At 44.1% G+C, this 72089-nt stretch overlaps 1 protein-coding gene across 2 annotated transcripts; it reads left to right on the forward strand.

Moving 5' to 3' along the window:
* The first annotated feature begins 6863 nt into the window (after positions 1-6863).
* Positions 6864-37602, forward strand: LOC147892861 (Chaperone DnaJ-domain superfamily protein). 2 transcript variants are annotated; one of them, XM_087387262.1, is made up of 5 exons: positions 6864-7179; positions 7732-7806; positions 7899-8038; positions 13271-13408; positions 37197-37602. In XM_087387262.1, exons 1-5 carry the CDS (start codon positions 6945-6947, stop codon positions 37404-37406), a joined length of 798 nt encoding a protein of 265 aa, XP_087243388.1. In that variant the 5' UTR covers positions 6864-6944; the 3' UTR covers positions 37407-37602. The 2 variants fall into 2 exon arrangements, with proteins under 2 accessions (XP_087243388.1, XP_087243389.1); XM_087387263.1 differs by having other exon boundaries at positions 7051-7179; positions 7440-7806.
* The last annotated feature ends 34487 nt before the right edge of the window (positions 37603-72089 follow it).

Below are 72089 nucleotides of genomic sequence, written 5' to 3' on the forward strand. Positions count from 1 at the left end.
TCTCACTCCTTCACTCTCGCCTCCCCCTTCTGCTAGAATATCCCTCCTTTTCTCCCTTTCCCCCTCTTCACCTTCTCCTCATGTGGCCCCCCGCTGGAAATCTCCTTCCCTCCTTCCTATTGGATGTCTTCCTACATCCTTAGCCATTCCACCGTTTCTCAGCCGCTTCATCCTTGATGGCTTCTGCAACACTCCAGCTTGTTTCGAGTCAGTGAATCCCATGCTCCATGTGTACTCCTGTCTATTCCATGTGCTCCTGTCACTAGTTGGTTGCGAGGGTTGGTGCACCACCTATACCTCTTAAGTATTGGATTGCTTCCCATGTGCACCAACAGGTAATGCCAGTGCACCTGTGAACTCTGTTGGACTGCTTCCCATGTGCACCAACAGGTGTACCCTGTGCACCATTGCGCCAGTACTTCACTCTGATCAAATTTGACCATGGTCGGTCGAGGTTGAGGTTTGGTACTCTTCAATCATGTATTGCTCCCGTCATATCCAAGTCATGTCCCCAGTCATGTCCAAGTCAAGTCAAGTCCAAGTCAAGTCAAGTCCATGTCAAGTCATGTCCATGGCAAGTCATGTCCAAGTGATGTCAAGTCATGTCCACGTCAAGTCATGTCCAAGTCAAGTCATGTCCAAGTCCTGTCAAGTCATGTCCACGTCAAGTCATGTCCAAGTCAAGTCATGTCCAAGAGATGTCAAGTCATGTTCACGTCAAGTCATGTCCTATTTGCTCTAGAGTGACCAAGATGTGAACACATGTGAACACGATGTGACTAGGTATGACCAAGGTCTAACAACTTGGCATGTTGGTGAGGTGACCATGATGTGACCCAGGTGTGACTCTTGGTGGGAGTCCCGGAGACTTAGAGTACAACAGTGGCTTTACAAGTATGAGCATGTCACATCAAGGAATAGCCCCCTCCTTCTATAGCCAAGAGAGGGGGTCTATCCCACATGCATGGTGTGTGTGGAGGAATCTCCCACGTGGGCTAGGTGGGTACGCACTCTCAATTGTGTGTGACAACCCTTTGCCTCATTTTTCCACATAAATCAAACCCCATATCCCAAGTCTAGGATACTCCCTTGGTCTCTTTTCAATTTTATAATACATTCAAACATCTAAAAGGACAAGTGGAGGGTTGGCACAAGGAATCTTGCCACCTCATCCTACTTTCCCCATTCTTTAACTTGCATTCTTAGACTATCTACACCCCCCCAACATGGGCCTATCCTACATGGAGGGAATAATCCAATATAATATCCATCTCCACCTATTTTATATTACTTCTCCCATGGTCCTTGGGCCATGTCTCACTAAATGCAGGCATGGGACCGCCTAGGTGGAGGGGTGGCACATGGAGAAACCATGCCACCTTAACATTTTATAATATTACTACCATGGATTATGTACAACACACCTATGGGTCCTCTTACATGGAAGGGTGGCACTACCCTGCCACAACAACCCTCGGCCCTATGCACACCATATTTTATTATACTATTGCCACACATACAAGCACACACACATATTTATGCCTTTTACCTTAGTCAAATTTATCCATAACAATATTCATCACGAGCTCCTCTGGAACTGCATTCCAATTCAGCATGTTTTATTGTCGAATCCTGTATTCTAGAATTCCATGTATATTTAATGCTTGCATTTACAAATATATTAATATATTAATTTGTCAAAAATAAGCATCTCGGAGAAAAGGGGATATGTTGTATATTTTATTATGAAGGAAAGCCTCGGAGAGGCTTCATGTTCAGAAAAAAGAGAGATGTATATTTATCAAACTTTGTGCCTATTTCTTTGAGAGAGATTTCCCATCACAACTCTACTAAGTAAAGACATAATAAAATTCTCATCTTTTATTCCTTGCATACACTTCTACGGTGAGGCTCTCCTCATGTAAACCTTCAAAGTCTGCTTGTCATATTTCCTTACTTTAACTATGATCATCCTTTGCCCTTTCACTTCTACTTGCAAAAAATAGCATGAATGAGATCCCATACTCCTCCACTACAAAAAGCAACTTGGGACATTCCATACGATGCTATAAAGTTGTCACTTGGCCTCATTGGATCCTTTATAGTCGTAGAAATCCTTGTTTAGCAAAACCAAGCAAAATTCTAGAGGAATGGTAATCGATCCTCTTTGATAGTGACAACAAACTTGTGATAAAAACACACTTATTCTATCCATGACATCAACTTATGATGGTCATTGTAAATATTGTGGTTAGAGGCCAATAAATTTTCCTCCTTATCAATTGAACTCATGCTCATCACATGTATGGAACTTGTTCTGCAATAGCAAGCCTTTGTAATCAACACACCAACAAGTGCTCTTCTCCTCAAATCTATGCTGCCTATCTCGTGGAGAATCCTGATGTGATATGATGGTGGCAACAAAGCTCACATGTACTATTGGTGGTGATGGTGTACCTAATGAGTCACTCCTTGAATCTATTTTCTATATGAGAAAAAAACACGTTTCTACTTGTCACAGCATAGGGGCAAAATCATAATTTAGTGGCTACTGAGATAAAGAGGTAGATGAGGCATGTAGTAAGCTTCCTTAACGTATATGTTCACCTAATTATTGTTGTATAATCTTAGAGTGAGTCATATGTGTGAATGTTGAATCAAGAAGGTCCACTAGTGGATGTAATTAACTAAGGTGTGATGGGGAGAAATGGACTTTTTGTCATTTACTCAATCCATTGCAAGTAAGCATGGTAAGCGCCACAATAAAGCCAATGAATGCATGGAAGGGATGATGTCAATGCATGCATTGCAAGGATGGCATCACCATTCTTGTGCCAAGCGATTGACTCTTGTATCAACCAGTCGAATGCAAGGAGAGAAAGTGTAAGGGTACTATCATGCAAGTGCTTTGTTCACAAAGCTTATTTTGAAATTAGCATTTGAGTGCAATATACAAGCTTAACGAGTTCAAGCTAGACACTTGTTTCAAGCTCTCCCTTCGAGTTGGGGGTTCTATTTCAAAGGTTACATGCCCATTAAGTGCTCCTACACAGAATGTCAGCCAACAGGCTTAAGCTTACATGTCCTGCCTCAAATCTTTCTCTAGAAGTCATCCTTTTTACATGTGAAATAGCTAGTAGGGGCATGGTAGCTGCAACAATGGGTGTCTTCTTACCTGCTGCAGACGTGTACAAGCACAACAGATATCCATGCCTTACAAGTGATGTATGGGATCCTACCATGGCACCGATCCTGATCAAAAAATGGGACAACCAGCTCCCGACCTCCGACTAGTCACCGGGTAGTCGTGTTTGCCTCCCAGGAATTGACTCCTGATGTTGATTCTTAACCATTCGTAGCCTAGGGGGAGGTGGGTGCTATATACTTGTGGAGGAGATTTGTACACATGGTCATTGGTTATTGTTGTTGTAGTTTGGGTGTACATGTGGCATTTGGTTATTGGAAGTTTTGGTTGTACATGTGGCATTTTTGTGTGGTCGTTTTGGTAGGTGGGTAGTTGTTGTGCATGTGTGTTGGTGATTCGACGTGTTTTGATTGGTTGCATGTTTTTTGTGGGGATTATTATTTTGGGCCGTTAGATCTTGTGTATCGTAGGGTTGGTGTTTGTGTTATTTGAATGTCGTTTGTGTTTGAGTTTCTTGTTTCATTTTAGAGCTTTTTGCGAGTGGGTTGATGGCCACAGGGAGTGTCGCATTTGGTCTATCAGGTTGAGTTGTTCGATTGCAGAGGTTTTTTTTAATGGTGAATAAGAAGATTCTGCGATGGTGATGCTGCTGGTTTTGAAGTTTAGTGTTGTTGGTGATTGGGAGGTTGGTTTTGAATTTTTTTATTGTTTTGTATTTAAGTTTGTTTCTTTCATGGAGGAGGTCGAGGGACCTTCATTCAGCTTGGGTGTGTGTGATGTTTCTAGTTCAACTTTTAATCTTTCTTCTTCCTGTGTAGTGGTCAGTTACTGTTGAGGGTTCTGGGTCAGATAATGCTAGGAGGTTGTCGAGTGTTGGTGGAGTCTGTGTTTTTGGTTCTACGAGTGTCGATGGAGATGCTGGGAGGTTGTCCAGTGTTGGTGGAGTCTGTGTTTTTGGTTCTACGAGTGTCGGTGGAGTTGGTAGTATCCTTTTTCTTCCTCTGGATGTTGAGGAGGAGCGTATTGTTAGGGAGGGTCGTATGAACTAAAGTTTGGGGAAGGATGAATGGGCCTGCAAGTGTCTCTATGCATGGAGGGATTTGGAAGGATATAGTTCAGAAGTGAAGTTGGAATGTCTAGAGTAGTGGGTCTTGAATGAGATGTTATCGAACTTCTTTCTGCTTATTGTTAAGTTGGATGGTTCCTTGTATCCCCCCGAGAGTTTAATGGGCATGTTCATGTGTTTTGGGCAGATGTTGCATCGGGAACAAGCTGTTCGTATTGCAATGTCTAGGAGTGTGGAAGTTACAATTGACATTGTGAAGAGTCCACCGTTCAAGGCCATCCAATGTGCGCTTGTCACAACGATGAATCATTCCATGAAGATATTTCTGCTAGCGATAATGATCAGTAATGTGTTGTTGGTTTCGGGGAAGAAAGATAGATTTTATATGATATTGACTTTAGTATGTATCATCCTCGAAGTGTGTATCATTGATTTGTCTATTACTATACTTTTTGCATCTGAGGTGGGAAGGAGTTACATGATGTTCTTTGTGGATATTTGTTGGAGAGTATTGGTTAATTGGGCAAGTTTGTCGAGTAAGTGTGTGTGTGTTTTAGTTTGCTTGTTGTTTGTTTTTCTGCTTATTTCTTTGTATTGATTGTGTTCTTATAGGTATAATGAGCAGTTGAGAAAGAATTGCTCGGTTAGTTTGATGAGGTACCAGAAGACTGATTTTTGACCAACTGTTCGTGTGCACGAGTCGGATATTTTGAGAACTTATGAACGATTGGTTCGTCATATGCCACCGATTATTGATGATTATGCAAACTCAAAGTACCTTTTTCTACAGTGTATAGAGAACTACAATGTAGATGTTTTTGATTTTGTTTTGTGTTTGACTTGTTAATTGTTTGTTGATTATTATGTTTGTTTTGGCTATGTTGTAGGTGTGGTTCAACATGAATCGAGTGAGTAAAAAGATGCTTAGTAGGTTGGTGAAATTGACACTTGCGACTGTTGGTGAGAGGCTGCTTGGGAAGAGAACTAATAAATCTGTTCATGCATCGACTGTGACAAGATTAGTCTTTGTTAGGTTTCGAAGGATGTAGGGCGGCTTGTCATCGGTCATCAGAGGGCTTCATCATACCGTAAGTACGACAAAGGAAACATGATAAGAGTTGTTGCGGCACAGTCTCTGTTGGCCAATCCTTATGATGAGCATGGGAATTTAAGGAATTAATCTAATGTTCTCACTTAGAGCGTGAAGATGTTCAGTCAGAAGGTTCATGGTGTCACTAGGGGTCCTGATGTAGTTTGTCATTTAGGTAATTTTATTTTGTTGTTTTGTGTTTGTGATTGTAATTTGGTATTTGTATGTGTCTTGATGTTTGATTGTTTTTTTCAGGTCTGAGTGTTAGTTGTGGTGGAAATGTCGCTTCTGCTAAAGTTGCTATAGCGGTTTCTTGTGGATCTTTGGATGTTACTATATCTTCGGGTGTTGATAGGATTGGAGGTTGTGTTTTTTATGGTGATGTTGTTGATTGCACTTTTGCATTTTGACAGTGAAGTTTTGTTTTTTTTAAGGATGGTTCAGCTGGTGGGAGCGGTGTGGTTTGTGATTAATCGAAGACTTTTGAGGGTTGTATTAGGGGAGGTTTGGGTTTGGGAGATTGTTCTGCTGGTTCTAATGTTGTGGTTGTGAGTGATTTTGTTGGTAAAATTGAAGATGGAATGAAGGATGAGAATGCTTCGGCTCTCGTTCCTGGTGATGTGTTTGGTTTATCGATGGAGAATTGTGGTGTTGGGAGTGGTGGTTTTGATTATGGGGCTATGTATGGTGGGGATGATGATGCAGAGATATTGGAGGAGCTTAGTCGTGTTTCACCGGTTGCTTAGTGGTGCATTGGGCTTGAAATACTGAGGTCGAGATGCTCTTGTTGCCGTTCTTCGTGGTGTAGTTTTTAAGAACTGTTGCGTGTAGCTCATAAGTAAGCAATAAGTGTATGTGGATGGTTTTTCAGCAAGTAGAGGTTCTGTGATGGTGGGGATGGTGTTTTGGCGAAGGTTTTTAGGAAGAAGTTTTTGACAGGAAGTTTTGTATTGCCAAGTTGTTCTGTTGGCATATTTTTCTGGCCTAAAAGGTTGCCGCATTGTAAAGTTTACCGGTTCGTTCAGTTTTAGTGTATATGAACTTTTATGGAATAAAATTTGAAGGCTATTGTATATATTTATATTTTAAATATGTTTTGTTATTTTGACGTGTCGGTGTTTTATTGGTTGTTACTGTTTTTTAAAGTTTATTTTGGTGTGGTAATGTATATTTTGGAATGGGCGGTAACGTTGCCGATAAGCGATTTTGGGTCAAATTACGGTTCTGCATAATTTTAGATCGGACGGCTAGGATTTGATTTCTGCCGACCCTGGCCATTGATGTGGTGGCAGAAGATAGACGGCTAGAGACAGTGCGGTGGCCATTGTTGCAAGAGCGGCGCTAAGTGATTTGTAGCAAAAGTTGATTGGATGTCCAAGTGGGCAGAACCCTGATTTGAGCTTGGCATCCCTCCATTCTAGCCCAATCCAATCGAAAATCTCGCGACAACAGGCGTGAAGCGAGAGTTAGTCGGGCAAGTGCTCGGTCATGCACTGGCAATATCTCTAGCGGTTCGGGACGATGGCCTGGCCATCGTGGCAAAGGGCGCTCTCTCTCTCTCTCTCTCTTTTTCTGGGGGGCCTTATGTGTGTGTGTGTACCTAGGTGTGTGGGGAGGGGAAAAAAAGAAAGAAAGATGCAAGTATGGCTTGTATGCGAGCTCTCATCCCTAAGCCAAGAGGAGCGTCTTCCTCTTCATCCTCTTGTTGTTTGCAGCAGCTATGGCGATTCACACCCTGCTTTGCATCTCCACCCATCCTCTCCCCTCCCTCTCCGACTCGCCTCGTCTTCCTCTCTTCCCCCCGTCCTCCTCCTCCCTTTGCCTTCCGCGCTTTCGCTGCCTCCTGGAGTGTACATCAATCGCCCTACGAAACCCTCGGTCAGTCTCTCCCTTTTGCTTTTTGTCCTGATTTGCTCATTTAATGCTCTCTCTATCTCTCTCTCTCTCGGTCGCTCCCCGTCAGTCGTACTTGGGGCGCTTCTGTTGGTTTCGATGATTAGAATTAGATTGCTGCATTGAATCGGCCTTTGACCTTAATGGCTGGCAGCGCATCTTCGGCGTAGAGTCCACTGGCATCACGCAACTTGAATTAGCTCACTAACTTTAATTTGGGTTTGCAATGTACACAATTACTTCAGGATACAATGATTACAACAGCAAGAGCTTCGAAAACACTACGTTGAAGAGGACCAGAGTTGTAAAGTAGATCTACTGTTGCATCAGAACTGCAAAAGAATTTGTCGTAAAATTTGTTTCTCATTTTGTTGCAACAGCCAGGTGACCTTATAAAAGATAAACAGCTGGCTAAGTATGTGAGTATTAATTATGGTATCAAGTCGACCCCAAAAAGTAGAAAGTCGATGGCATTTCCAGCAATTCATAATAAGTCATCCAAAAGTGGTAGGCTGACGTGTGTTGTCCACTCTTCAGGAGTAGAATGGAACGTGGACGAAGATGGTATAAAGGCTGCCTATCGGCGGATGGTCAAACAATATCATCCCGATGGTATGTTTTACTTTATAAACTGTCCTGCTTTCTATCTCGACTACACCTTTCAAAATTAATACATTAGCGTCTCGACTACATCCTTTGTTCAGTTTATGATGGCCGTGGAGAGCTAGGAGAAGGGGAGACAGCAGAAGGACGATTTATCAAAATTCAGGCAGCTTATGAGCTACTTGTCGATAAGGAACAGAGAAGGCAGTATGACTACGACAACCGCATTAATCCTTTGAAGGTCAAATCGCACTGTGGTGACTATGCATTATGCTAACATTGGATGAAAACAAGCAAGTATCTATTCTTTTGCGTTGCGTGCGTGTGGCAACATCCATAACGGAGCAACAATTTCCAGAAGAACTGCCTCGATTTGCATCTTTCTGCGAGGCTTGTGCTTTTTTGTAGCTGTTTAATCTTTCTGCATTACCAGGACACCGTTGGAACCAAAATGCAGGTACAGCACCCTAGGCCACACAAGCCTTTTTTGTAGCGTTTAGTTTTTCTGCAATACTAGGACACCGTTGGAACCAAAATGCAATTACAATATTGTAATGAGCCGTGGTGCAAGACTAGGAGACATCAAGCGTGCTTTAAGTTTACTTTAAAAGTGCCACATTAGGATTGTGCAAGCTTAAAAGTGATTATTTTGTGTGATGATGAGATCTAAGGAACTGGGCCAATGCCTCAACTATGAATGAAAACAAAAAGGAGCCAAGGGCAGCCTTGCCTCATTGAGTGGGAGAGAAAGAAGCGGAGTCTCCTCACAGTCCCCTTCAAGAAGGCCCAATTCACCTTGTTGTAGGCCTTTTCCAAATCCAAGGGATCACAAGAGGCCAATCCTATTGAGTCCACTTTGTGAGGCCAATCCTGTTGAGCCCACTCTGTGTTTTCCCAATATTGTCTAGGATGCTCCTCTCTTGGGCGGAACTTGTTTGCCTGTTGTGGATGATGTCATATGGGAGATGCCGCCACAACCGCAAACTCAAGACCTTGGCCAAGATCATGTGTGTAGAGAGTGATTGTCCGGACTTCATCATTAAATGTTGGTCTGATCTTCTCCCTTTGGGATGAAACAAATTCACCCGCGAGCAAGCCCTATAAAAGTAACTGCAATGGAATCCTGGAGAGTGGGAGGGGATTGCAGATGGTAATCACTCCAAAGTCTTCCCTTCGTCCAGTTCATAGTTAGCAATTCCAGGGAATTTCAGATTCAAGCTAGACTCACTAGGAGAGTTTTTAGATCACTTTGGACTTGCAAAGGTGCTTTTTAAGGAAGCTTTGGAAATCCATCAAGAATATGGAGACTACTCTTTTCTTTTGGCTTTCTATTCCTCAAGTACTTTATGAGAGCCAGGGTTCCTCATGGGCTATCAGTGTTTGCCGTCATCTTATTCAGCTTAGCCGTTTGGACACAATTCATGTTTCTCAATACAAACATGCACATGCATTGGGAGATCAATAATAGTATCACCGCGTGTCAATTTCTAGAGCCACATGTATAGAAGCGCTTGACAATACGCATGTTCACGTAGTCCAACTCGGATATTATGCACACATTGGTGGCCATATTGTCAAGGATGCAAGGGTCTTCTAGATCAACATTGACCAAGAGGAGAATGTTTCTGAGTCCCCTTCTGGCATAGTGTTGCATTTTGAGCCACAGTCTTGGTTTCTTCATGTCTTGCATGTTGCACTTATCCCTTGAGGTCTCTCATGCTCTGGATCATGTATCGGTTACTTGAGTTATACACTCTTTGTTGATTATTTATTTCATACTTAATAGAAGACTTCTTAATCGAGAAAAAAGGAAGTTGCCTAAGCTAAGGTTAACTTATGTTTGATTTCAAAAATAAATATAAGCCAAAAATGTCTCCAAGAATGAGAGCAATTACATCTTTAGAAAACTTGCATGTATGCCAGGTACTTAGAGTAATCAAAACACACACGCACGCACGCACGCGGAGAGAGAGAGAGAGAGAGAGAGAGAGAGAGAGAGAGAGAGAGATGTATTATTGTCTTCGGGAGGCCTCGCGGCCTATGAGACATATGACAATCCAAAGGTGACTCATACAAGCCACTATGGGCTGAGTGCTATGCTGCGAAAGATCAAAACTCAAAACCAATGCCCAAAATACTTAAAATACTTACCTTGGCACCATGGTGGCTCTCTTGTGGGCTGCGAAAATATCTCATGTATGTGTCTTGGAGTCATCTCTCACTGTGGCGGGGGACGTGGTCTCCTTGATCTTTGTATCTGATGGACCATATCAAGAGTAACACCTGAGCTTAGTTGAGTAGGGCCGGGATGGGCTGGACCTCCATCTTGTGTGCTTTGGTCAAATGTCTGCATCGTGTGTGCTCTTTGTGCTTCTGGCTCTACCGCACCGTGTCATTGATCCTTTAGAAAGTTTATTAATGTCCACTGGAGATCTAATAAAGGTCTATGGGACAAAAGAGACCTGCTTATACATCAGTACAGATAGGGCCATAGGCAACCTCCTTGGGAGTATCATCAGATTCCTCCAAAAAACAAAACACACAGAACCTAAAAACATAGAACATAAAACATAAAAAGAACTAGGTACTAGTTTATGGGATGGCCGTTACATCAGTTTAAGACTGAGGGTCTTTAGGTTTTGTCTTAAATTCTCTAATCACTGCAAGACCGTCACGATAGACTGCCCATTTTCCTGCTTCCCTGGCTGCCCGAACCTTAGCAAGCTCGGTAGCTTTGTTCTTCAGTTGGGTTCTTGTAAGCTCCTCAGCAATCCATATCTTTGTCCCCTTCAGCTTATAGGATTGTTGTAGAATCCTCTTCCTGAGTGTCTTCGAGTTGAAGGTGATGACAACGTGTCCATTCCTGGGCGATAAATAAACAGGGGAAGACTCCTCTTCATCATCATTCTTGTCATCAGTTGGGCTTGCTGACCAATCAATGGCCGGGACTGCTGCCTTGATTCTTTTGATGGCCTTATCGAAAGTGTCATTCTCGTGATGCCAATCGGATATTCCCCCTATTCGAATCTTCATAGCATTCTCTTTCCGAAGGTGATGTTCTTGGATCTGTGCTTGGATGTCAACCTTGGGTTCAGCTGTCACTTTCACTTGGATGAGCTCTCTAACTGTGGAAATCAGTTGTGATGTTGGGGGCTCAGCTTTACATGTCTGTACGGCTGCTGCAATAATCTCCTGCTTCCCTGGGCCTTCCAAAGCTGCAATATGAGCGAGGCCTCAAGTCTCGCACTTCTTGGTTGAGATGGTAAATCTGCTCTTGCGGCTTGGTCGGCGTCGGGGGAGGTTGAATCTTATACTTGGAGTACGTCCTGTCGAAGGGAGCAGGGGTTGTGGCTGCCATGGCGGAGTAGAGCTTGGGGGGATGAGGGGAGGGTGGGCTGGCCATATCGACTATCCCCCCTTTTGGCTGGAGTAACCCCTTGGCTGGGCTTGGGGTACACCGTACAGCCCAGCCAAGAGTGGGGAGAGGAAGAAGAAGAGTCTCGGACGACCTGAGCGGCGACGACGACGGAGGGGCCTGAAGCGATGACAACCTGAAGCGACGACGGCGACGACGACTTGAGCGGCGACGACGACGACCTGAGCGGCGACGACGACGACCTGAGAGAGTCTGCGGAAGGCCTGGCGGGCCTTTGGGACAAAGTGCAAAATACACCAAAAGGGAAAAGAACTCATACAAGCCACGAAGGGATGGAGCAAAGGGTGCGCTAAGACCCTTGCTGAGTACTATGCTGAGATAAAAAAGCTCAATAGCTCAAGCAAAATCAAGTACAAAACATATCATGTGTTTGAACCAGGCTGAGAGCTGGAGCTGGAACTCAGAATCTGAAACCCGGCATTGTGGTGACGTCTGTCAGGCTGTCTCATGATATGGTGGTGGTGGAGGACATGGTTTCCTCGCTCTTTGAACCCTCTGAGCTATGTTCAGAGTGACCCCTCGTCTCGGGCGGTCTCCTTTGAGGAAAGTTGTGATAGGTTGGATCTCAATAGAGGGTGCTCTAGTCACTCTTCGTGTCGTGGGTGGCCTCTGCAACCTTGTCTCGGTAATCTAGACTGCCCGCATATCAGCTAGCTCCTCCTACTCCATCCCAATGTGTCTTGGAGCTGACTCAAAAACATAGAAATCTGTGACTTGCTGCTGTGTCTGGTCAGCCTTTGTATCCTGTGATTTGATCGCCTCCTGCTGCTCTCTAATTTGTCGTAGCAGGGTCTCCTTGTGTCGGCGCGTCTCTAGCAGATAGAGCCCAATGTAGACTTGGTCATGGAAGTGGACCAATCATGATAGTGGGCCGAAGCCACTCCCATCCTCATAGAGACAGTGGTATCGCCCCCGGATCTCGTAGCAGGCTGGGCAGACGTAGAGAAATTGCTCCTCTGTCTCAATCACTCCTAGTGTGCATAGCATGTAGATCTGATGCTCTCTGGGTATACGCGCTGCTCTCCCTATCTCAATCCTTAGCTCGTGGGATCAAACACACATCTGCCCAATAGCGATCCTTAGTGCATGCGAGACTCCTCTGTCCTCAAGATACTGGGTTTTGATGATGAATCCCTCTTCCGAGATGCTCAGAAAGTGGTCGCAGTAGAATTGGGTCTTGGGGGGGAGCTCCTGATCTCCCCTCCAAGTTCGAGACGTGTGGAGCTAGAGGAGATCTAACCGTATGATACAGTTAATCACATCTCGCGGGATCAACTTAGGGGGCGCATCCATACTGTACTGAAAGGAAGGGAGGCTGTTCATCTGAATCCTGTGTATGGCAAACCATGTGGATATACGTGTTGGAATGGTCACCTCCCCATCTGTGAGCCCCCAAATGAGGAGTGCATCGGGGGGGGGGGGGGGGTGAACCATAGGTGGAATGGCCTGCCACATGGACAGCATCTTGGCTGTCATGTGGGCAAGAAACTCATGGTGGAGAAGGGGCTGCCGCATGGGCAGCACCTCACAGGGAAAAGGCTAAAGGGGCTGTCACATGGGCAGCACATGGGCTGCCATGTGGGCAACAGCCTGGAAGAGGCGCAGCAAAACGTGTGTGTACGGGCTGCAAACAGGCCCTGGACATGGTGCCACATGGCGGGTGACATCAGCAAGGGTACAGCCACTGTACGGATCAGTACGGGCTGCTGCAGGGCAGTGTACGGAAGGTGTGCAGGGTGTGCCAGGGTCCGGACAAGGGCTGAGCAGAGGCGGAACAGTAGCAGCATGGAGTCGCACTGTTGCAGCAGGTATTGGGCAGGTCTATGGCCTGCAAACAGGGCTGGCAGGTGGCGGGGTAAGCAGTCCAAAGGGGCTGGGCCCTGCATGGAACAGAGGGGCATACCATGTGTCTGCCCCGCACACAGAGAGAGAGAGAGAGAGAGAGAGAGAGAGAGAGAGAGAGAGAGAGAGTCTTACTTTTTATTTATTTCTGACATGCGAAGACTATGGTTGTACTTTATTTATTCTTGTGGACAGGCTTCCAAATCATGGATGGAGTGGATTGCCAAAAAAAGGAAGGCGTTTGATCAAAGAGGAGATATGGCAGTAACTGCGTGGGCTGAGCAGCAACAACGAGAAATGAATCTAAAAGCAAGACGATTATCAAAGCAAAAGGTATGGCTTCCACTTGTCTTATATTGACATCAAAAGTTGCCTTGTAATGACATCAACAGCATACATGGATTGAAGATGCGGACTTTCGAAAAAGAGTGAACTTCTCTCCCTTTTTCTCTCATTGGTTTGCTTTGGGATATCTGCCAAAGTATGGCTGATGAACAAACTTTGTCATATGAATCTGCATAGGCTTGCTTAATTAAAGGTAACTTGCAGCCATAATTTTTTATTTCAGTTTTGATCAATGAAATGCTCCGTAGATAGCAATTAGGGGTCCAAGGTTAGATTACAGGCTTTCTGTTCTGCATATTAGAAGATATTTGTTTACATACAACTGCTTAGAGTAATACACAAGCAGGATGGGGGCCTTCAGTTGATCTCTTCCCTTGTTTTTACAAATAATAGTAGGCTTCATCCCTTGGTCTTAGTTGTGTTTTCAGAGGAGTTTGGGCACGTTCCTGTATTCATCTGTGTGTGTGTGTGTGTGTGTATGAGTTTCATCTCTAGGAATCCTACTGGCATGGAAACTTGGTCTGAACTATGGGGCTGTTTTCTGACTCTTCTGTTGCTGCTGATGGTTAGAATGAAGGGAGAGGTCCCCTTTGATTGGGTTGGAATGTTTCAGACTCGACTTTTCTGTAGTCCCTGGACAGTGGACCTGTCCCTATAACACCCGACTGGGTCAGGATGGGACCAACCTGGCCTCCTGTACCTGACCCGTCCAGGCCTCTTCTGACCCAGGTGATGTCAGGCCTGTCCCATACTGTATTGCTGCCTACGTGGAAGATCTAACCTGTCTTGGACCTTGACGTGGGCTTCTGTGTGGCCTGTCAAGGTCCAAGACAGGTTAGATCACGTCACATGGCACAAGACACATGTCAAGCAGGGGGGTGACAACACCCTGTAGCCTCAGATTTAGCACCAATGGAGCAGCATCCCGCTGTCCATGTGTTGTTTATTGAGGGACCTCTCTTATCTTTTGGTCCTATTTGTGTAATAGGCGAGATGAGTAACTCTCTCTGTAGCCTATTATCTTGTACTGAGCGGAATGCATGAACTGTAAAGGAAAAGGATGCACAATACATATGTGCTTTGCTGTGAATGGAGTATTGATTATGACACCAGACATTCCACGAGTGGAAATTATTTCTTTATTGGCAGTCCATGCATTTCATGGCTCAGCAAGAAACAATCCACTGAGGCGACTTGATCTTGTGAAGCTGAGTACAAGGCAGCTTTCACAACCACAGTTGAACGCGTATGGCTCAGGAGATTCTTTGTGGTGTTTGCAGGCCTCAAGGATGGTCTCAAGGAGGACGAGGAGGATGGCACTGATGCAGATGATGATGAGGATGAGGATGAAGATGAGCAAGAGAATGAGGATGAGGATGCAGCTTGAGGCTTGAGCCTCATCGGTTGTGAATCGTGATGCATTTCAATTTTCAGCTGTATTTCCGGGCTGTGGAAGCCTTTTCTTATATGATGTTTTGCCTTTGATGTTTTGGTGTAGTACCTACTTCCAAGTTTCTGCTACCTACTACCTTTGATCATGAACCATACTCCAATCATACTTACATACTCGTATGACGTATGCGTATGGTGACGTATGGAAAAAACTATGACTAGCTCCTTCTTCCCAGGGGAAGCAGGAGAGCCCCCCAAGGACGTCCCAGACACATGGGGGAGAGATTCTTTGACCTTCTGGAAAACTTGCTAGAGACAACACCCCTAAGTTCGCAGGCGGGTTTCCACCACAGGCAGGTCACAACTGCTCCCATTCACCCTGCCCCTCCTCAGCCACCTTATGATCTCCCCTGGCGCCCTTTTGTTCCTTTACCTCCCGCCTTTCCCATACCCGCGCTCCACTGCAACGGGTTATCACTCTCACCACCCGCCCTCCATCCAACAAGTCTCCTGCCCCTCCACCCGCAGTCCCCCTGCTGCCGCAAACTCTCCTGCTCCCTCCTCTACCCAGCCTCTCCAACTCCCCAATGCTCTCCGTGTCTAGGCATCCTGACCAATGCACATTTTCAACTTCATGTAGCCCCAGCCTGATTCTTCACCAGTTCAAGACTCAGCTTCTATGGAGCCGGCATTGACGGCCTCCCATCCTCTCACCCAAGACAGCCTCTCCCAAGGTAGTCCTGGAGGCTAGGACCTTGGAATCATCACGATGTCCCGGATGATTACCCCACCGCTATGGATATGTTGATCATAAGTCTTCAGCCCCGGAAAGAGGGCTCCATTGGAGCAGTTGTTAGCTTTTCCTGTCCTTTCTAGGGTTTCAACTTTGGTTCCAGGGGAGAGGAGCAGTGGATCCCCTTCTCTTTGACCTTATGATGCGGGACCAAATGTTCCACACCAAATACATTTTGAAGACCCTTTTACCCTTCTTTCTTTGAGATACATCCTTTGCGAGATGTTTTCTCGTACCAGATTCCCTAGACTACTACATGTAAAACGTCAATTGATGTTAAAGTCTTTTACAGCATTTTTTCGTGGGTGTTACTGAATCTCTTCAGCCCTGGCAGCAGATGCTACAGGAGCATCTGCACCCGTCTGTCATGTGGCAAGTCATGGTTGGTCGACCTAGACAAGGGCTCCAGCCAGTGAGGAGGGGTTCGAAACCTATATAAAGGACTTCCCCCTTTCTCATTCAGCCCCTGCAGAAAGTAGTTCAGCCCATCCACAGCAGCACCTCATCCTGGCTAGCAACAGGGAGAAGTGATCAAGCAGCCTATCCATCTCCATCCTCTCAGGAAGGTTCTCTTCTTTATTAAGTTTGCTCTCCGCCTACGGGCAACATTGGTATTCAGCCTTTTGGCTCAGCAATAAACAGTAATGCTCTCTTTACGGGGGGGTGGAGAGAGCAATAAACAGTAATGCTCTCTTTGCGGGTAGTTGCAACCCCATCCCACTCAGCCCAATTGAATCACTGAAAGCATGCAAGTCAGACTCTCCCCCCCTGGCATAGAACAGTCCAAGAGACTGAGTAGCCTGCAAATATTACAGCTCACCAATGCTGTCTCTTTGGGCTGTGCATATACTCGCTCAACTCGGACCTGGAACTGAGTATTTGGATGGGTATAAGGCATCTAGCAGCCTGAGTATAAACAACAGATCAACAGGCTCACCTGCTTCATGCATGGACAACCTTGGCTCCATTGATGTAGACTTGCAGCCCTGAAAATGGAACCTTTGCAACTGCCCTGAATGTATTTTGACAGTTTGAGAACAATGCCTTGATCTGTTTGCATTGAATCTTTAAGATCCTTCTTGAATTCTGCAAGTTGCAAGTTTCTCTTCATTTGTGCCTATGAGCAGCATATCATCCACATACAGGATGATAATCAGCAAATCCCTCTTGACATAAAGGTTACTCTCAGTTGGACTGTTCTGTAGACCCTGATTTGTAATAAATGTATGAAATTTCTCATATATCAAGCCTTGGTTTTAGCCCATAAAGTGCCTTGTGGAGTTTGCATGTATGCAGCTTTCCTTCAAACTCAAGCATGGACTGATTTAAGTTTTCTGCAAACATCACATCTCTACTAACGAATATCTTTCCTGTCTTAGTATTGTAGAGATGGTAGGCCTTGCTCTCATTGTTGTAGCCAACAAAAATGCATTTTACTGCCTTATCATCCAGCTTGCTTCTCAACTGACTAGGAATGTGTGCATAGGCTACACAACCAAACACTGTGAGGTAGTCCACCTTGGGTTTTCTATTGTACCAACTCTCAAAGGGTGTAATAGTTTTCAAGGCCTTGGTGGGGCATCTGTTCAAAACATGTGATGCATACATTATTGCTTCCAACCAAAATTTGTGTGGCAACTTTTTCCCTCTAATCATGCATCTGTCCATCTTCGTAACAGACTTGTTCTATCTCTCAGCAAAACCATGTTAGGTGTATAAGGGGCTGTACACCGATGCATAATCCCTCTTTCCTTCAAAAATTCTTTGAAGGCGTTTGACATCTATTCCCCTCTCTGTCTACTCTCAAAGTCTGCACTTCGCATCCAGATCATTCTAAGCCGTAGCTACAAATTCTTTGAAGCATTGAAAGACATCATATTTTTCTTTCAAGGGAGACACCCAGGCAAATATGGAAAATGTTGGGGTAAAGGCACATTGCCACCCCTTTATTAAAGATATGACACCTATGACTGTCTTAAGACAGTCATAGGGGGAAAACCTAATCCTAATAAAACTTAAGAGTTTGTGGTGTGGCTCATCACTACACACCCGCACATTTGGAGTCCTCTTGTACCTCTCCCACTTACCTTCTCCCTTCAACTGGTATCAGAGCCTCACTTCCTCCCTACCCCTGCCTACCAGCTCCCTCTACCTCTACTTCCCTCGGGGCTTGTGCCCCCTTGACATAGAGCAAGCAGCGCAGGCAGCAGCGCAGGCAGCAGCAGCAGGGCGGCGCGGGACAGCTGCAGCAGGGCGGCGCATCGCGGGCTGCAGCAGGGCGGCGCCGAGCAGCGCACGCGTGGGCAGATCTGGGCATCGCGCGGTCGCGCCGTACAATCGTACGGACACCGTACCTTCGACTGTACCGTACGGACTGCCGTACGGATTGCGACAGGGAGGGGCGGTTTTTCTCCTTCGTCAGGGATCTGCGTCAAGAGAAGTACATTTTTTGAAAAAAAAAATTTCTGAACCCTGCAGAGGTACAGCAGGTACACAGGTACTCTGCACAAGTACACTGGTACAAAAGTACAGCAGGTACATCAGTTTTTTTTTGGGAGAAAAAGAGAAGGAGAAAGAGCACTCTGCTCTTCATTCAGGATCATTTTCAGTTCTCAAAACTGTGTTTTTGAAAGTACAGCATGTACCTTCATCTCCCTCGTGCTTGAGGTGACCAGTACCACAGTGTGTGGTTGATTGCACAGTTATCTTGTTTTGGGAAGGTAATGCCTTGATCTTGCAGAGGACTTTTATGCTTTTGCTGAGTGAAATCTCAGCTTTTGGGTGACATTAGCAAAGGGCTTTTGCCTGGAAGCTTATGCAGTGTATGCCTTGAGGCAGTGTGGAGCCAGGGAGCCCACATTAGTCTTGTTTCCGCAGTGTATTCAGTATCATTTCTTGCAGGTCACATTTTGTGTACGACACCTTGGAAAATCTCAGTTGAGCCACGCTTGGCCAGGGCGCATCGAGTTTACTCGGTCCCTAACTGTCCATCGTTGACAGTGCTCAAAAGATTTTCTCTTCAGTGTCTGTACGTTGGGATCTGTGTTGTTATTGTGTACACAGGGCTGTTTATGCATTGCATTGTCAGGTGAAAGTGCCAGGAGAGCTCTACATTTTGTATGCTACCTCAGTGTTGAGGTGTTCTTCACTTGGTTCAGGTGTCAGATCAAGGGGCTTTTGCCCAGATTTTGCTTGAGAGCACTTGGGTTACTGTCTAAGACCCTCAGATGCCTTTTATCCCCTTGGAAGAAGGGTGATTGCTTGGGATTTGTCCCATTTTCTGTTGCAGGTTTGTGACAGGCTGAAGTGTCACGGGGGCGTGAAATTCTAAGTACTTTAATGTACTACAAGACCGTGACAACTTTGGTTTTAAAAGTCCAAGCGTGGGCTTAATAATGTGTAATTAAACGCGGCATGGTGCCTAGCACATAAGCGTAATTAATCCCTAGGCCCAAAGGCATTCCAAGGAATTAAAAGAGTGGTTGTTGGAAAATGATGACGTGGCATTTTTAATAGGCCCCCTAGAGGGCCATGTACCTTCAGTGGCCCCCCTAGAGTTCTAGGTGGCTCTAGTGCCTTCTACATGCTCCTTTGCCATTCCTGGACCTTCCTGGGCCTTCTAAACTTCACATGTGTGGTTTTCTCTCTCATCTTCTCCCTTTGTTGAGATTTTGGACTGGTTTTTCAGCCTCCTTCAGCTGAATTCCGTTTTTCTTCATAACTCCTCACCCGTTTGGATTCCTCGACTTCCATTTGGCCCGATGGCTTCCCCTCTGCCTCCCCTTCGTAGTGATATGCTTTTCCCTCCGTGCGTTTGGTAGAACGGCCAAAGCTGAGCACTTCTTTTGCTGGTCGAATTTGCAAAAGTGGCTTTTTCTGGACTTTTTTCTTCTACCGCCTCCTGGGCCTCTCCTCTTGCAAAGCTACAGCTTTCTGTTGAATTTCGAGTGGTCCGACGCGCTGGTTGACTGGTTTTTCTCAGTTTTGGAGGACTTTCCGGCGATGAAACTTCTCCAAAACCTTCTCAATGCATTCCTCTCTGAAGCACGCTTCTTTTGAGCCCAAGAACTCCCACTTCTTCGCGACAGAAGTGCTTCTTTTCGCATTTTTCAGTGGAATTCTTGCTGGTCGGCTCTTGTAAATGCTCTTTCTTCATGCCTTTGCACTCCTCTTTGGCTGAGAATGCAATTGGGCATTGGCTACTATGTCCTCTTGGCGATTGAGGACTTGGTTCGAGTTTTCAGGGCTTGGTGAGTTGTGATTTTGCTACTGCAATTTCTTTTTGCCATAAGCTATTGGTTGGCCTTGTGTGCCGCCTCTTTCTTGGCTCGCAGGTGCCCAGGCAGAGCTACATGAGTCATTCTTTGGTTGGGTACTTTGCTGATTTTATTTTGGAGCTTTGAAAAGCTTTGTGAATGCCATCTAGAAACCACTCAAAGAGAGTGCAGCTGGGGTGCAGTGTGATTGCATCTGGACAGCCAATGGAATTGCACTCGGAAAAGAGAATGCCTTTGGGTTGAGCCTATGGGTTAAGTGCACTTATGTGATGGTGTTCTATGCTTGAAAGCCTTGCGAAGGCTTAGTGAATTGGGGCGGCGTGCTCAGTTGCAGGGAAGGTCTCCTAGATGCAACTTGTAATCATTTCACTTAAAAATATAAAGAAATACCGAAAGGGGCGCCACGGTGTTTGGGGCCAATCGGGTGCACTTGTCTATGTCTGTTGAGCAGGGGCATTCTAGCCTCCATCCCTTTTTCAGTGATTTTGTTTGTGAACAAATGGGTAAATGCCAAATGGTGATCATGCAATGGTTAATGGTTGTGATATATGCTTTGTGAGCTGTAAATAAGTGCTGAAGTGATTAAAGGTTTAGTTCCACTGCCCTCTGAGTGATTAGAGGCCGGTTTCATGTGTCTGGAGCCTCTTTTTCAGTGAACAAAACAGTGTATGCCAAGTGGTTTATGCATATTAAATCAGTGCAATACCTCATCTGAGGTGGGAGAAGTGATCAGGACAGCAGTGTTTTGTGCCTTGTCAGCTGATGATGCACTGTTAAAGCACTTGTGGAGCAGCTGCAGCTTTCTGAAATTACTGTTTTTATGCCTATTTGAGCACGGTACAGTGTGTCAGAAGGTACAATAACTGGAGAGAAATTTTCTGTTGTGCTGCAGATTTTCTGACAGTAAAAAACAGCACTATTGTGAGTGCTCCTGGCTCTTGATAGAGCAGGTTTTTTTTCTGAGAAATCAGAATTTTATTCAGTCTTTCTTGACTTACAGGGAGTCGGGTACTTTCCTTATCTGATATGGCATCGGGGGGAAGTGAATCATCAATTCTGAACATAAAGAAGTTGGAAGGGGCACACAATTATGCATTATGGGCAGAACAATGTTTGAATGTACTTCTGCTTAAGAAGATTTCTAAGCCCATAAGGGTGAAGGGTGTCAAGCCATCTGGGATGTCAGATGATGAATGGGAGGAGCTAGATCTGTCCGCGAGGGCTGCTATCATGCTTACTCTCAGTGATTCTCTTGTGTAAAATGTTCAGGCTGAAAAGACGTCTTATGGTGTATGGCAGAGGCTAGCAGAGTTGTATGCCCAAAAGAGTTCAGCCAGTAAGGTGTATTGGTTGAAGAAGCTGGTTGATCTTCGCATGAAGGAAGGTACAGCCATGACCTCACACTTGAGTGAGTTCAATGCCATCTTTACACAGCTGATTGCACAGGGGTTGAACCTTGATGAGGAGTTCAAGGCTACTTTCTTGTTGTGTACCCTTCTTGAGAGTTGGGACACTTTCAAGACCACCTTGTCTAATTCGAATGTCACTCTTATATATGCTGATGTAGAGAGCTCTCTCCTCATGGAGGAGATGAGCAGGAAAAATAATGCGGGCAGCAAGTCTTCAAATGCTTTGCAGGTACAAGAAAGAGGCAGGACTGAGCAGAAGGGGAGATCTGCTAGTAAGTCCAAATCCCGAAGTCAGTCCGGTGGTAAAAAGGATATTGAATGCTTTTATTGTGGCAAGAAGGGACATGTGAAGTCTAAGTGCTTCAAGTTTATACGGGATCAGAAAGCCAAGAAGGCTGAAGTAAAGGATGCAGGCAGTGGAAGTAAAGGCAAAGGCAAGGCCAAGGTAGATGACTTGGATGTAGTGAATGTTGTAGCAGAGGACAGTGACAGTGACAGACATGAGGTATTATGTTCTTCTGCTGTAATTGCACATACCTTGGTTATTGATGGCCATGACATGCACATCTGGCTCTTGGATTCAGGTGCTTCTTTTCATGTTACTCCTCATAGGGAGTGGTTTACTTCCTACACAGGTACTCATGGAGTTGTTCACCTTGGGAACAACTATGCATGTCAGATTGCAGGGATTGGCAGTATACAGATAGTGTTCCCTGATGGACGCACATTTATGCTTGATGGTGTTCGCCATGTGCCGCAAATCAAGAAAAATCTGATTAGCACTGGCTTATTGGATGACAGTGGTTACCACACCACATTTGGGGATTCCAAATGGGTGATTCCTGATGGCCAGGTTGTAGTGGCTGAGGGTTTTAAGAGTGATACCTTGTACCCTCTTTATGTTTCCAATGTGGGTAATCATGTTGTTGCCATAACCGAGCTGCCAAAGGTTTCATTGTGGCATAGCCGGTTGGGACACATGTCTGTTAAAGGAATGCAAGAACTGTCACGTTTGGGTTATTTGCTGTCTCTTTCTTTTTCAGATTTGCCTACTTGTGATCATTGCATATTTGGCAAGCATTCTGTGACTCCTCATAAGAGGAGAACTCCCCTGAATAGAGCACCGCTTGATCTAGTGCACACTGATTTGTGTGAGATGCCACAGTTATCACTAAGGGGTGCAAAGTATTTCATTACTTTTATTGATGATGCCACACGCAGAGTGTGGGTCTATTTCTTGAAGCATAAAAGCGATGCCTTAGATGCTTTCAAGAAGTTTGTCGCTCAGGTTGAGAATCGGACAGGTCGCTGGCTGAAATGCCTCAGATCCGATAATGGGGGTGAGTATGTGTCACATGCTTTTGTGCAGTTTTGCGAAGCTAAGGGCATCAAACAGGAACGCACAGCCCCTCATAATGCATCTCAAAATGGTGTAAGTGAGCGAATGAATCGAACTATTCAGGAGAAGGTTCGATGTATGTTGTCTTATGCTGCATTGCCCCATGGCTTTTGGGCAGAAGCCGTGCAAACAGCAGTTCACATTATTCACAGGTCGCCAAACAAGGCTTTGGAGTTGAAAGTGCCAGAGGAGATGTGGTCTGGCAAGCCACCCTCATATAAGCACTTACGTGTATTTGGCTGCGAGTGCTTTGCTCATGTACGCAAAGAACTGCGCACCAAACTGGCGCCAAAGTCTTTCAGATGCATCTTCATGGGTTATGGTGACGAAGGTGAAATGGGGTACAGGTTATGGGATCCCGTTAAACGGAAGATTATACGCAGCAATGATGTCATCTTTAAAGAGGATAGTGTACACAAGGAACCCGTGCAACCTGTGGAATACAGGAGGGTTATTTATGATGATGTTGGACAGCAAAGAATGCCCTTTTATATGCAGCAGCAGGCTGCTGCAGATAACCCTGTTCAAGAGGGTATACAGGCTGGAAATCAGCCAAATAATTTTGCCAATGATGCACCACTGGATATGCCAGCAGATGGGGCTGTAGAACAGCCAGATATGGTGGTACAGCCACCCGTCATGCATGACGAACAGGCTGGACAGCAGCCTAATCCGGAACATTTTGTTAGGAGGAGCACCCGTGTACAACGGCCTCCTGACAGGTTTGTTCCAGGAGCCAACAATGTGGCTGATTTTATCATGCTGACAGATTGTGGTGAGCCTTCCAGCTTCAAGGAAGCTATGGGAAGAACAGAGAAAAGGAAGTGGGAGAAAGCCATGCAGTCAGAAATGGACTCCCTACTTCAAAATGATACATGGGACTTGGTGCAGCTACCTGCAGGCAGAAAGGTTTTGCCATGCAAGTGGGTTTACAAAGTCAAAGTGGATTCAAATGCTTTACCGAGGTATAAGGCCAGATTGGTTGCCAAGGGATTTAAGCAGGAGAAGGGCATTGACTTTGATGAGATCTTTTCCCCTGTCGTCAAGATGACTACTTTGAGAGCAGTGTTAGCTCTTGTTGCTCATGAGGACATGGATTTATGTCAGATGGATGTGAAGACTGCTTTTCTTCACGGAGATCTCCATGATGAGATCTACATGAGTCAGCCAGAGGGATATGCTGTTAAAGGGAAAGAGCAGCTTGTGTGTAAGCTCAAAAGGAGCTTGTATGGACTCAAGCAGGCACCAAGAGAATGGTACAAGAAGTTTGATGCCTTCATGCAGTCTCAAGGGTATCATAGGTGTGAGACCGATCATTGCTTGTACACCAAACGGGTAAAGGATGGCAGTTTGATGCTACTCATTCTATATGTGGATGACATGCTGATTGCCAGTAAATCTCAGCATGAGATTAGTGCTTTAAAGAAACAACTGCATAAGTCTTTTGACATGAAAGACTTGGGTGATGCCAACCATATTCTTGGCATGCGGATTACTCGTGATAGGTCCAAGGGACTTTTGTTTCTGTCACAGAAGGAGTACATTGACAAAGTACTGCAGAGGTTTAAAATGGAGGGGGGGAAGTCTATTAGTACCCCGTTGCCTCCACATTTAAAACTCAGCAGTAAGGACAGCCCCAGATCAGATGATGATAAGGCTGAAATGGCCAAGGTTCCGTATGCATCTGCAGTTGGTTCTTTGATGTATGCCATGGTTGCCACTCGTCCGGATATTGCTTTTGCGGTGGGAGTCATCAGCAGGTATATGGCATCTTTATGGGTTACGGTGACGAAGGTGAAATGGGGTACAGGTTATGGGATCCCGTCAAACGGAAGATTATACGCAGCAATGACGTCATCTTTAAAGAGGATAGTGTACACAAAGAACCCGTGCAACCTGTGGAATACAGAAGGGTTGTTTATGATGATGTCGGACAGCAAAGAATGCCCATTAATATGCAGCAGCAGGCTGCTGTAAATAACCCTGTTCAAGAGGGTATACAGGCTGAAAATCAGTCAGACAATTTTGCCAATGATGCACCACTGGATATGCCAGCAAATGGCACTGTAGAACAGCCAAATATGGTGGTACAGCCACCCGTCATGCATGATGAACAGGCTAGACAGCAGCCTATTACGGAACATTTTGTTAGGAGGAGCACCCGTGTACAACGGCCTCCTGACAGGTTTGTTCCAGGAGCCAATAATGTGGCTGATTTTATCATGCTAACAGATTGTGGTGAGCCTTCCAGCTTCAAGGAAGCTATGGGAAGAACAGAGAAAAGGAAGTGGGAGAAAGCCATGCAGTCAGAAATGGACTCCCTACTTCAAAATGATACATGGGACTTGGTGCAGCTACCTGCAGGCAAAAAGGTTTTGCCATGCAAGTGGGTTTACAAAGTAAAAGTGGATTCAAATGCTTTACGGAGGTATAAGGCCAGATTGGTTGCCATGGGTGTCTCGGTTGCAGAAATGCGTTGCACTGTCAACTACTGAAGCTGAATATGTTGCAGCCATTGAGGCTTGCAAGGAAGCAATATGGCTTACTCGGCTGGTGGGAGACTTGGGCATTACAGGAGATATGCCAGTTTTGCATTGTGATAGTCAGAGTGCTATCATGTTGGCAAAGAATCCGGTCTTTCATCAGAAGACCAAGCACATAGATGTGAAATATCATTTCATCAGGGAGGTACTGGAAGACAAGCGACTTGAGCTTGTGAAGGTGCATACTGATGATAATCCTGCAGATTTGCTCACTAAGAGCTTGCCTACAGAGCGGTTTACACATTGCCGCCACATCATGGGATTAGGATGAGACCACTCTTATTTTATGGTCTTGTATACAGTAACTGTATATTGCTGTAATTTTTATTCTTTTCCCCCTTTAGGCATATTGGCCTTTAGGTGGGAGGTTGTTGGGGTAAAGGCACATTGCCACCCCTTTATTAAAGATATGACACCTATGACTGTCTTAAGACAGTCATAGGGGGAAAACCTAATCCTAATAAAACTTAAGAGTTTGTGGTGTGGCTCATCACTACACACCCGCACATTTGGAGTCCTCTCTCTCACTCTCTCCCTCTTGTACCTCTCCCACTTACCTTCTCCCTTCAGAAAAATCATCCATGAAGTTAATAAAATATAGATGCTATCCCAAAGATGGCGTCCTCATGGGACCACATGCATCATTGTGTATGAGCTGCAATTTTCTCTCAGCTCTAATAGATCCATCTCTAGGAAAGGCATCCCTATGCATTTTTCCCAATATGCATGCTTCGCAGACACATCTAGAAGTCTTTTCAAAGAAGGCATATCATGTACCATCCCAAGCTTGTCCCGTGGCAGCACAACAGGGAACACAGCTCCGCACCCATCTTGGGAACCTCCATGGCTAACGTGGCAACGCATGGACCAGCAAGAGGCACTGGAAAGCCAAACAGTCCTACTCTCACGGGGGGTGGGACACCCACAACACAGGCCCTCACTCATCTACCCTAGCCTCACTCGATGAGTGGGCACACCCACAAGCAAGGCCCTCTCTCTCTAGGTGACATTAGGAGAGGTTAACGTCTAACACCCCCTCTCAGCTCCTAGATGGAACAGAGACGCCAGGGAGTTGGGTGTGTTGTCGGAACAACTGGAGGAATCCATTGTGTGATACTCCATCAGTGAAGATTGCCACAGGTATTGTCAAAGAAGCCCCATCTTGGCGCGAACCACCTCAACACGATCATTGGAAACTTGGAACTATTGCTCCCAGGCCACATTTGTTATGTTCACTCCTTTGGTATTGTACTAGTGCATTGGGTCATCTGGTACAACAATCCAATTGTTGGTACTAGTACATGACTCCAATAGAAGGTACTGGAACAATAATGCAACTAATACTGCCACCGATGCAAGGTCTGCTTCCTTGCATGGGCACATGTATCACTGAGCTAGATAGCTCCCTCTCAAGTACAAACTGGTACAATGTCGCCAGATCGATGAACTTTAGTGCTCCAATGGCAATGGGCATATAACAGTTCACAAGGATCAATCAATTGTGTCTAGATTCCCACACTGGCAATCTACTGACCCATCCGGATCTCGAGCAACATCATACAATAGCTGCGGAAGAATACTAGGAGACCTCCTTTGTATTTGCCAGGTCATAACGTCCAAACAGAATACAAACTGTAACATACATCCACCTGAGTCAGTAGGAACAACTTCTCGTGGCTCGAGGTTGTGCCTGAAAGCCGGCCTCGAATAAACGACTCCCTTCCCGTTGCACCTGATCGACAGGTCCCGCTGCCACAAACAAGCAAGTAATCCTCCAATTGGAACCGGAAAGCCTGCTGGCAATGCTTGCCCCATGCTACTAGAAGGTTGGAGTGTACGTCGTTGCGGCTGTAACACTATTGGCCAATTGGTTACTGGACCATCTACGGTCCTTTGGGACATTGCTGCCAATAATGACCTTTGTGGCCACATCGGTTACACATACGGGATGCCTTGAGTGCTTCTCATTCCTCAGTTGTCAACTGCTTTTTGCCTTTCTGCTCAACTACCAAAGCCTCATCATAGGTACGATCGACAAAGCGCTCCTCCTGGTCGAGCACCGTTGGGACCAATTCCTTCAAGGTCAACTCATTCATCCTACCACTGGTGATCAAGGACGAATAGAAGGCCCCATACTGAGAGGATAACCGGGAAAGTAGAGTTATGGCCATGTTCTCGGATGATATCTGCTTCCTTGCCTGGAGGATCTCGTGCTGAAGTTCTTGCAACTTGTTGATGTAGTCCTGCATCGATGAGGACTTCTTGGGATCCAACAACCACATCTAGAATCCCAGGGAAACCCTCTTCATGGGAGAGGTTCAATTATACAAGGACGCCAAATACTCCCATATACTCTTGGCCACTGTCATGTGCTTCAGGTGATGAATCAACTGAGGTATATGCTTCACGTGATAAAGCAACTGAGGTATATGCTGTGAGGGAAAGGGAGGGGAGTGGAACAATGGAGACTGAGAGAGGGAGACACAAGAAGTGTGGGTGTGTATAATGTGTTGAGCCACACCACAAACTCATAGGTTTTATTAGGATTAGGGATTCACCCTATGACTGTCTTAAGACAGCCATAGGGGTCATAACTTTTAAAGGGTGGCAATGTGCCTTTACCCCAACAACCTCCCACCTAAAGGCCAATGTGCCTAAAGGGGAGAAAAGAATAAAAATTACAGCAATATACAGTTACTGTATACAAGACCATAAAATAAGAATGGTCTCACCCTAATCCCATGATGTGGCGACAATGTGCAAACCGCTCTGTAGGCAAGCTCTTAGTGAGCAAATCTGCAGGATTATCATCAGTATGCACCTTCACAAGCTCAAGCCGCTTGTGTTCCAGTACCTCCCTGATGAAATGGTATTTCACATCTATGTGCTTGGTCTTCTGATGAAAGACCGGATTCTTTGCCAACATGATAGCACTCTGACTATCACAATGCAAAACTGGCATATCTCCTGTAATGCCCAAATCTCGCACCAGCCGAGTAAGCCATATTGCTTCCTTGCAAGCCTCAGTGGCTGCAACATATTCAGCTTCAGTGGTTGACAGTGCAATGCATTTCTGCAACCGAGACACCCATGATATAGCACCTCCAGCAAATGTGAAAATATAACCGGTAGTAGACTTCCGGTTATCTGCATTCCCTGCATAGTCTGAATCTGTAAAACCATGCACCAATGCATCCTGCCTACCATAGCATATGCACAAGTCTTTGGTACCCTTGAGATACCTCAAGACGCCTTTCACTGCTTCCCAGTGCCGCTTGCCTGGATTTGCCATATACCTGCTGATGACTCCCGCCGCAAAAGCAATATCCGGACGAGTGGCAACCATGGCATACATCAAAGAACCAACTGCAGATGCATACGGAACCTTGGCCATCTCAGCCTTATCATCATCTGATCTGGGGCTATCCTTACGGCTGAGTTTTAAATGAGGAGGCAACGGGGTACTAATAGACTTCCCCCCCTCCATTTTAAACCTCTGCAGTACTTTGTCAATGTACTCCTTCTGTGACAGAAACAAAAGGCCCTTGGACCGGTCACGAATAATCCGCATACCAAGAATATGGTTTGCATCGCCCAAGTCTTTCATGTCAAAAGACTTATGCAGTTGCTTCTTCAAAGCAATAATCTCCTGCTGAGATTTGCTGGGAATCAGCATGTCATCCACATATAGAATGAGTAGCATCAAACTGCCATCCTTTGCCCGTTTGGTGTACAAGCAGTGATCGGTCTCACCCCTATGATACCCTTGGGACTGCATGAAGGCATCAAACTTCTTGTACCATTCTCTTGGCCCCTGCTTGAGTCCATACAAGCTCCTCTTGAGCTTACACACAAGCTGCTCTTTCCCTTTAACAGCATATCCCTCTGGCTGACTCATGTAGATCTCATCATGGAGATCTCCGTGAAGAAAAGCAGTCTTCACATCCATCTGACATAAATCCATGTCCTCATGAGCAACAAGAGCTAACACTGCTCTCAAAGTAGTCATCTTGACTACAGGGGAAAAAATCTCATCAAAGTCAATGCCCTTCTCCTGCTTAAATCCCTTGGCAACCAATCTGGCCTTATACCTCGGTAAAGCATTTGAATCCACTTTTACTTTGTAAACCCACTTGCATGGCAAAACCTTTCTGCCTGCAGGTAGCTGCACCAAGTCCCATGTATCATTTTGAAGTAGGGAGTCCATTTCTGACTGCATGGCTTTCTCCCACTTCCTTTTCTCTGTTCTTCCCATAGCTTCCTTGAAGCTGGAAGGCTCACCACAATCTGTTAGCATGATAAAATCAGCCACATTATTGGCTCCTGGAACAAACCTGTCAGGAGGCCGTTGTACACGGGTGCTCCTCCTAACAAAATGTTCCGTAATAGGCTGCTGTCTAGCCTGTTCATCATGCATGACGGGTGGCTGTACCACCATATTTGGCTGTTCTACAGTGCCATTTGCTGGCATATCCAGTGGTGCATCATTGGCAAAATTGTCTGGCTGATTTTCAGCCTGTATACCCTCTTGAACAGGGTTATTTACAGCAGCCTGCTGCTGCATATTAATGGGCATTCTTTGCTGTCCGACATCATCATAAACAACCCTTCTGTATTCCACAGGTTGCACGGGTCCTTTGTGTACACTATCCTCTTTAAAGATGACGTCATTGCTGCGTATAATCTTCCGTTTGACGGGATCCCATAACCTGTACCCCATTTCACCTTCGTCACCGTAACCCATAAAGATGCATCTGAAAGACTTTGGTTCCAGTTTGGTGCGCAGTTCTTTGCGTACATGAGCAAAGCACTCGCAGCCAAACACACGTAAGTGCTTATATGAAGGTGGCTTGCCAGACCACACCTCCTCTGGCACTTTCAACTCTAAAGCCTTGTTCGGCGACCTGTTAATTAGGTGAACTGCTGTTTGCACGGCTTCTGCCCAAAAGCCATGGGGCAATGCAGCATAAGACAACATACATCGAACTTTCTCTTGAATAGTTCGATTCATCCGCTCACTCACACCATTTTGAGATGCATTATGAGGGGCTGTGAGTTCCTGTTTAATGCCCTTAGCTTCACAAAACTGTACAAAAGCATGTGACACATGCTCACCCCCATTATCGGATCTGAGGCATTTCAGCCTGCGTCCTGTCCGATTCTCAACCTGAGCGACAAACTTCTTGAAAGCATCTAAGGCATCGCTCTTATGCTTCAAGAAATAGACCCACACTTTGCGTGTGGCATCATCAATAAAAGTAATGAAATACTTTGCACCCCTAGTGATAGCTGTGGCATCTCACACAAATCAGTGTGCACTAGATCAAGCGGTGCTCTATTCTGGGGAGTTCTCCTCTTATGAGGAGTCATAGAATGCTTGCCAAATATGCAATGATCACAAGTAGGCAAATCTGAAAATGAAAGAGATGGCAGATAACCCAAACGTGACAGTTCTTGCATTCCTTTAACGGACATGTGTCCCAACCGGCTATGCCACAATGAAACCTTCGGCAGTTCGGTTATGGCAACAACATGATTACCTACACTGGAAACATAAAGAGGGTACAAGGTATCACTCTTATAACCCTCAGCCACTACAACCTGGCCATTAGTAATCACCCATTTGGAATCCCCAAATGTGGTGTGGTAACCACTGTCATCCAACAAGCCAGTGCTAATCAGATTTTTCTTGATTTGCGGCACATGGCGAACACCATCAAGCATAAATATGCGTCCATCAGGGAATACTATCTGTATACTGCGAATCCCTGCAATCTGACATGCATAGTTGTTCCCAAGGTGAACAACTCCATGAGTACCTGTGTAGGAAGTAAACCACTCCCTATGAGGAGTAACATGAAAAGAAGCTCCTGAATCCAAGAGCCAGGTATGCATGTCAAGGCCATCAACAACCAATGTATGTGCAATTACAGCAGAAGAGCATAAAACATCATGTCTGTCACTGTCACTGTCCTCTGCTGCAACATTCACTGCATCCAAGTCATCTGCCTTGGCCTTGCCTTTGCCTTTGCTTCCACTGCCTGCATCCTTTGTCTCAGCCTTCTTGGCTTTCTGATCCCGTATAAACTTGAAGCACTTAGACTTCACATGTCCCTTCTTGCCACAGTAAAAGCATTCAATATCCTTTTTGCCACGGGACTGACTGCGGGATTTGGACTTGCCAGCAGATCTCCCCTTCTGCTGAGTCCTACCTCTTTCCTGTACCTGCAAAGCATTGGAAGACTTGCTGCCCGCATTATTCTTCCTGCTCATCTCCTCCATAAGGAGAGAGCTCTCCACATCAGCATACATAAGAGTGACATTTGAATTTGACAGGGTGGTCTTGAAAGTGTCCCAACTCTTAGGGAGGGTACACAACAAGAAAGTAGCCTTGAACTCCTCATCAAGGTTCAATCCCTGTGCAATAAGCTGTGTAAAGATGGCATTGAACTCACTCAAGTGTGAGGTCATAGCTGTACCTTCCTTCATGCGAAGGTCGACAAGCTTCTTCAACCAATAAACCTTACTGGGTGAACTCTTTTGGGCATATAACTCTTCTAGCCTCTGCCATAGGCCATAAGAGGTCTTTTCTGCCTGAACATTGAACACAAGAGAATCAGTGAGAGTAAGCATGATAGCAGCCCTTGCGGACAAATCAAGCTCCTCCCATTCATCATCTGCCATCCCAGATGGCTTGACACCCTTCACCCTTATGGGCTTAGAAATCTTCTTTAGCAGAAGTACATTCAAACATTGTTCTGCCCATAATGCATAATTGTGTGCCCCTTCCAATTTCTTTATGTTCAGTATTGAAGATTCACTTCCCCCTGATGCCATATCAGATAAGGAAAGTGCCTGACTCCCTGTAAGTCAAAAAAAAAAGACTAAATAAAATTCTGATTTCTCAGAAAACCTGCTCTATCAAGAGCCAGGAGCACTCACAATAGTGCTGTTTTTTACTGTCAAAAAATCTGCAGCAAAACAGAAAATTTTCCCTCTAGCCACTGTACCTTCTGACACACTGTACCGTGCTCAAATAGGCATAAAACAGTAACTTCAGAATGCTGTAGCTGTTCCACAAGTGTTTTATCAGTGCATCATCATTTGACGAAGCACAAAACATTGCTGTTCTGGACACTTCTCCCACCTCATATGAGGTATTGCACTGATTTTATATGCATAAACCACTTGTCATACACTGTTTTGTCCACTGAAAAAGGCTCCAAACACCTCAGCCTGTCACAAACCTGCAACAAAGTATGGGACAAATCCCAAGCAATCACCCTTCTGCCAAGGGGATAAAAGGCATCTGAAGTGCTCAAACAGTAACTCAAGTGCTCACAAGCAAAATCTGGGCAAAAGCCCCTTGATTTGACACCTGTACCAAGTGAAAAAACACCTCAACACTGAGGTAGCATACAAAATACAGCGCTCTCTTGGCACTTTCACCTGACAATGTAATGCATAAACGGCTCTGTGTACACAGTAACAACACAGATCCCAACGTACAAACACTGAAGAGAAAATCTTTTGAGCACTGTCAACGATGGACAGTTAGGGACCGAGTAAACTCGATGCGCCCTGGCCAAGCGTGGCTCAACTGAGATTTTCAAAGTGTCGTACACAGAATGTGACCTGCAAGAAATGTCATTGAGTACACTGCGGAAACAAGACCAATGTGGGCACCCTGGCTCCACACTGCCTCAAGGCATACACTGCATACACTTCTAGGCAAAAGCCCTTTGAAATTGTCACCCGAAAACTGAGATTTGCACTCAGCAAAAGCATAAAAGCCCTCTGCAAAATCAAGGCATCTGACCTTCCCGAAACAAAATAACTGTGCAACCACCACACACTGTGGCACTAGTCACCTCAAGCACGAGGGACACGAGTGTACTTGCTGTACCTCAAACACACAGTTGTAGAACTGAAAAATTCCGAGAATGCAGAGCAGAGTGCTCTCTCTTTTCCTTCTTCTCCAAAAAAAAAACCTGTGTCTGCTATACCTTCTGTACCTGCGCAGGGTACCTGCTGTACCCTGTACCTGCGAGGGCACGGATCCCCAAAAAAAATGTCGAAGGTCTTGCACGCGTCCTCGCCCGCTGATGGAGGTCGGCTGCCTGTGTGCAGCCGGCTGCTGCTAGTCACGCGAACGTACAGCCGGTACGGCTGCCTGTACGGCTTTCGTACAGCCGGTACGGCTGGCTGTACTGGTCGCTCCGGTACGGCTGCTGTGCAGCCTGGTTGCGCGCGGCCGGTGCTGCGCGCTGGCTGTGCCCGCCTGGTAGGCTACAGCCGCCGGTAGGCAGGTAGCAGCTAGCTGCAGTTGTGGCTGCGTGCGTGCCTGCTGCGCGCGGCGGGTCGCACACCTGCTGCGCGTGGCGGCGCCCTGCTTGCTGTTGCCGCGCCCTGCTCGCACATTGCTGCCAGAGGGCACGAGGCCCGAGGGGAGAGGAAGGGGTAGAGAGAGGGGTAGACCAGAAATGAGAGGGAGAGGTAGAGGCTCTGATATCACTTGTGAGGGAAAGGGAGGGGAGTGGAACAATGGAGACTGAGAGAGGGAGAGACAAGAAATGTGGGTGTGTATAATGTGTTGAGCCTCACCACAAACTCATAGGTTTTATTAGGATTAGGGATTCACCCTATGACTGTCTTAAGACTGTCATAGGGGTCATAACTTTTAAAGGGTGGCAATGTGCCTTTACCCCAACATATGCTTCATGTGATGAATCAACTGAGGAGTTACTGTTAAGAAAAATGAATGATCTTACCCTTGAATTGACAAAGCTGGGATTGAGTCTCGGCTTCCTTCTGTGCCAGAATGCCAAGGTCCGGTGCAAGGGGATTTGGTCGGGCAACACCGATCAGGATGAAATCTGCCAAATTATATGATTGTAACACAGGCTCCATCATGTCCCCCCAGAGACCATAATTGAGCCCATCCCACTTCCGGTCAACCGGAAATGTAGGCAACACTAGAATTCTAGTCTTGTTCTCTGCCATCACGGACAAAGTTGTCATGTTGGAGTGAAGAGGAAGCTGAATTGAAAGAGAAGGTGGATGGGGTAGAAGGGAATAGAAGGTTGAAGAAAGGAGAGGGATGGGGAAGAGGATGAAGGGGCTGACAGCCCAATGTATCTTCACACCTCGCTATCCGTCCCGTGGGAACACCACCTCTCTGATCTGAAAACACCATTGTTACAACGGCTACGAAACATTGGAGAACACCTATGAAACGTCTAGGGAACGTTTCCTATGCCGTTCCCCAACCTAAGTCTTGTCTATCATTAGGATCTTGTTTATGTCCTAAGTTCCTCACTCCAAATTTGGAATTCTGATTCATCTATCATCTATGTCCTGACATCCTGACTCCAAATTTCGTCCAAAAGCAGTTGTACAGATTGTGTGTTTTTTATTGAGTATGGTGATGTGGCGTTCCCTTCCTGTTCCTGTCCCCTAGGATTTTGGCGTTCCCATTCCCTAGGGGGTTGGCGTTCTGTTGGCGTGCACGTTCCCTAGTAACTATGGAAAACACCCTTCAAAGTTGTCCTTTGCTCGACACCCGAACAGTCCACTCCTCGGACGCTCTCCTCCTCAAAGACACCTTTGAACAGCACCCTAAACCTCCTCTCCGTGTGCTGGCTCAACACTCCCTCCGCTCCTTGGTCTCAAGCCAATTGTGGCTCTGAAACCATCTGAGGAGTGCAGCGAAAATGAACAGAGAGAGAGAGAGAGAGAGTTAGAGAGAGAGAGAGAGAGAGAGAGAGAGAGAGAGAGCACGCCTCACACACACCGCACTGAGAGGGAGAGAAAACAGAGAAGACGGCAAATGGATCTCAGGGAAACACCCCCAGAACTGCAGGGGAAAACCTCTACTGAATGGATGCACAAGAGAGGTACAAGAGGTGCTCAACTGCTGCAGCCTGAGTGTGGAAGTACTGCTCCACACACCTGCTCCAATTGATGGGAAACAAGGAGAATGGGGGGGCATCCCCCCCTGCCTAGTCGGCTGATCTGGAAGAGAGCCAACCCCCTCATGTAGGGCTGACCAGCCTAGGTGGGCCGACCCACTAGGACTGCACACAGCCCTATAAAGAGGGCTCACCCCCCAGCCTATGGGGGGCTGTATCTAGCCAAGGTGGCCGACCTGCAGGTCAGCCCACCCCCTCAGCTCTACTGCCCACAAATAGGGCCCATAAGAGGCGCCTAAGGCATGTCCGGTGGCAGCACAACAGGGCAGATCTGCCCACACAGCTCCGCACCCCTCCTGGGAACCTCCATGGCCAACATGACAACACATGTGCCAGCAAGAGGCACTAGAAAGCCAAACAGTCCTACTCTCATGGGCCGACACACCCCCATACGGGTCCTCACTCATCTACCCTAGCCTCACTCAATAGGCGGGCAACCCACAAGCAAGGCCCTCTCTCTCTAGGTGACATCAGGAGATGTTGACCTCTTAACACATACGACACTCTTCCGCCAACAGGAGTAGGCTGTCCAGGCCTCTTGCAATAATGACATTTACCCTTTCTCTTGGGCTGCCCTACTTTTTTTGAATTCTTCTTTGATGGCTGAGCTGAATCATTCCTAGATTGAGAGCCACCAAAGTGAGGCTTATGTTTGCCTTTGGCCAACAAGGCTTGGTCATCATCATGCACCTTAATATGCATGTTTGTTCTTTCTGCAAACAACAGTCCCTCAAGGTCTTGAATAGTGAGTGGAATTGTACTTCCCTTGATGGACAAATTCAGAGAAGTGTGAAAACTCAAATACATCATTGGCAATGAATTCAATGTCATAGATATAAGCTGACTATTGGGTATGACTTCATCAATGGTCAATAGGTGTTCTCTAAGATCCTGGATCTTAGTCATATGATTCGACAACGAATCCCACTTTGCATGGCGATTGCAAAGAACCCTGTGTTCCATGCTCGCACAAAACACATCGAGATTCAATATCACTTTGTACGCGAGCTCATCATGGATGGAGAGTTCGACTTGGTGTACTGTCCGACTACAGAGAATGCTGCGGACATCTTAACGAAGGCTCTTGGAAGAGACTTGCTGGAGAGGCATCTTCATCGACTTGGCATTGGACCGAAAAAGTAAGTTCACTTGCAGGTGGACATTGAGGGGGTGTGTTAGATATCAATGCTCCACTCTCGTGCTCCACTCTCGTGTAACTACTCGGGAACCAGCTACCTCTACTTGTAAGCCCTCCATATGAGGAGAAGGCATTTGAGTAGCTTGGTTATTCGGTAGGCCTTGGTTTGGACACCAGATGGGGGCCATGTGTGGCCTGATGGCTGGACGGCTTCAAATAGAGTTGGCACACCGCCAACTAGGCTACAGATAGAGTTGGCACACCACCAACTAGGCTACATGCAAGTGCGGGAAGGCATCCCATGACTGACCACACTGAGGGTAGATGGAGCATTTCTCGGGGCAGTCCACTCTTGAGTTGCAGGGCCCGTTTGGAGCCTTAGATGATCCCAGATGGCTCTGGGCCGAACATACTCCGTAGGTTAGTTGCTCTATTTTGTGCACTGGTTCTATCGTGTGGTCGGTGGCCTATTTTGGGACTGACCCCTAGTTGGCCGTTTTGGGCGGACTGGGTCGGTCACCCAATTGGCTTTAACCGACTACTTGTGGTGGCTATATAAGAGCAAGCCCGTGAAGCCCATTTCATCACTGGCTACAGCAACCCTGATTCCTTAGCATCCAGCCTCCGTCTTCTACTGTTTCCAGCTCGCCATCGAAGCTTCTTTCACAGGAGCGCACGGCTGGGAGGCAGCGCGTCTATTGTATCAGTTTTACAGTAATCAAAATTTAGATTCTCCATACTATCTGTTTTCTCTCTTGCGTACGAGATCCTGTTATCTGTTGAGCACAAACGTTGTATTGTTTTCTTACAGTTACTTCACCTTTATAATTGAGTTTGTAATTGTTGTTTGACAGATGGATCCTGAGGAAGAAAGGAGGATCTTGTCAAGGGAAAAACAGGCATCTGTTATGAACTTTGAAAGCACAATTAAGCGACACACACTAGTTTTAAAGAAAAGGGATCTACTCAGACAGAGAGCAGATAAAGAGGTGCAGAAAAAACTAGTGGAAAAACTTTTGGCTGCAGAGGGCCTTGAGCTGGCTGAAGAGAGCGACCTTGATTGAGAGGGATTCTTTCAAGGCATGGCTGCTGTACATATGTAAGTTGTGTAAAACAGATGTGGCATGATTCGCTTGCTGCAGAGCATTGCAGAGCGAGTTTTGGCTGATTAATTTTTCCTCATGTAGCATGATTAGTAGTGCCTTTAAACTGTTACCTATTACATGAGCTCTATGCTTCTTCAGAAATAGTTGTAGTTTGCTTCCGATTCTTATCTGTTAATTATTGGAATCATCATTTTTTGATCCAGACTCTCTAGTTTGCTAAAGCCTTACTGATTGTGTTGAAGGTCTTGGACCTCCTAGTGGGTGGCTGCTGAGATTAAATCATTGAGCTATTGGTGTGATTTTGTATCCCACATTGGTCATGATTGTTTGCCATGATTTCATTTTTAGAAGAAATTTCTCTCGTGGTTTCAACTGGTATCAAAGCAGGCTTTCCATGTCCATCTCCAGTCTCAGTAGTCTTGTGCAAGTTTGTTGCAAAAAGAGCTTCAGTAGGGCTTCTTTTACATGCACAGGTCTTGATGAGCCTTTAGGTTTCAAGCCTCGTGCACTTCTGGCATCCTTCTACACTATGCTTGCACATATATGATCACATTCTAAGATGGTTGCACATTGGCCTTGAGAGCTATTCTTCAGTGTAATTTTGACGTTTTTGGGTGGAATACTCATCTTTAATAGGTTTGCGCATGCTCACATGGATAGATCCGACTCATTTTTTACCATGGGACATATTTCAAGATGTGAAAAACATTTGTCCAAATATCCCTTAATCATATGAAAAATTTCAAAGATTGTGACACAATGGATACAGCTGTACGAACAATTCTTACCTCGTGGAAATATTGTATTTGGCACTCTTTTGAAGGCATTCAAGGATGTCAATTTCTCACATTAGTAGGACTAATTTGTGGCTCATTGGTCCATTATACATCAAGGTGCGCAGCATGCTCGTGTGGCTGTTGGTATGTTGTACACATTGTACTAGAAAATGTTTCACAAAACATGCTTCACAGGTTCCGTTTAGAAACATTCCGAGAATTTGCCTAGGGTTTTGCTTAGAAGGAGATAAACATTGTATACAAGATAGCTTGTTATCAATATATAAATAATTATATAGAGACTCTCTCTCTCTCTCTCTCTCTCTCTCTCTCAGCCCATCCCCTCTGCCTAGCTCTTTCTAGCTGCCTAGCTGCCCCCCCGGCCCCCCCTGGAGCTGAGCTTGTTGCCTACTGGAGCCAGAGGTTGCAATATTGCTAGGACTAGAGGTCGAACTGTTACTGGAACCTGCTTGAAGTTGCTGTTGGATTTTGTTGTTGGTGCCTATTGTAGGCTACAGCTCCCCCGCCTTTGAACAGCTCAGAAAGACAGGGAACTCATTGCGCCTCTCCCTCTCTTTGAACAGCTCACAAAAATAAGGGGAAAGTTAAAACAGAGAAAAAAATCTCTAAAAAAAACTCTTCGAAAAACTCAGAGACTGGGGGAGGGGGGAGGACTGTGGATTGCTGTTGCTCTTACTGTTGACAGTTGCACAGGCTGTTCTGTATCCCTGTTTTGTGGGCCCCACACTATCATGTGTTGTCTGCATCCCTCTGTTTCTCGAATAATTACGTATCAGCCCACTTTCCTTCCTGTCTTGATGCTCTTGCTGCAGGAATGTGAGGTCATCATCTATATATGTCCTGGTTCCTTCTATGTTGCCCTTAATACACATGAAGGTGGATCTGTCCGTCGTTGCCTGGAGTCTCACTACCATCAGCTTTGTTGATGCATCGACCTTAACCCAATCTCCAAGCTGCCTCAAAAGTGAGATTGACACCTACATCAGGGTATGACCCACTGCTAGTCCTCTAACGAGGACAAGGAGGGCCTTAGCATTCCGTCACTTATTCTCCTCCATGGTAAATATGAACTCTTTCGTTGGGGCTAATATACGCTTGGCCACCTCTTCCATTCTAACTCTGCCTTGCCTTAGTTATCTGTTGGGAGAATTCACCATACTTCTCTTGCATAGCAGTCTGCATGGATAAGCTCTTCCATTGCTTTGCTTGCCAACCCTCGCGACACCTTCATCTCTTCCATTTGTTTGTGTGTCTTCTTAATCATCTCAGTCCGTGTGGTTGTGATATGCGCATTCTTCTCTCTTGTTCTTGGAGGGTCTTCATCTGCTCTCTAAGTGTATTCAGCTCATCACTTAAGGGTGGTTGAATCTCTCTTTCGAATTTACATGCCCTCAAGGTCTCATTTTCCACTTTGTGGCAGGAAGACACGATCCAATTCCCAGCTTACTGCACTTGAGACAATCTATGTGGGCCACATACCTCTCTCGTGAGACACCCATATCCTTGGGAGATGATGCAGACCTCGCCCATGCCTCAACAGACTCTTGTAGCAGTGGTTCAGGATGGTGCTGCCAAATCATTTCCCACGATTCGATTCGCAGCATGCCCCTAGTTGGGAAGATGCCCTAGATCTCAAGTTTTGATTCTGAGTGTCCAGAGATGAGATCTCACCTCACATGCGAGCAAGCTTTGGGGCACTTAATGACATTCAAGGCACAACAGATCTCACGTTGTCTTAATGCCATAAGAGGCGAGTCTCGCATAGGTTGGATGAGGTGTTCCTCTTTTTGAGGAGGGGACTCCACTCTAGTGTGGGGCTTTGAGAGAAAGCCACCTATCCCCATTGGATCCGGTTATTTGGCACACGTACGTGACAATGCTTTATGATATCTCATTCCATGCACCACCTCATATGTCCTTGCCTAGCCTCACCATATCCACCTTGTTCACCGCATTGAATGTGCAGGCTGCAGTGCATCGCCTCCATAATCGAGGAGCCTAAGACCTCGAGGGGTCGCAGATTGAGCACTTTACACATGGACAAGAGGTCTTGGTGCCGATCTTAGTGTAGATGTTCAACCATGTATGCAATGGTTTCCCTCTTGCTTGGAGTGCCACCATTGTGCCGATACATAAAACAGAAGATCCCATGGACATTGGGAACTATTGCATGGTGATTAGTCACACACTGTCCAAGATCTACACATTGGTACTGGAGAGAGATCAGTACGTACATAGAGGCATAGGGAAAATGGGCTTTGGAACAGGTTGGCTTTGGAGACATTACTCTACTCTAGATCGCATCTTCACTCTATGGGCCATCATCAAGGAAGCGCGGTCAAGATCTTAGAAAGTCTAAGCTTGCTTTGTAGACTTTCGAAAGGCCTTTGACATGGTCTTGCGATCTCGTATGACTAGGAGATTTCAGGAGATGCAAATCCAAGGAGTCATGTTTTGGAGGGTGAGGAGTCTATATGAGTCAATCACAGGGAGAGTACATGCCCCGAGAGGTTTGTCAGTCTGGGTTGAGAGCACAATTGGAGTGAAGCAAGGATGCACCCTCTCTCGACACTCTTTGGGTTTTACATTGATGAGATCATGACATCCATTGATCGCCTATGAGGGAAGTATATAGATATCGTTATATGTAGATGACATAATCATCATATCCTCTTTAGCAGCAGACACCTAGAGGCCATAGATGTGTTTTTGCCGTGGGGAGAGGCTTGAGAGTCAACCTTGGTAAGGCCAAGGTCATGATTTTCAACTTCTTCATCAACATAGTTTCACTTGGTGCTAGTCCTGTAGACAACTAGCAGATAGAGGGAATAGCATAGCTTGGTATGCACATTTATCCAATCGTGCCTTTTTAGTACACTTCAGATGCCCTGTTCGCCTTGGTCCCACAAGATGAGTCAACCATATCATACGACTGGATCTACTCCAGCTCTATACGTCATGGACTTTGGGGTGAATGAAGAGTTCCTACCAAGATCGAGTTCTATCACAATCACTTCTTGAGAGTATAAGAGAATGGAGTAATTATCACACCCCAATACTTGGAGGACAGACAAGTCTCACGTACATTGAGGATTGCCATTGGATAGATGCGGGTCTCATCCCACCAATTGAGTGATCTAGGCAGCTATGTGCGAGTAACTGCCCAAATGGAAAAATGCAAAGTAGGACTCACCAGAGAAAAACCTGTTGCCGAAGAGGGACTTTATAATGCCAAAGGAGATGCAGCCACTTTCTCCGCCACTTTGATGGGCGATCCATATGCCAAACAGAATTGGCTCTGTCAGAAACCCAAGACGGAGGTAACAACACTTTATACAGAGAAGGCACTGTGATATGTGACAGCCTCAAAGGACGAGCTGAAGAAGAGGAAGAATGGAGAGTCCAATGCTCAAGCTTATCCTGAGTTCCAAACGAGGTACCGGCAAGAAAGGTTGAAGCATTTCTGAAATTTTGTGCCATAAAGAACGATAATGAGCTCCCAAACCATACTTGCTAGCAGCCGCAGAAAAAGATAATAGAGTGCCATCATCCTGAAGTACATCTGCCATAGAAGCAATACCTTTGAAGATATAAAATAAGAATGCCTGGGTTCTTATATAGCCAAAGGAGGGTGGAATACTTTGGACCAATAAATATTCTCAGCAATCAAGGAATTTCCCAACAAAGAATCCCTGCCATTCCATTCCAAGTGGGATAAAATATGCTTCCAATCAAGAAGCAAACGAGAGACAAAAGGGCAGCCTCTGATCTTGCCTTGAATAGAGCCAAGTAGACAATCCCACTATGTAGGTTGCCAATGCCCAAAAGCAGAAGTATCAATATGCAACAAAAGAGAGCGGATCATGAAAGCCCAAGGCTGATCCCCTTGCATAAACTGCAACGTCATTTTCCCCCTGTGAGCAAGTATATGCACTTGAATATTGAGTATGTTCAAACTCCCGTGCATCTTTGGAGAACAGAGACGATGCATAGAGAGTAATCTGAGACTTTTCTTGCCATTTTTTGAACGCCAGAAAATCTCCACGATAGCAGAGACATAAAGGAAGCCAGATCTGCCTTAGTAAACATGATGAGGGGTAGATAGAATTGTATGTATGCTATCAAAATGGATTGCGTTATTCACAAACGAACATGTAATGGCCAAGTTGCAAGCTTCCAATATTCAAGTTTTTTCCTAAGCTTTGTGAGCACCCAATCAGTTTGTTGAGAACGAGTGAGCCCCCAACCTAGAAGAAGAGGAAAGAAGAAGGAAATAGTGTATTTGCAAGGAGAAGAAGAGGAAAGAGATATTCAGGGATTTAGAGAGAAGAAAAGACAAGTTCTAGAGAAGGAAAAGAGAAAAAACCCGAAAAAGATCCAAGATGAACTAGAAATCATAGAAGTTCTGGTGATGGAAAGAGTACACAAGACCCAAAAACCAAAAAGGAGAGAAAGGAGGAAGAGAGAACCCTCAGAACCAACGTTTAGAAGCAGCCCATAAGCAAACCCAGGACAACAGCAAACCGGGAGCAGGAAACGAGCCGGCAGCAGCAGCCTGAACAGGGCAAAAATGTCCATACACCTGTACGAAATTGTACGGAGCTATGGCAGGCCTGTACGTTAGGGAATTATGACTCCAGACAGCTGTTTTGTGTCACTGATTTGGAGCAATAGGTAGCTGAGGCAGACGGGCTTGTCTAAGGAGGTTGAGGAGCTGATGGGAGGGCTGGAGCAAGGGCTGTAGGTCCTCTTCTCTTCGAACACACACACACACACACACACACACACACACACATGCATGCACGAACACACACTTATGGTGCATGGGTGCACGTGTGTACGCATGCACATTCACATGCGCACACACATAGACACTAGTACAATGAATAGTTTAAATCAAGATTCAACTTTCAAACTGAATGTTAATGCATAGATGGTCCATGGATCATTCATCATGAGTTCATGAATCATAAGAAATTGTAATACATATAAGTAGCATTGAGTAGCTAGCTAGGTTGTAGCTTGTTAGACCTTACACACTAAGCCTCGATGGCCTAGACTCTAGAGATATGGCCCACTCCAAGGTCTACTGAATATCCTTGACCTTGTCATTGTGATCAACAGATGATGTGTTCTCTGAAGAGCAAGATGGAGAATATCATCCTTAAATCAGTCTCTAGCTTGCATTTGATCTAATTCCTCCAAGTTTGTAGTGTTTCCTTACTTTGTTTGCATGGTAGCCTGCTTGCATCCTTGGTGGACTACCCCTGCTCTATGGGTTGATCCAACTTTATCTAATGTGGCGCATCTCTACCTTGATGCCATTGGGATGACATGCTTGAGTAGTTAACTACATGCGATCCTCCTTGTGATTGATGTTGATAGTTACAAATCGATGAAGGAGCGTGCCACAATCCTAGGGACGTGGGTAGGTGTATGTGTTGCATCTGTAGCAACAAGTGCCCTTGTTACACAACTTTGAGCCATTGAACATATTTGGCATTGGGATCAGAGCATATCTTATGGATGGTAATCTTAGACTTCATTTTCTTTTGACTTCACCAAATGATAGACATATTAGGAGGTTTCATCTTCAACTCTAGGACTCACTTGATTGGCCTTAACTCAATGCTACCCATCCATATGGAAATCTATACTTCTCAACTAGATGTACGTTGGAATTTAATTATACCGAACTCCTCTATGCTCAACTTGACACAAAGTATAAAGAAGTCAATCCTTAAGATTTAAGACTCAATTTCAAAATGTGAGGTTGGAGTTTTGTATCGAAAATTGAGATTATATTAGCCATGTCCACAAATTCATAACTTACCAAAATCATAGAAATCAAGAACAAAAAAGCAATGGAGAGAAAAGAAAAGAAGCTACATGGGGCTGCCCCCAACTATGGCAAAGTATTCCATAGGAGCCCACCAGACGTGGCGGGGGTCCTAGTGGATCCTTTGTGTGATTAAGTTGGGGACACCTAACTAGCCTATGATTTGCCATGCTAGATGGTTGGTATTGTGGGTGATTCCATGTCAATACTGATGTCGCTAGTGTTACTGGTGCTATGTTTGATTATTGTACTTTGAGCGCAATTATATTGGGTTCAACCTTGGGAACAAATGAAAGCATCAAACTTCTGATACCATTCTCTAGGTGCTTGCTTAAGACCATAGAGACTCTTCTTCAGCTTGCAAACTAAATGCTCTTCGCCCTTTTCTTCAAAGCCTTTCAGTTGCACCATGTAAATTTCCTCATGCAAATCCCCATGCAAGAAAGCTGTCTTGACATCCATCTGCATAAGCTCCATATCCTCTGATGCCACTAGTCCAAGGATGCATCTAAGTGTGGTCATCTTCAAAACCGGAGAGAATATCTCATCAAAGTCCACACCCTTCTCTTGCTTGAACCCTTTAGCAACCAAACGGGCCTTGTATCTAGGCACATCATCACCTGTGACCTTCATTTTGTAGACCCATTTACATGGCAATGATTTCTTTCCATGTGGCAGAGAAACCAAGTCCCAAGTCTTATTCTTCATAAGTGAACTCATCTTTGATTGCATAGCATACTCCCACTTGTGTTTATCCTCACGCATCATAGCCTCTCTGTAGCAAGAAGGCTCCCTGCAATCAGTAAGCATCACATAGTCTACCCCTGAAACAAACCTATCAAGCGGTCTAGACACTCTAGATGATCTTCTCAAGGGCATTTCAGCTTGCTGTCCCACCTGCATATCAGCTACATTTGGCTCATCATTTCCACCAATAGATGATCCATCATCTACCCTTGATTTTATACCTGTGGGAGTACTTGGTGGTACCATTTCTTGCACATTTGGTGCATGGACAGCTTGCTGTCTATCAACATATGCAGATGGATTCACATCTTGGAAAGTGATTATCCTCATTTCCACATCCCTCATGGGTGCTTATGCATCTTCTTCTCATTGAAGACTACATCATGGCTGCGTATGATCTTCTTTGCTTCTGGATCCCAGAGACGATAGCCCATCTCTCCACTTTCACCATAACCCAGAAAGGTGCATTTCCTAGACTTAGGATCTAGCTTCTTTCGAAGCTCTTTTGGCACATGTGCATATGCCTCACACCAAAATATATGCAAATGAGAGTAAGAGGGCTTCTTGCCACTCCATGCCTCTTCAGGAATACCACCATCCAAACTCTTACTAGGTGATCTATTGATCACATGCACTGCAATCTTCATTGCCTCAACCCAAAAACCACCAGAAAGACTTGCATTGGAAAGCATGCATTGCAACCTTTCTTGAATGATATGGTTCATCTTTTCTACAACTGGATTTTGCTCTGGAGTACGAGGGGATGTGAGCTCCCTCTTAATCCCACGTGTATCACATAAATGCTGAAAGTCATAAGAGAGATACTCTCCACCATTGTCAGTCTGTAGGCATTCAAGCGTTCTTCAACCAAGGCCAGCCATTTCTGAAATACCTAGAACACATCACTCTTTCGAGCTATAGCATAAGCCCACACTTTCCTAGTTGCATCATCAATGAATGTCACATAGTATTCAGCCCCGCCTAATGACCGTGGGTAGACAAAGCAATGCACTTCTGTGCACAAGACATCCACGACACTGCACCACCTACAAAGGTGAACATATAACCAGAAGTGGATCTCCTACTATCCACATGCCCTGCATAGTCTGAATCTCTGCACCCAAGTACACGCATGCCTCATTTACCAAAGCAGATGCACATCTCCTTGGTACTCTTCATGTACCTCATGATGCACTTAACTGCCTCCCAATGCCTCTTTCCTAGATTAGCCATATACCGGCTAACAACTCCCACTGCAAATGCAATGTCTAGTCTAGTAGCTATCATAGCATACATAAGACTCCCAACTGTTGATGCATAAGGAATCTTGGCCATCATGGCCCTTTCCTCATCTGATTTGGGACTATCTGTATGACTCAGTTTCACATATGGAGGCAATGGAGTACTCACGTCCTTCCCCCCCTCCATATTGAAAGGTTGCAATACTTTTGTAACATACTCTTTTTGTGAAAGCCAAAGGAGTTCCTACTCTAATCACGCATGATGCGCATACCAAGAATATGACTTGCAAGTCCCAAATCCTTCATATCAAAGGCCTCATGCAACTTGGCCTTTAATGCATCTAGCTCATAAGTATTCTTGCTAGCTAATAGCATATCATCCACATATAGTGCCAGGATTATCAGGCTATTATCCTTAGCCCTTTTATGTAGAGGCAGTGATCAATTTTACTCCTTCTAAGACCCTGGGACCGAATGAAAGCATCAAACTTCTGATACCATTCTTTAGGTGCTTGCTTAAGACCATAGAGACTCTTCTTCAGCTTGCAAACTAAATGTTCTTCGCCCTTTTCTTCAAAGCCTTCCAGCTGCACCATGTAAATTTCCTCATGCAAATCCCCATGCAAGAAAGCTGTCTTAACATCCATCTGCATAAGCTCCATATTCTCTGATGCCACTAGTCCAAGGATGCATCTAAGTGTGCTCATCTTCACAACTGGAGAGAATATCTCATCAAAGTCCACACCCTTCTCTTGCTTGAACCCTTTAGCGACCAAACGGGCCTTGTACCTAGGCACATCATCACCTGTGACCTTCATTTTGTAGACCCATTTACATGGCAATGCTTTCTTTCCATGTGGCAAAGAAACCAAGTCCCAAGTCGTATTCTTCATAAGTGAACTCATCTCTGATTGCATAGCATACTCCCACTTGTGTTGATCCTCGCACATCATAGCCTCTATGTAGCAAGAAGGCTCCCCACAATCAGTAAGCATCACATAGTCTACCCCTGGAACAAACCTATCAGGTGGTCTAGACACTCTAGATGATCTTCTCAAGGGCATTTCAGCTTGCTGTCCCACCTGCATATCAGCCACATTTGGCTCATCATTTCCACCAATAGATGATCCATCATCTACCCTTGATTATATACCTGTGGGAGTATTTGGTGGTACCATTTCTTGCACATTTGGTGCATGGACAGCTTGCTGTCTATCAACATATGTAGGTGGATTCACATCCTGGAAAGTGATTCTCCTCATTTCAACATCCCTCATGGGTGCCTTATGCATCTTCTTCTCATTGAAGACTACATCATGGCTGCGCGTGATCTTCTTTGCTTCTGGATCCTAGAGATGATAGCCCATCTCTCCACTTTCACCATAACCCAGAAAGATGCATTTCCTAGACTTAGGATCTAGCTTCTTTTGAAGCTCTTTTGGCACATGTGTATATGCCTCATACCCAAATATACGCAAATGAGAGTAAGAGGGCTTCTTGCCACTTCATGCCTCTTCAGGAATACCACCATCCAAACTCTTATTAGGTGATCTATTGATCACATGCACTGCAGTCTTCATTGCCTTAGCCCAAAAACCACCAGAAAGACTTGCATTGGAAAGCATGCATTGCAACCTTTCTTGAATAGTACGGTTCATCTTTTCTGCAACTGGATTTTGCTCTGGAGTACGAGGGGATGTGAGCTCCCTCTTAATCCCACGTGTATCACAGAAATGCTGAAAGTCATGAGAGAGATACTCTCCGCCATTGTCAGTCCGTAGGCATTTAAGCGTTCTACCTGACTGATTCTCAACTAAGGCCAGCCATTTCTGAAATACCTGGAACACATCACTCTTCCGAGCTATAGCATAAGCCCACACTTTCCTAGTTGCATCATCAATGAATGTCACATAGTATTCAGCCCCGCCTAATGACTGCGCCTAATGACTGTGTAGGCATGGGACCACATACGTGTGAATGCACTAAATCAAGCTTTTCAAACTCTTTCTTTCCCCTTCTTTTATGGGCTGATTTAGTCTGCTTCCCATAGAGACAGTGCTCACAAAATTCAAAATCAGAGAAACTCAAATGCGGTACATAACCCAAACGGGATAAGAGTTGCATTCCATTCTAACTCATGTGCCCCAACCTGCAGTGCCACAAAGAAGTGCTTGGCTACTCGGTTATTGCAACAACATGATCAAATACCCCTGATACATGTAAGGGATACAAAGTCCCACACTTGGTACCCCTAGCCAAAAGCATAGAGCCCTTCTGAATTTTCCAACTCTGAAAGCCAAAAGTGGTGTGAAAACCAGCATCATCTAGCTGACCCACTGAAATAAGACTCTTGGTCAACTTAGGCACATGTCTCACATGTTTCAAAATAAATGCAGACCCATTTGCAAAACAAAACTTTATGTCACCTACTCCCACTATGTCACATGCAAAGTCATTTCCAAGATGCACACTTGTGTTTCCACTATCATAAGTGGAGAACCATTCCCTATGGGGAGTAACATGGAATGAAGCACCAGAATCCAAAATCCAAACCTGGGAATATGCATCATCTGAAGTGGTAAGCAACTCTGCAGATAAACTAGACATGAAGAGAACGTCATTGTCACTATCATGTGTGACTGCATTGATCTCCTCGATCTTCACTTTTCCTTTGTCCTCCCTTGGACTCTCTTCCTTTTGATTTGCACACCAATTTGCATTCTTTTTCTTATCCTTTTGCTCTCTTTTCAGCTTGTAGCAATCCTTTTTCATATGGCCCTTCTTGCCACAGTGGTAACACACAATGTTCCCTGCCCTGGATTTGCTACGAGACTTCTCTCTTTCTTGGGACTTCCCCCTGAACTGTGATCTGCCCCTTTGCACATTTAAGGCTGCATCCTGCTTGTTGCCATCCATAGACTTGTGTCTAATCTCCTTGGCCAACAAGCTATCCACAACATCATCAAATTTCAGTACTCCACCAGGTGCAGAGTTACTGACAGCTGTACGGAAGGTATCCCATGAGGATGGCAATGAACATAAGAGAAATATTGCCTTAGTCTCCGCATCAAAATTCATCTTCTGAGCCTGAAGCTGGCTCAAAATAATATTGAATTCATTCAAGTGAGAAGCAATGGAGACCCCTTCCTTCATCTGCAGCTCAAACAACCTCTTCATGAGATAAACTTTATTAGAGGCAGTTTCCTTTTCATAAGTGGCACACAGTTTCTTCCACAAATCTTCCATAGTCTGCTCATTTACTACTGTGAAATAAACTGACTCTGCAAGATGAAGTCTAATAGTAGATTTTGCTAATGCATCCAACTCATTCCAATCATCCTCAAACATGTTTGCAGGCTTAGCTTCAATCCTTGCCAAGGGTTTAATCTGCTTCTTTTGAATAAGCACATCCTTATTTGTTCTTTCCACAAAGAAAAGTTTGTCCCATCAAACTTTTTAACGCTAAAAAACTCTTTTTCAGACATGGAAGAGGATGCCATGATGCAAATGAAGCAAAATTCCCAAATGCTAGTGCCTACAAGAGAGAATCACACCAAATACGAGGTGCACCCAAATGTGTATGCCACAATAGAGTGAAATATCACCAAAACTCATGTCTCAAAGCATCTGACTCATGTGCATATACTATGCATCCATATGAGCAAATCTGGCCCAAAAGAAAATGCCAACTGCAATGGCAATCCAAAATGCCAATAAGTGCCAAATGACTCAAGCATAAACACCGTCCACTGGTGTATGCATTAATAATATCTCATCCAAGAGAGCATAGCACTATCAGTGCATCGCCTGCAATGTGTCAAAAATGTCCCTCAGCATAAAATAGCATCCATGTGCAAAGCGTCCATAAAAATAGCATCCCACAAGGAAATTTGGGCCTATCAGCGCATCCAATAAGGATGACAATGCATCCAAATGGCCTATAATACATCCACTACAACCCAATGCACACCACGAATAAGCGCACACTACTCAAACTGCAACCAAAGTGATCTACATAAGGTATGCTCAAGAAATCATGGTCCCACGGTAATGACCGTTATTGAAAATAGAACCTGAGATGCCTCAAAACATGGACGCCATTGCATAATCGGACTCAGCAACAAAATATGCAAATATCTCTCTTCTGTCGAAACTCCAAAATCCCAACCGATGAGTGAGAAATGGGAGTCAACACTTATCCACTGCCATGTGGCATAAATCTAAGGTTTCAAAACCTTAGAATGAAAAATGCATAACAGAGAGACGAAATCTAATACACAGAGATCTATAACTCTAAAAATCCTCCACCGAATCGCGTAAGAATTGACAGGTAGGGGTTTTTGGGCGTCCAGAACGCAATGGGACAGACGGTTTTGGAAACCGTGGTCTTTATCACTGGGTCCAACACACGAACTGAAAAACGTTTTTGGAAACAAAGCTATTTGTAAACTCCACCAGAGTGCGAATAATGAGCAACATAGAAGTTTTAGGACCTCCTAAGTCCACCGGAACTGACAGATCTGCAAATGGTTGCTCCAAACTTGAGTTCCAACACCCGGGCAGAAAAACGCAGAAACTGACACAGTGAGTTAGAAATCCAATGAAATGATCTCAGATTCAAGAATGAAGGTGTTTCCAAGCTCCTGAAGTGAAGTGGATACCAAAAGCAAGCAATAGTTACCTCTACAAGTCAATACGGAGTCTCTGTCATCGAACGGAATAGGGAAAAGCTCAAAAAACGACTTTTGCTTTGAAAACACTTAACAGGCTCTCAAAACCACTTCGCAAAACTAAAGTGACTTTTCCAAAGGTTCCTCCAAGTTCTCTACACACTCGGATGCAAGTAAAGTCACCCACAAAGCTTCCCACAGAACTTCTCCTTCCTCCCACAGAGCTGCTGAGCTTCAAGCATTCACGCACGCTCAGCTAGATCACTCGGGCTCTGATACCAGTTGAGAGTGCTCTCAACAGAAGCAAGAACGGAAGAGGGAGAGAGAGAAACAGAGAGCCACACAAGTTTTGGTGGGTGCAGAACACCCTAATCTTCTTTTTCATTCATTTATATATGTGTTTGAGTATTGTACATAACCAGGGTAAAGGCACAGTGACCTTTAACCCCCACAATGAAGCCTTGTGATATTTTGAGCTAGTGAAATAATGTTGAGCAATCGAGCTTTGATTTTGGATAAGGGATGCTTTTGGATGTACTATTTTTGGCTCTTTGGTTTTTGCAATATGCAATTATAAATACTCTAAATGGGAAGCAAAAGCCACCATCTAGAGGGGGCAGATTGGACCCCATGCAACGTCATTTCTTTTCTCTCCTTTTTTTTCTTATTCTTAATTTCTATGATTTTGGTAATTTATGAATTTATGGACATGGCTAATGTACTCTCAGTTTTTGTTACAAGTTTGGAGTTAGGACTCAAGAAAACTTACTTATTTCTTTTCGTTGAAATGTATGTTAGCACAAATGTTCCATATTAGCACAAATGGTCCTTTTTTTTTTGGTATATTAGCACAAGAAAACTTGTTTCTTTTTTGTGTGTCTATGTTTGGAAAAGAGAAAGGGTCCATATCATTGCAGAACTCTATTATGTCATCTTTAATGCTATTGCAACAACATGAAAAGACACTGTAAATAATTAAATTGAACACGTAATGATAATGTGGCCACTTGTATGCCTCATGGCCAATAAATCACCATTCATGGTTCACCTACCACCTCACCATCACCTATCAATGTCCAAGCACAAGATAACTTACTTGTTTCTTTTTTGTGTGTCTATGTTTGCAAGAGAGAAAGGGTCCATATCATTGTAGAACTCTATTATGTCATCTTTAATGCTATTGCAACATGAAAAGACACTGTAAATAATTAAATTGCAACATGTAATGACAATGTGGCCACTTGTATGCCTCATGGTCGATAAATCACCATTCATGGTATCACCTACCACCTCACCATCACCTATCAATGTCCACTATCCACTATTCACCTATCCATCATGATTCATTGTTTAGCTATCACCTCACTTGTTCTAACTCTATGGGGTACATTCTTTCTCCAAGTACGTCCAGCTACTCACAAGCACCCAATTCTTCCATTTATTATTCCATTTAAGTAGCTCTTGCCACAAGGGATGAGCATATGTGCAATAGTATGGATAGGATTATAAAACCAATACCAATGATGTCATCCTTCTAAAGAATTTAGAAATGCCCTTTATACATTGGGGGATACTTTGGCATAGTGTTAGAGTCCTTGCTGACTACAGTAGAGTCCTCACTGACTACAAAGGAGATCTTCCTCGAGACACTCGATGGGGGTGACATATCATAGAGGGTTAAGGTTTCTGCCCTTCCGGGCTAGTGCCTTTGCTATTGTAGGTTGATGGGCCTCTTGGCACGAGTCTGTCCCAAGGGTGGTAGGCCATGCACCCCCTCTCTCATAGCCCTACCAAAGGCAATAGCAAGTGTTTTATGAGGGTGGAGCTTAGTGAGTGGTCCAAGATCCTAGGTCCCTTGGGGCTTCAACCATGGTGGAACAGAAGAATCTTGGCAAGAGGAATATAAAGAGTTGTAGGTATCAATCCCAATTTTAGCAGCAAGCAATATTAGGTTGTGCATCAGCTCCCCCATGTCAAAGGAATTAGGCAGGTAGGTCCCCCTTAGGATGGATATAGACTCTTGAGGGAGAGCTTCTTTGACCTCCTAGTAGGCTCACCATATACTAGGGCCTAGATTTACTCAGGTGGCTTGACAAAGGCAAGACTCAAGAGATCTCATCTCGCCTACCCCCTAGCCCCCCTTGTTGCCTAAGAAAATCGGCAAGAGGTAGAGCTTTGGCCTCTTCCTCCCAAAATCAAATTGGCCCCCTCTGAGAGCCCTTAGAGTTAGATGATCTATTCTCCTAGCTTCCAACTTTGAGGCTGCGTTTAGGAAATCCCTTGTCAAGCAAATTATGGAGGCTTGGACCTTGGAATTACCTCGACATCTCAAATGATTATGCCCTTGCCATAGAGATGATGGTCTTGATCCTCTGGCCTTAAAAGAAGGGTTCCATTAGAGCAGTTGGTACCCTATCTCATCCTTTCTTGGGTTTCAACTTTGATTCTATAGGAGAGAAGAAGTAGACCCCCATGCTCTTTGATCTTATAATGGGGGACCGGATCTTCCACAGGATAGAGGAATGGCTGAGATAGGGGAGGGAGTTGTTGATCTCCCATGGTGACATGGCTACCTTCCAGTTGAAATTTTGGATGGAGAGATAGGACCTAGGCCTTGTAGTAGCTATGATGAACTAGGGGCCAAAGGTTGAGTTCAAGTAGGTTACACACAAGATGCTACACCAGTGCACTAGTTGACAACGTGTTCCAAGGTGAGCTTATTCCAAGGTGGGTAGTGTGGTGGAACACATCTGAACTCAACGGTGATTGTGGGAGATAATCATACATGTCTTGTGAAGAGCTGGTCAAAGGATTTGTGAAGGCATTAAAAGTTGCTCATATTATGCTAAGAAAGAGACCTCTATGTGGAGGAGGATGAGGATGTAAAAGGCCCACTTGAGAATGTGTGACAATTGGCAAAATCGACTATTGTGTAAGCCAGAGATCATGGAGATCATGGTAATCTTGATTGATGGGTATTGAGGGAGGTACTCGGCTTGTTGAAAGAGTAGGAAATGTGAGAATGAAGAACCAAGGTATGTATTCTCTTTGTGCATTGATGTTCAATGCAGTTGCATGCTGTGGTCACAATGTTTGTTCAAGTTGAGGGTGAAAGCCTTGTTGATAGGCAGAGGGGAACTTTTTAAGCAAGGGCACTTGGAGCCTTTGGTGGTTGTTTAGAGAAGTTGGTGTGGCTCTAGTGATGCTGTTAAAGGTAGCTGACATGGATAATGTTCCAAGGTGGTGCAAGTGCATGATGTTGGAAAGATGTGTTGGTGACCTACTTGAAGAGCTCAGCGAGAGCTTGGTCTTAGGGCTTTTGAAAGGTTGCGGATCAGGCTGGATGCTGAATGGGTTGCAATAGACCAAGGATGCTTGGTGCTTGGTAGATCCAGTTTGTTCTTAGTTTTAGAGGGGTCAGCTAGATGGACCTGCTGGTGTTGCTTATGTTCTTAAAGGCTTTGATGGGGTTGTGATGTAGGATTGGCTGTGTCCTAGGCCTTGCTGTTTGTGTTTGTATCTATGATTGGGTTGGTACTGGTTGTTCGAGGACAGTACAGAGTGGGGCGAGGAGGTGCAAGAAATGGGAGAGTAAGGACTAAGTTTTAACGATGCCTTCAATGTGTTCCCAAAAGCTTTTGATGGGAGCAAATATGTTTTAACGATGCCTTTAATGTGTTCCCAAAAGCTTTTGATGGGTAGTTCCATGTATCCAACAACATGGTTGCCACATGGACATTGCAAGAGGCTGTGTGGGCTTTGAAGAGGTCTGCAATTATGGCATAGCAAGAGAGGCCGTGTGGGACGGATTGAGGCATAAAGAGGTCTATGGCTGGGAGTCAGCAGGGTTGGCCCTACTGGAAAGGTTGGGTTAATGGTTAATGAATAGGTGACTCTAAGATCAGGATCCTGAATGTGTATGCGTGTTCTTGCAAACAACATCAGAGGTAGCTTAATGAGAGTCTCCTAGATGTAAAATCTTGGATTGTTAGAGGTGACTTCAATAAATTAGAGTTTGAGGAGGACAAGAAAGGTGGAGCCACCTTCTCAGCCATGCACTTGATCCAGAGGAGAAAGTGGGAGTAGTTCATCTTCGTAATCAATGGTTGTGACTTGTGGTGGAGGGGGGCAAGTTCTCCAAACTTCTCAACAGTCTTTGCTTCTCCTCAACGTAGCATGGTGGCATGATGGTTTGCTAAAAAAAATTGATAGGTTCTACATGGGGTTTAGTCAATGCATAGAGAGGGAGACATCATGCTTTAGAAGGGGAAATAATGCTAGATTATTCTCTGATTGTGCTATGCTTAGAGTAACCCCATTGAGGACTCCCATAGAATGGGGTCCATATCCATGATGCCTTGCTTCAAGAGAGGAGGAGGTTAAACAAAAGTTGGGCTCATATCCATGATGCCTTGTTTCAAGATGAGGATGTTCAATAGGTTTGAAAGAGTAGTAGCCTGCGAGTCCCCCCACCATGAGAGGGTGGGCTAGCTCAATGGCACAGATGATTCAGAGGACTCTACACCTAGGTCTCATCATTGTCACTCTCTCTAGGGGTGGGAGAGTAGTGAGATAGGAGTTGGTTTCCATAAAGCGACTCGGAGAGTAAGATCTAGTCTCATAGTGTCTCTCATACCAATACAAGAGTGCACGTCTTGACCTTTAAGCCATGGAGATCCATCAAGATGAGTTTTTTTGTAATTCCTCTCGGGCATGGTGGTCTAGACAATGCTTTTAGACCACTGGCCCTTGATCAACAAGGATGTGGATTGATGTTTTCCTTCTCAGGAGAGCTCAAGGAGCTCGTTCATATCCTCCTTTAGTTGGATTTTCAAGAAATTTTTGACTCTGGATTTCTCCCACAATGCTTGAGTTGAGGATGGATTTGTTTAATCCTAAAGGGGGGGATAGGTTTGATCCATGAGTGGAGACTAATTACAATATTGGAAACCACTACGAAGGCCTTAGCCAAGTGTTGTCTCTGTGCCAACATGGACTTAAGTAGCATAGAATGTGTGTGTAGAGTAGCGGCAAAGCTTCGCTTGTACTTGGAATAATCTCTCTTAGGAATCCTCAACATGCATCTTCAACATGCAAGTCCCACATGCAACTCCTACATGCACGTTCTACATACGATTCCTACATGTAGTGTGTACATGCAACTCCTACATGCAGCTCCTACATACATGTTTTACATGTTCTAGATGCAGCTCCTACATACATGTTCTACATGCAACATGCAAGTTATGCATGCAGTTCCTACGTTCTGGCTGTGCTACCTGCAGAGATTTGCTCCCAAACTCGAAATAGGAAAGCAACACTGGTCCTCTTACCAGGACACCACGAACTTGGCTTGCTTTCTTGAGCTCCTTACCACGAACAAGGCTCTGATACCATGTGAAGATAGTGGGAGAGAGGGAAGGAGTCTCACTTGCGGCTTTCTCACATGCACAAATGGGGGAATACACACAAAGGTGGAGGCTGAAAACAGTTTTTCTCTTCTTAGTTGTGAAAGCCAAAAGAACTCTAGTACAAAGAAATAGAAGAATCCTATATGTGGGTCTCAAACCAAACTCAACTAACTAAGGTGGCATACTAAGTGAGCCACAAACTAGAGTAGATAAGGATAGCTATCATCCAGCTATTATTCGTGGGCGGTGTACCAACCGCATCTCCAGCTAACAAGTCAGTGACATAAATGCACAACAGTCACCCTGGCATATCGCAAGTGGAGCTCGATATCTCAACATCCACGACCATGCTCATAGCCAACCACCATAGTACTGGATACTAGCAGTGGTAGGGTGGGCAGTGGACATCCTTTTGATTCAGGAGCACATGTTTTTAGCATCAGACATCAAACGATGACACCACCTTCTCCCAAGGAGAGGTCCAGAGGAGTGGTCCCCTGCAGTAGGACAGAGCGAAGGGGTTTGCATCTCAGTCTCATAGACTTTAGCTGCAGAGGTCTACAATCAAGGCGAGCTCCGAGACACAGGCAGTTTGGATGGGAGTTTAGACGGGAGAGTCCAGAATTAGGATCCTGAATGTGTATGCCCCAGCATGCAAATAGCACCGCCCAACCTTTTGGAGGAGGCTGTAAGAGTGTCTTCCAGATGTAGACTCCTGGATTGTTGGAGGGGACTTCAACAACTTGGAGTTTGGGGAAGACAAGTAGGGCAACGCCTACTTCTTTGAGATGCCAGCAAAACCAGAGCGTAGCACTTGGGAGCAGTTCATTTTCATGATCAATGGCAACAGAGACCCCAAGAGAGAGCCAGATTTCAATAGGACACATGGCAGCCTCCTCTTCTCCTTTGGACAAAGGAGACATGATGGACTCCTTGAGAGACTAGACCATTTCTATGTTGGGGACAGGGCACTACACAGAGCTGGCTCTATCGAGATTCTGGCAGGTACCATGATGTCAGACCACTCTCCAGTAGTACTTCACTTAGATCAACCCCATCAAGGTCTCCCCCAAAAGGAAGTCCACATTCCAGAGGATCTCTTGCCCTCCCTCCCTCTCCCTCTCCCTCTCCCTCTCCCTCCCTCCCTCTCTCTCTCTCTCTCTCTCTCTCTCTCTCTCTCTCTCTCTCTCTCTCTCTCTCTCTCTCATGACACATCATTTCTGACTACATTGAAGGGGCCACCACAATCTTGTTAGATCTCCTTGGAATCAAGGTTTCTTGAAGCTTTGGTAAGTATGCTCACCACGGTCATGATATCTTGATGCTTCCACTTGTTGTTTTCTTTTTAGACTTCAAATTCTGAAGCTGATGTAAAAAATTGTATGGATTCTTGGTTTCTATTGTTTGTCGTGCAGAGCATTGCTTAGTTCCAACTTGCACTGAATTGCAGATTTGGGGTTTACATTTGAGCTACCAACAACGAGGTGAGACAATGCAAGGAAACATGGAAATATCCGTTAAACCAACAATATGGGCTAACGTCATAAGGAATTATGAAGCTAGAAAGAAAAGAGAGCAGCATGCAAGAGACATGGAATTGATGACTTGTAGAAGTGGAGGATTGTTAACAAAATTGTGAATTTTTTTGATAACATGACGACGACTAGCATGGGTGCAGAACTCAGGACTGAACTTTTCAATTCAATACTGCAACATCCTTAGGTGCAACGCCTTGCAGTGTTTCATCAAGAGAAAAAGGTGATGTTCAAGCATGCTTCATTGACAATGTTCACATTGCACTGGCCATCGTAAAGCAACCAGCTTTGGCCAAAAATGCTTCAAAACACAAATACACCAAAGGGCACGCTATCGAGGTTGATGCTATGTATTATTAAATGCAATGACCTTTGGCATGCTTATGAGTCATATAGCAAGAAAGTGCATGGAAAATGAAACAATTCAAAATTGTAAATAGTGTTGGATTTATTAAAATATCTTTTCACATGCACAAATTGCACTTTTCCAACTTCTTTCATTTTAGGGTGAATCTAGATACCAATACCAACAACTATCAATGTTTTAAGACAACCGTGCACTAGTCATGCCGCTGGAGGGTAAAGGAGATGCAATGCTTTATCACCTTTAAAAGCCCCAAGCAATGGGACTATATTTGCGTTGTGTGTAAGGGAAACGTTATCCTATGTATTAAAAAACAAGGCAGTGGAGTCTCTTAGATTCAAAAGCTTCTCAAAGTTTACTTCATAGTCTTCTGCGTGACTTATTTGATGGAGGCAGCTCGGCACACTAGCTTCCCTGTTAATGCTATGTAGCTGATGAAAGGTATTGACAATAGTATCAAAACAAGCAGCTTCAATGGCTATATGTGGAGCTAATCGAGAGATGACTTTCAAAATCAACATATTATAATTTTGGGTCTGGTTATCAATGTGCACATTGCTTTCTGAAAAAACTGTGCCTGAGTTTTAGGGGCATCAATTTCCGACTGTTTCAAAGATAAAAATGCACCCTTTTTTTGGCTATCAATTTGAAAATGGATGCCCTAAAATCCCCATTCTATAGCACAATCCCCGAATGAGGTAGAAAGTTTCCCACTAGTAACATCCTTTGCATCCCCATCCCAATTGCCAGGTTTCAAAGTCTGTTCTTCTGTTATGCAAATCATATTTAGAGAATGTGAAAAAAGTGGTTAATACGACCTTGATAAGGAATCATCCAAGTCCTAATGTGAATGCTAAGGTTGATGAGATCGTTGAAGGAGAAGCACCTTTAAATGTGAGTGCTGAGGTTGATGAGACCGTTGAAGCAGAAGCACCTTTAAATGTGAGGGATGCATCAATACATGAAGGGAATGTAGATTTACTAGCAAGCAGATCACATGTTTATAGAAAATCATGAAATGCACCAACTTTAAGATAAAAATACATAGAAAAGGATATTTACAAAGTGATGTTGCAAATAACTTTGGTCAAGATGCCATCTTATGTGCCAACTTGTGTGCCTTGAAAAGCATCGTTGACCCCTTTTTTGGCAATAGATTTACCCTTGAAGCACCTTTTAGTTTGGCTGTGTCAATGTAAGTTTTTATTTAATACAAAACATTTTGATGTTCCACGACATCACCTTGTAAAAATATCATTTTCAATGTTTATCTTGCCTTTGGAGGCACCTTGTAGGTTAGCTATGTCAACATAATTCTTTATTTAATATTTTGATCTTCCCTTACTTCACCTTTTAAAACTTCGATGCATTTCATGATTTGCAAGAGAAAATCTAAATTTTGAAGGGGAATTTGACTTTGATCTTCCATTACATCACCTTGTATAAATGTCATTTTCCATCTTTATCTTTCTCTTGGAGGCAGCTTGTGCAATGTTTGTGAAGGGAGAAGATGTATGCCTTTGGAAATAGAACATGCATGCCTTTGAGCATTGCCATAAGAATGAATAACACAAGCTATGGTCTCAAATCTGGTAGTACCATCCTACAGCAACATCAAGGTATTCAAGTGACTACTAGCCTTGTGTCTTAAGAAAGTTTATTTTGCACCCACGAGTAACAACTCTACCACCACCTTGCAAGAGACTATGTTTTGTAGCTTAAGAGATGGCATGAGTGATGCGGAAATGGTGCACAACTTAGATCAGCTAGCTGCAATGAGGGAAACATTAGCTATGTTGTTTTCCTATGTAACTAACACAAAACGGCTTGGCCGCACAACATCAAAGATGTTATCCATCAGAAGGGCCAACATAACTCCAGCGACTAACTATTAAGTAAAAGTGATGCAAATGATGTGAGAAGCATGTGGGCATCAACAGAATGCAAGAAAAGGAGAGAGAGCCAAAGTGAGAAAGTTGTCTCTATAGTGACATTACTTTTGGCATGATAATAGGCTATGGACGGGACATGCATCACGACGAGCACATCATACATATGCTTAACATGTCAGTACACAATCGAACCTCCTCTTTTGCCTATTGCTATCATTTTTGTCCCTCAAAACATGATGCTGGTTTCATTTCATTTGCTCATTATGAACACACACACACACACACACAGAGGAAATCTCTTTTGCAAGAGACACACCCAATGATTGAAAAAACAAGCTAGATGTTATCAATCCAACCACAAACTTGGCGTATGCCTTCCATCAAGCTAGTTTTGGATAACCGTAAGGCTAGCTACAACCATTAGCTAGTTTAGGCCAAGCTTTGAGCTAGTTTGCAAGAACCACTAGGCTCATTACAAATAGGATTGTTGGATTCTTGAATATATCTTGCTTGAACTTTGGGTTGGATGAGCAAATGGAGCTCTATACTTGAGATTTATGGTTAGGAACCCTAATGTAGGGATTGGGTAGAAGAGCTTTGTGCATTGCAAGCCTTGGAATGACAAAAGAGACTAAAAGATAGATATGTGTGATGTTTCAAAATGCAAGCTTTCAATGACATGAGATGCAGTCATCTTGGAGCATTAACACCAAGATAGACTCCCATGTCTCCCAAGTGATTGTCTTGTTTCTTAGCCACCTACATCGTCATTGTTTATTGCAAGGGAAAGTACATTTGATAGATTAAGGCCAATGTGGAACCCATTGATTTATCCAAAGTGAGACTCTAACTTGCACTGCATTGGGTGTGGTCAAATTGTGCTTCTCAAATTAAATCAACCTGTGGATTCTACTTTGTCTCAAGGTTTAAATCTTGACTATCTAAATATGTTGTGGACCTTTTTTGCCTCTAGTTATGGAAAGAGAAAACATGATGGATGTGGTGACGTAATTAAGTAAAGAAAGAAACAACATAAAAGAGATAATTGTGTCAACAAAGAATTAATATCAAAGAGATAATTGACATGGATTAAAGAGAGCCTCAGCTAGTGCACAGAGCATCCCATGAGGTGAAAGTGGATGAAGCATAAAGCGACACTTTGTAGATAAAATACTTACTATTTTATTGATGAGAATGCTTACCATTATAGCTTAGTACCATCCATCATAGTCATGACACAAGGATTCATATATGACTTTACATAAGCATTTGAAATAAACTCATAAATATCGTGTTTCTCATCAAGTGATTGAACTCGTGACTATCTCCTTGCTATGATTTTTTTTGTTGAAAAGTTCAAATTTTTAAAATTAAAAAAAATGGCTTCAATCATTTTGGGTTTCAAATTGTTTGCTCTTAAATCAAAGAGTTTGTGCAGGAATATAATTCCACTGGACTCTTCTAAGTAAAATCTTTTGAAGCTTATCCTATGGTTAAAAGCACTGCAAAATGTTTAATAAGTATAATTCTTAAAAAATGATGTTCCACGTGGTAATTTTCACCTTGTGCTTGCTTGTCTTGCTCACATGCTTCAATTTCTTGAGCTCTTCTTTAAGCAATCAAACAAGTCGCTTTGCTTCTTTGGATTGGAAAATCGCTTGAGCACATTCATCGATGGCCTTTGTCCCCTTGCACTACCAATTCATCCTTTCATTATAAGGTTGCACATGTTTCTTTTAAGCTCTCGATTTTGACATGGGTTATTGTTGCAGCTTTTATGGCCTATTGGTATTGAATGGTCCATGTTGGATGAGAATGAAGCAACATGGGAACAAACAATGTGAAACAACTCATAATGAATGCCAGGACTAGAGGATGCAAGAACTTGTCGACAACAACGATATCAGCAAGGGAGAGCAAAAGGATCACAATATCATATCTAATTAAGTACAAACTCAAGTTCAATTAGGTTCCAAGAGTGAGACTTGTACTCATAAAGAGACTTGAGAGCTTGCATATGTTATTGCATGGAAATGATCGCACTTTTATAGAAAGTGAAGTATATACTTGCATTGCTTGCTCATGTGTGGGCTTGCCATGTGGCAGCATGCTCTTGTCTCCATACCTTACCCCTATTCTTATGCTCATGGCACAAATTTTAACATGTAGTATATAGTCCATGCTTGATGAACATTAGTAATTGGATCCCCAACTTTAGATTTGTTTTAACAGAAATCATTTGGCAAATCACTTGCCTCCAGGGCAATTTATGCTTTTTCAATTATGCTTTAAGATTCTAGGCCTTCTGATTGTCAACTCCTTCATACCCTATGATAGATGCTACTGGTGATGTCGATGGATGTTCCCAACAAATCAACTTCAAGTAATGATAGATGAGCATGTAGGCTTGACAAGCTAGCAGGGCTTGCCAAGTCCTTGGGGCCCTTCAATATAGCATAGCACCATACTTGCATATTTAGCTCCTACTTTTATGCGTCCCTGTCTTTTCAGTTCTTTTGTGTTGCTTTGTCACAACCTATTGGATTGCATCTTCTCTGCTACACCTTTTGCTTCACATCTAGTTACATCTTCCACAAAGCAACTTCATAGTCACGACATATTCAACCTTGGCTCACCATCTATAGCACACTCTGATTGACCAATGTTTGATCCTAGTGGACATCTTTCTTTTTGGCATAGTTGTCGCTTTTCTCCATCCCCTTTTTTTGGATTATGTTCCCAAAGGTGAAGGATGATCCACAAACTTAAGAGGAAATTATAGTTAATGTAGAAGTCGTACTCATTGTATACACTTTTGTTGTGTAATAATTGTGCTCACATGCACATATTACCTTGATATTTTGAATTTTCTTTGCTAGTCTTGATTGCACTCATTCATTGCCCTCGAGCCCACTCTATGCATGCCTTCATCTTCCTTGTAAGATGTGCGCCTATATCTTCTTTCCTGCAAGCCTATAAGCCTTGAACCGTCGTCTTCTTCCTTGCAAAGTCCTACAATCCTTGCATCTCCATCTTCTTCTCTATAAGTATCATAAGCCTACTTCTTACTTCCTCACATCATGGATGTCTATGCCAACTCCAAGCTATGAACCCCCCCAGCCATCTCCTCCACCAGTCTTTAAATCATGCCATCCAATGTATTCTCTCCATTACCCACCTTACACAAGCTCTTACAAAATGCGAAGGAGGGATATACTATCTATCAAGATAAGAAGGCCTACATTAACAAATATTATTTAGACGGTGGTCACCATCCTTGGAGGCATTTCGAAGGTTGGTTGTTTAGAGCATTCACAGAAGGGAACATGATCTCTTTATGAAGCACCCCGATGCACAACTCAACAATGGTGGTGGATTCAAGGCTTTGAGCTTGCCAAATGAAAATTAAATCTATGTTTAGGTAAACAAGGCATTTCTTTTTGGGTACTTGAGGAACCTTCAAGTTTTGGTACGTTCAGGTAGTAGTAGAGCAATTTGTGTGGATGTGAGATCTCATACGCAAAGATAATCACTAACATCAAGCATTATGACTATTAGACACAAAATCTTAAAAATAACGATGCACCAATCGAAAGAGGAGATGATGAGGCCAAAGAGGAAAGATGATGATGAAAAATTCAACTATAGAACATGAGACAGAACTTAGGAGGGCGCTAAGCCAAGGCATAGTTGGTACAAGTCCAAGGAGAGCAAGCATAAGCTAAGGTGCAATAGGCGTGAGAGCAAGACAAGATAAATGAGGCCCAAGCAAGCGAAGATAAAATTGATTGAGGAGGAGAGGCAGAGAAGGGAAGAAGCATAGAACTACGTTATAAAACTAACTCAACGATTGAAGAGCGGTGAAATGGTTGCAAAAAGTGTAGAGGGTGAGCTCAAGTCCATGGTAGGGCATTTTGAGTCTCAAAGAGCTAAAAAGCCCTTTACAAATGGCTTTACAACATGCACAATCACGTGGGACATTTAACAAGTGAAAGAAATGAATGACTTTTGTCATTCATAAGGCCTGCCCAAAATGTAAAACAAAGGAGTTAGTAAATGGAGAGAGAGATGGAATGACAATAAAAACGAGGGGCCCTAAGCCTTGGATGCTCAATGCAAGCTCGTCTCAAAGCCATTAGTGCACTTAACTCCCACTTGATGATAGCAATCAAAGCATCACACCTATTTTAGAAGCAAATTAATCCTAAAAATTTTGAATTTTTACTTTACAAAATCAGAACGATTGCTAAGGCTACCCAGAGGGCAAGCCAAAAAGATATGTTAGGTAAAGTGTGAAAGGACAATGAACTAACTACAACAATGATGGCGAAGGTATAAAAAATCTTGAGAGCCAAGGCAAAATGCCCATGATTCAAATCAAATAGAGGACGACCAAAGCAAAGATACGCACGAGGATGTGCAATATTGACAAGACATGCGTGATTCCCTGCAAGTCCAATACAATGTGCAGGAGCTTGCTGAGGCTGTTATAATGTGGACAAGCAATCTCCAAGCTTTCCAAAGTGAAGAATTTAGTAACTCTTTTGCGGATTGCCGATATAAAGGTTGCTAACGATTTTAAGGTTGTTGAGAAACAACTAGCGAAATTGAATAAAGATGTTGCTTGAAGTATCATATGAAGCGCTAAAGGATAATATCCACACCTTCAAGTTGAGGGAGGTAACAATCCAAAAATAGCCTGCTAGTAAGCAAAATGGGACAAGTATTTTCACTATTGCATACTTGAAGCTGAAGACTATGCTCTTGAGATGACACAAGATCGTTAGTGCACATTTTACTATGGCCACATTATAGATGAATGCCAAATTCAATGGCCACAATGTGGGCACCCTTTTCTTTGTAATGTTCGTGAAGGCAACATGAAAAGTGTGCACTCTTGTGATATGCCATTGTCTAAGTCATGGATAGAGGAGATGCCTACCTAATTCAATCATCCAAGAGGAAAGAGTAACTATAATAAGAGCTTTTTCGAGGTGGCTCTACAATGGATTCATCTCCACATAATAATAAGGCCCAAAAAAAAAAAACTTACATCAAGGATGCTCAAACAAGTTGAAGTTGCCCTATATCAAATGCCTCCAACTAACATCATTTCTTGTAGATTGGTCCCCAATGATCTTAAAAAGCAATATCCATGTAGAGGAAAAATATGACATAGCTTCCATTATTTCATAGTTGTCATCTCCTTGTCATCTCTTGGCTCTTGTCATGATCTTCCATAATGCACACATAGCAAAATCAAGAGAGTTGCCCTACTTTGAGAGAGATGGGGATGCTTGAAAAGATCCAAACTATGAAAACTACGCATTCCATCGATGGTGTCAATCATATCTAATGCTTTAGAAAATGAAGAGACTCAATCTTGTGACAATTTAAATTAGTTATAATAAGAATGCCGCTGTAGCCTAATGGCAAGACACCTACCTACCAAGACATCAGTCCACGATCGATCCTTCCACTTGAAACATAGACCCAAGGTGTGTGCCCCTCGAAAGGACAAAAAAGGATTCAAGTGATTGGTTTAATTTTTTGTAAGTTTAGTTTAATAATTTAATTTTACATATGCATTAAACAAAGAATTATTGTCATTAGTAGAGCCAATCAATCTTATTCAGTTGTACTTTTGCATAAAGTTAAGGATAGATTCATAGTCATAATATAGACTCATTAAAAAGTGAAAAATGCATTACCAATAGTTGGACAAGAAGTGATTGCAAAAACGGACGTCTCCTCCAAAACAATTCTTCTCCACCTTGTATACATTCTCTCTTCTTCTCACTAAGTACCACATTCTCCTTCACATTCACATTACCATTCTAGCATGCTCTTACTCTCCTTATCTATCTCCCCTTCCTCTTCCTTTGCATCTTCCCCTTATTTTCCTATGCACCTCCCCCTGCTCTTTAATAACTCTAGTGGACCCATGCCCTTTCATAGCTTATACCGTTAATTTTTCCTACCTTTCCATACATCCCTTGCACTTCTCTCCCTTCTCAATCTTTCAACCAACCTCTTTTCCCCTCCCCTTCCCTCTACCAAGTCCTTCATCAAAAAAAACTTGGGTTTGCATCCATGAGCCTGTAGGATCGATGAATAGAAAGAGTGCAGGTAGCAAAGAGTCGATAGAGTCTGCCGTCACGTCAACTAGGATAGTGAAAAAGAAAGAGTACAAAGTACTTGTACCTAGATCTAGGACTAAGTGTCCTAGGTGTCACATAGGACTAAGTGTCCTAGGTGGCCTAAAAGGCACTAACACTACAAGTGCCTATATTTATGCCTACAAGGCACATACCATGGCCTATAGAGCATCACTAGAACCACCAAGAGATGGCCTACAAACCCCCCTCCATGGGATGGGCTGAAGTACTCTGGAAATGTCTCAAAATACCTAGTATTTTCTGGTCATGGTGGCACATGTTCATCCATAAGGATATAGCCACCTATGAATGTACAAGGGATGTCAGATCATGTAACAAAGGGAACCAAGTGTAAAGCCTGTCGGAAGACTTCGAACTTGGGATAAGGAAGTGCCTTAGTAAACATATCTGCTATGTTGTCCTCTGTGGGAAGATAGGACAACTCTATGTCTCTTGCAGACAACCACTCCCGAACATAATGATAGTGAACTTCAATATGCTTGGTACGTGCATGAAACACTGGGTTACGCGCAATGGCCAAGCACTCTAGCTGTCAATGTAGACAATAGTGGAGGTTGTCAAGATCTGTAAGTAACTGTCGAAGCCAAACACACTCTACTGTAGCGGTGAAAGCTGCCCTGTACTTAGCCTCACAGCTAGATGTGGCAATTGTTGGTTGCTTCTTGCTGACCCAAGAGATACATGAATTGCCAAGCAAAAAACAATTGCCAATATGTGACACTCAGGTGTCGAAACATCCTACCCAGTCATTATCCGTGTAAGCATGCATGATAAGTGAACCCTGATCACCATAGAAGAGGGCTAAATCCTGAGTGCCTCTAAGATATCTGAAGACTCTCTTCACTATCTGCCAATGCTGTGAATTGGGCATGTGCATGAATCTGTTGAGCTGAGATACTGCATACTGTAAGTCAGGTCTGGTGTGACATAGATAAATAAGGCATCCAACAGCCTGCTGATAAAGAGTGATATCACATGGTGGGCTCCCATCATGAGTTGAGAATTTGAAGCCAAGGTCCACTGGAAAAGAGATTGGCTTGCAATCCTCAAACTGAAAACGATCAAGGAACTGTCCAATATACTTAGACTGAGACATCATGATACCCCCCTCAACATGCGCAAACTGAATGCCCAAATAATAATGGAGCTGTCCCATGTATGACATGTCAAAAATCTGCTGCAAATCAACCTTGAAAGCTGCAATTTGCTAAATATTTGGGCCCGCTATGAGCATATCATCCACATATAAAATCAGCACTAAAAAATCATATCCACTCCCATGGACATAAAGAGTGGGTTCTGTGGGGCTATTCTAAAAACCAAGGGATAGTAAGTGTGCATGAATTTTGGCATACCATGCCCTGGGTGCCTGCTTTTAACCATAAAGGGCTTTTCTAAGCCGGCATACCTTATTTTCAAAATGAACAACCTCAAAGCTAGGAGGTGGTGTGACATATACTTCTTCCTGCAGATCCCCATGAAGAAAAGCAGTCTTGATGTCTAGTTGGTGCACTTGCCAATCATGATGGGCTGCAATGGCAATGACACATCTAAATGTGGAAGCAATCCTAAATGTGGAAGCAACATCAATGAGAGTCATGAAACACTTGTACCCCCCAATGGCATTTATCCTCATTGGGCCACAGACATCACTGTGCACTAGCTGCAATTTCCTCTGTGAGAGTTTTAGACAATTCTTTTGAAAAGGAAATCGATGCATCTTACCCTAAAGACAACCCTCACACACATGAAGGCTTCCTACCTTTCCATGCTTCATAAGATGTAACAGTCTTCAATGCCCATGTAGGTGATCTATTCAGCACATAGTTGGCATACATCACTACATCAAGCCAAAATTTATTGGGCAAAGACTTGGTCTTAAGCATGCATCTAGCCATCTCCATTGTGGACCTGTCTCCTTTTAGACACAAGATTCTACTAAGGAGTGTAAGGAGTAGTGCATGAGTGAATAATGCCCCGTGAAGACAAAAATGCATCAAACTCCTTTGACATATACTCTCCCCCCTATCTGTGTTGAGGGTGACAAGCTTGCATCCTCATTTATTCTCAACCATATTCAACCATCTCTAAAAGCATAAGAAAACTTCAGATTGGCTTTTGAAGGATATATCCAGCAATATCTTGTGAAATCATCAATGAGAGTCATGAAATACTTGTACCCCCCAATGGCATTTATCCTCATTAAGCCACAAACATCACTGTGCATTAGTTGCAATTTCCTTTGTGAGAATTTTAGACAATTCTTTCAAAAAGGAAATCAATGCATCTTACCCAAAAGACAATCCTCACACACATGTTTGAAAACTGTGAGAATTTGAGGTACATTATTTGCCATCTGCTGTGAATGTAGCTTTGCAAGAGCTCTATAATTGAGATGGCCCATTCTCTCATGCCAAAGATGAGTTTTAGCAAGCTGTGAATCTGAAATAGCAAATGCTTCAATAGAAAGTTCAGTTGAGTAATGATCAAGGTGATAAAGCTCCTTTTGCAAAGTGCCAGTGAGAACTATGGCATTGTCGTCACGAAGATCATAAACTAGGCCTCTGTAGTCATCAAAAATAACTCTTAAACCTAAAGTGGTAATTGCTGAAATTGAAATCAAGTTGACTTCAATTCTAGGCATAAAAAGAACATTTGTCAGAGTGACAGGATGGCTTGAAATGGATGTAAGCTACACATCTCCAATTCCTTTGACAACATATGAAGCATTATTGGCACATGTGACAGACCTTCCTCGAGGTGCATCAACTAAAGAATGAAACAACTGTCTGCAAGATGTGACATGCTTGGAAGCACCATTATCAAAGTGCCAGGAATGAGCATCATTAGCAGTAAAGAATGCATCAACTTTGAAGGGATTAAATGAGCAATGGACAACCCATGCCCAATCATCCTGAAGAGCATGTGCATGTGAAGCATCTTCTGGCTCATTGGATTCAATAACATGAGAGGCATTAACTGTCAATCCTGCTTTCTTTTTCTTCGAAGCAATGCACTTCCTGCATTCTCAAATGTCATGTCCAGGCTTGCGACAATAGTTGCATGGGAGGAATTACAGCTACTATGTGCAAATTTTGGCTTGCCCATAAGCTTGGAAGCCTTGCCTACTGTGAAGCAAATGCATGATCAGGAATAATGGCTTGTCTATTAGCTCTACTTTGCTCTTCCTGCGAAAGCAAAGTAACTAGCTGATCAAAAGAATAGTGGTTTGGATTACCCATGGCCACTAATCGAAGGGTTATAGCAAACCCTTGATATGTATCTAGCAGTCCATTCAATGTAGTATTGACAAGCTGTGAATTTGACGCCACCTCATCAATGTTGGCAAGTTGTTCAATGAGGTCCTTGACCTTTGTCAAGTATGAATCCATAGAGTCACCTTCATTCATGCTAACTTCCTGTAATTGCCTTCTCAAATATGCAACACGTGCCTCATTGCCAATTTGATAGAGAGAAGCCAATTTATCCCAAGCATCCTTTACTGTCCTGCAAGACCGGATGTGTGGAATAATGATTCTCTTGCATGACCAAATCCCGAATCTCTAGTGTTCTTGCAAGAAGTTACAACTAGAGGAGATGAAAGGTATTGAAAGCCCCATATTTGCCAATGTCTTGCAAAAGACTTCACGTGCCAAACTTGTACAAAACTCTTGAGACAAGTACGAGCTAACGGACAATTGTTCTGAATATTACTTCACATGTGCAAAACCTGTAGGGACATCCCGAAACAAGTACAATTGTACTGGTGCAAGTACAATGTACGGATGTACGAAGCATGTCCAATGTACTGTGTACGTACAATTGTACGAAGCAAGTACGTAACTAGTACACTGTACAAATGCAAGGTGTACGACTATACGAAAGCAAGTACTAAGTTATACGGTGTACAAAACGCAGTACTAATCAAGTACGGAGAGTAATATGGAACATAGTACAGAACGGGTACAGAGCATGTACGATGCCTTTTATACAATTGTACGATAATGCAAGTACAATGGCTCGAGTACGAAACGCTATGACTACTGTACAAAGCGCTACGACTACTGTACGAAACGCATGCAAGATGTATGACGCATGTACGTACGAAGAGATGTACGACACAATACAAACAAACTGTAGGTACGATCGTCCGTACCGTACGACTGTACGGATGAAGGGACAGTGAAGTTGAAGGGAGATGATGTGAGTCCAAGTGCAAGAGAAGACGAGTCAAGCCTAGCTCTGATACCACTGTAGGATCGATGAATAGAAAGAGTGCAAGTAGCAAAGAGCCGATAGAGTCTACCGTCACGTCAACTAAGATAGTGAAAAAGAAAGAGTACAAAGTACTTGTGCCTAGACCTAGGACTAAGTGTCCTAGATGTCACATAGGACTTAAGTGTCCTATGTAGCCTAAAAGACACTAACACTACAAGTGCCTATATTTATGCCTACAAGGTACATACCATGGCCTATAGGGCATCACTAGAACCACCAAGAGATGGCCTACAAAGCCCCTGGCACCAAGCTCCTACAAAGTCTCTCTCACGAGTTGAACCCTAAGATTTTTCAAGATATCCTTAGTAATCACGTCTTCATGTGACATTGTACCCCCATCACATTATTCTTCAATTGGGTTCAATCTTGTCTAGCCTCTTGCCAATAGGCCTCAATGGATATGTATCTTTGATTAGTTACCTCTATTCGCCACCATGTCGTATGCATCGAACAATACTACAATCTACCGTAATGAAGATCCATATAAAAGAAGCATGGAGTCGAAATGCTACAAATAGTTTTATAAGTTTCATATACATGAGTTGCTCCTATTATGACAAAATGGGAAGAATGATATTTTAGATGTGTATCAAAACATATGTCCTAATTCATTAACAAGGTGAATGATTTGAGATTTCAAGATCAATTTTAAGTGAAGAGGGATGCTCCAAAAAACCGGCCAAGAACTGCATTGGAACATGTGATGCGATGCACGACCCAATCTTCAAGTGGACTAGGTTCCTTGGACCTTAGGCTCGAGGGTGATTCTAACATAGTGAACCTATAGCTAGGAGGTAGCTAGCTAGGTCAACCTTTACAAATGCTTCTGTGTGATCACCTGAACTTCTCTGTGGTTCAATACATTCTGGGTTTACACTAAGCATGGGGACTCTACAAAAAGGCTGTCACATGAGGAACAAGGAGGCTAGCATCCATAACTGTATGTGGACCACAAATCTGAAGTGAAGTTGGGTGCCAAAACGAAACCACAAGCACTGGGTGCCCCAGCAAAGGAGCTGATTGGATGGCCTGAAGGCGCTCAGGTCCATGAAAGGGCCTGGTGCAGGCCCAACTAACGTGTTTGGTCAGGCACATGACGTATCAGAAGTAAACCCACTGGGACAGCCAGATCAGACAAAGGGGGACCCAGCAAGAGTGTTGGCCCTCCAGAGCAGGTATGGACAAAAAAGGTCCCAGTCAGCCACTCTACAGAATAGGGGTTGGCCGCCTCATAAGTAGCAGCCCCTCTGCTGGCCCTCCAGAGCAGGTATGGACAACAAAGGTCCCAGTCAGCCACTCTACAGAATAGGGGTCGGCCACCTCGGAACTAGCAGCCTCTCTGCACCTATAAATAGCCCTAATTATCAATCCAGACACCACTGAATCCCTTAGACACGCAGTAGCGGAAGGCAACCCCACTTTTGGTACTCTGCTTCAGCAGCCCTGTGGCTGCAGATGTGAGGTATACTGAGGAAATCTTTTGTACGGGGTTCGCGAGACCGTTCATTGGTTGGTTTGTTTTCACAACCTTGTAGGTGTGATCTTGAGTGATGGTGATCTGCAGTGGCTGGGCTCAGCAAGCAAACCTCTAGATTCTATTAGTACCTAAGCACCTCAACCACAAGGGTTGCAGCAGAAATACAAAACACTCTATTTCACTCGCCCTTTCGCACTCTGCAGCGATTCAG

The sequence above is a fragment of the Dipteris shenzhenensis genome, chromosome 16, assembly GCF_047967505.1.
Source record: "Dipteris shenzhenensis isolate YYH24624 ecotype China chromosome 16, Dip_SZ_1.0, whole genome shotgun sequence".
Taxonomy (NCBI): domain Eukaryota; kingdom Viridiplantae; phylum Streptophyta; class Polypodiopsida; order Gleicheniales; family Dipteridaceae; genus Dipteris; species Dipteris shenzhenensis.

Coding starts and splice junctions, on each gene's coding strand:
- LOC147892861 (XM_087387262.1), top strand. CDS start 6,945: ATGGCTTGTATGCGAGCTCTCATCCCTAAGCCAAGAGGAGCGTCTTCC. Junction 7,807..7,898: donor CAAACAATATCATCCCGATG/GTATGTTTTACT, acceptor TCCTTTGTTCAG/TTTATGATGGCCGTGGAGAG. Junction 13,409..37,196: donor GACGATTATCAAAGCAAAAG/GTATGGCTTCCA, acceptor GTTGTTTGACAG/ATGGATCCTGAGGAAGAAAG.